At 36.3% G+C, this 72,089-nt stretch overlaps 4 protein-coding genes, 1 long non-coding RNA gene and 1 other non-coding gene across 6 annotated transcripts; 4 read left to right on the top strand and 2 right to left on the bottom strand.

The window, feature by feature from the left end:
* Positions 1 to 792: 792 nt before the first annotated feature.
* On the bottom strand, positions 793 to 2,713 carry LOC125220288. Its single transcript, XM_048122445.1, has 4 exons — positions 2,266 to 2,713; positions 1,707 to 2,181; positions 1,182 to 1,504; positions 793 to 1,139 (listed from the first exon to the last, which is right to left on the bottom strand). Exons 1-4 carry the CDS (start codon positions 2,711 to 2,713, stop codon positions 793 to 795), a joined length of 1,593 nt encoding a protein of 530 aa, XP_047978402.1.
* A 17,846-nt stretch (positions 2,714 to 20,559) lies between these two features.
* LOC125185789 lies at positions 20,560 to 20,666 on the bottom strand. The gene has a single exon (XR_007170287.1). It is a non-coding gene; the product is annotated as a small nucleolar RNA snoR69Y (small nucleolar RNA).
* Positions 20,667 to 23,331: 2,665 nt separating this feature from the next.
* LOC125185581 lies at positions 23,332 to 24,727 on the top strand. Its single transcript, XR_007170189.1, has 2 exons — positions 23,332 to 23,963; positions 24,056 to 24,727. It is a non-coding gene; the product is annotated as an uncharacterized LOC125185581 (long non-coding RNA).
* A 19,861-nt stretch (positions 24,728 to 44,588) lies between these two features.
* LOC125220286 (protein FAR1-RELATED SEQUENCE 5-like) lies at positions 44,589 to 46,269 on the top strand. The gene is made up of 4 exons (XM_048122443.1): positions 44,589 to 44,598; positions 44,960 to 45,432; positions 45,541 to 45,620; positions 45,870 to 46,269. The coding sequence occupies exons 1-4, from the start codon at positions 44,589 to 44,591 to the stop codon at positions 46,267 to 46,269; spliced, it is 963 nt and encodes a 320-aa protein (XP_047978400.1).
* Positions 46,270 to 46,296: 27 nt separating this feature from the next.
* LOC125220285 lies at positions 46,297 to 47,324 on the top strand. Its single transcript, XM_048122442.1, has 2 exons — positions 46,297 to 46,735; positions 46,789 to 47,324. The coding sequence occupies exons 1-2, from the start codon at positions 46,297 to 46,299 to the stop codon at positions 47,322 to 47,324; spliced, it is 975 nt and encodes a 324-aa protein (XP_047978399.1).
* An 18,349-nt stretch (positions 47,325 to 65,673) lies between these two features.
* Positions 65,674 to 67,269, top strand: LOC125223290 (transcription factor MYB106-like). Its single transcript, XM_048126373.1, has 3 exons — positions 65,674 to 65,956; positions 66,030 to 66,159; positions 66,484 to 67,269. The coding sequence occupies exons 1-3, from the start codon at positions 65,824 to 65,826 to the stop codon at positions 67,094 to 67,096; spliced, it is 876 nt and encodes a 291-aa protein (XP_047982330.1). The 5' UTR covers positions 65,674 to 65,823; the 3' UTR covers positions 67,097 to 67,269.
* The last annotated feature ends 4,820 nt before the right edge of the window (positions 67,270 to 72,089 follow it).

Genomic DNA, 72,089 nt, shown 5'->3' with positions numbered 1-72,089 from the left:
CACACAAGAATGAAATATAGGCTCAAATCCTCACAAGGTATAAAACATGATTCAAGGCGAACAAGCAATTCACTAATTATGCACCTTTTCACCAAACCATCAAATCAAAACGTTAAGCCACACTTAAACATAGATGGAATGTAATATCATTGGCAACTCGATCTAAAGTGTGTCCCTAAGCATGCGTGTTTCTAAGTTCTTCATGTTAAGTTCACGACATGGATTCAAGAAAACATTTTTAGAACACAAAATTCACCTACGGGGTTTTGAAAAACAAAAACAAAAAAACTTAAAACAAAAAGAAAAATCCTAAACTCACGGTCCACCACTTCATCCCCCCAAACTTATTTACAACAAAGTGTAGAATAAGTTTGCAGAGTCGGTAGGGACGTGAGTGAACTACTGAAAAAAAACGTACCTTGAAAATTCTTGCGTCGAGGCTTGACCGGGCGAAAGTTGAGAAACTTTGGAAAAATAGCGCTGGAAAAATACGCCCAGGCGGCGGCCCGCCGCTGCATGTCCGGCGGTCGCCGCGTAGAGGTCAGAGCCTGCGAAAAAAATTTCAATGCACAAAATTAAACTAAAACCAAAAATACTTAACTTAAAGCAAAAATTGTCAAAAATAAGGTTGGGTTGCCTCCCAACAAGCGCTTATTTTTCGTCTTTAGCTTGACGTTCTTTGAAGCTCATGAGTTATCCCCCATCGTGAGGATTCCTTTGGGATGCCTTTGTACCAACAATCTTAGTCTCTGCCACCGCAAATGGAACCAACTTGTTGAAAACTTTCTTCCATCAATTGAATTTTCCATTCGAGGTTTTGATCACGTAGATTTCGGGGTCATCTTGAGGTGGAGTCTTCTTCCTCTTCTTTCTCCATGGCTTTTCCTGCAAGGTAGGCTTAGTAGGATTAGGCTCGCCCTTTTTAGGAGCTTGAGGTAAAGTGTTAACAATGAAAATAGTAGGGTTAGAAAGATCTTCCCCTCCAAATGGATCATAAGGCTTAGACAAATCGGTCACCATGACCTCCCTGCAATCATGTTCCATCTTAGCTTGTTTCGCCTCTTCATACTTAAGCATCGCGCTTTCGATGTTGTAGGTCGACTTTCCTCCATGGTCACTTATTGTGATTTCTCCTCTACCTACATCAATAAGAGCTTTGCATGTGGCTAGAAAATTTCAACCTAAAATCAAAGGAACTTGTTTATCAACTTTCATGTCTAAAACAAAGAAATCGATAGGGAATATGAAGTCATCAACCTTTACTAACACATCCTCAATTACCCCTACCGCATTTACCGCAGTGTTATCGGCCATCCTTAAGCAGGTATCTGTGGATTTGAGCGGCCCGATGTTGAGCTTCTCGTAGTACTCCCATGGCATTATGTTGACGCTAGCTCCAAGATCACAAAGAGCCTTGTCTACCTTGCCATTCCCAATGGAACAACGAATGATGAATTGGCCAGGGTCCCTCTGCTTGACAGTCCTTTGCTTTTGGATGATATCACTACAGTGAAGAGGTAGCTTTAGATCAATTTCTGGAGATTTTGCTTTTTCATCACCGCTTCTCTCAAGAGCTTGGCATACCTAGGTATTTCCTGCAATGCATAAACAAGAGGGAGGTTAGTACGACATTTACAAGACATATTTAAGAATTGTCGGAATTGCTCTTCAAGCTTGAATGGCTTCCTCGGCTGGAAGGGGAGTACAATCCCATTGTGCCGCACGAATTCCTTCTTGGCGGGCGCCTCTGCCTCTTCAGTGGCGGGCCGCTGTGGGGTTTTCGGCAGTCCGTAGGCGTCGGGCAGGATCCAAACTGTGCCCCAGTGGCGGCCCGCTGTAACGTATGCGGCGGTCCGCTGGGTGTCGGACAGTCCCTAAAACTCGTTCCGGAGGTGCTGGCTTCATCCTTGTTGGTACCGACAACCTTGGCAACAGCCTTGCCTTTATCTTCCACTGCCTTCTTTTGGAATTGATCCATTTGTAACTTAATGATGGACACAGTGGAGACAACAGTGTTTAACCCAGATTCAAGCTTGGTTAGTCTTTCCTCTACAACTCCCATCTTGGTCTCGTTGTTCTTTCTATCCTCTAACATTAGCTCCAAGATCTTTTGGATGCCAGCCTCATATTTGTCTTCCTTGGTAGGTGGCTCCACTCCTTTCTCTTTGCCTAGATTGAACCCTGCATGAGATTGGACAAAATTATGATTATTAGCATGAGATACATGTGGATGTGGGTGATTTCCATTATAATTATTAAAATTACCACCCCCCTGATTAGGGCGATAATTATTATTATAAAGCCTGTTGGGATCACCCCCATTTTGGACATATTTGACATCTTTGATGGCATTCCCCTCTTTGCCTGGAGCTTCTAATTTTTCAATTCTTGCTCTGATGGATGCCAATTCTTGAGATGTCTCATTCCCGCATGATCTCTTCACTGCATCTAGCCCTTCAGCTTTATGCTTCTCTTTGGACCAACCCCGACTATTGGTAGCTAATTCATCGATTACCTCCATAGCACCAACTCCTCCTTTCCTCAAGAATCCCCCATTCGCCCCTGAATCCAACAAACTAGAGATTTTTTCATTAAACCCATTATAAAGGATTCCTACCTGATGGTCTATTCCAAAACCATGGTTCGGGCATTTGCGGAGAAGAGCTTTGAAACGTGCGAGAGCTTCATATAGAGGCTCATCGGATCCTTGCATGAATTGAAAGATCTCACACTTGCTTTACGATGGTGCCAGGCGGGTAGTACTTGTCGAGAAAGAGTACCACTAGATCATTCCAATTGGTGGTTTTATCTTTAGGCAGACAATCATACCATTCTTTAGCAGCATCAGTTAAGGAAAAGGGAAAAAGTCTTACCCTCACAATATCATCATCAACACCATTGATCTTGATTGTATTTGCTATTTCCACGAACTTGGTGAGATGTCGATATGCGTCCTCGGTGTCTCTTCCTGCGAAGGCATTTTGTTCAACCCTATTGATTAGGGGTATCCCCAACTTGAAGTTGTTGGCCTCTATCTGCGGACCTGCAGGAATATCCACAATGTTACCATGACTAAACATATTCAAGATTGGAACTACCTCCCTTGGTCGTTTTTCTTTTTCAGCTTTTGCCCGAGCTCACTCTTCTCGCATCTCTTCCACCTCCATTCGGAGGGCGATGATAAGATCGTGGTTGGTAGGCTTCGCCATCTTATTATCTCCACAAGACACGCAAATCTGCACAACCTGCAGAAACTAAAAAAAAAAGAAAAAGAAAAAGAAAAAGAAAATAAAAAATGAAAGCAGTAAAATCTAAAGCAGTAAAATTATCCATTTGAAGATATCACTCCAAAGTGAATTGTCTTCCCCGGCAACGGCGCCAAAAACTTGATGCAAATTTTATTAGCACTAAATAAACCTGCAAGTATACAGAGTATATATAGTATAGCTAAAGGTTAGCACCGGATATCGAACACGGGGAAGACGAACACAAAGTGTCTATCCTCTACTAAGACTCAATTACTATCTGGAAAAACATTTGGGTTTTGAAAACTTTTGAAAAACTAAAAGCAATAAAAAGCATAGATCAACTAAAAGCAAATAAATCAGGAGAAAGACAATAAAGATAAGGGAATTCCAGGGATATCACAGTGCAAAATCCGAGCATATCACAGTGACGGGGCAGCGAGAGTGGGGTCGGCGGTGTGCTCAACGGGACGGCGACGACAAAAGCCGAGCTGGGGCAACGGAGACAGAGGAGAGACCGAGAGGAATGGGATTAATTTAATGGATTGCTGGAGCATCTAATTCATTGCTAAGCACCTGGAAATGGAGTGGGTGAGTTCTCTTTTAAACTTTTGAGCTCGTTTGATAAGAACATTTATTTTGTTAGTCTCAAGCAACATGGCATTGAAATGAAGGGAAAGGGAATTAGTCTTAGGCCTAATTTATATTTAAAGTGTTGGGCTGGTGTAGTTTTGTTGGGCTAAGGATTATATATATATTGATGATCTAGTTTAGCTTTGGGGCAGCGAGCTTAGTTCTTGAAGTGAGTTTGACAGGTTATCTAGGACGTCTAATTTTGGCATACAATGTTCTTTTGAAAAGGGTGAATTTTGTGCACGTCTTTTGAGGTTAGAACGTAAAGTTGTTTTGAGGAGATAAGCGAACGAGGTGGGCTTTCTTTTTAAATAAGGACTATGTCCTAAGTATGTTTCTTTTTAAATGGTGCAAAATATGTTTGTCATGTCATATTTTTGTGTTGATGTGAGATTTGAAGTGTCTTTTGCCATGTATGGTTAATCGAATTCAGATCTAATTAGTGAGTGAGTCCCTACTCAGGCTAGTGTACACTCAGTAGATCGTGTGCTATCTCTTTGAGTTGGCCGATCTAGTGACTTGGAATGTGGCCACATTCCTTGTCATGTAGTTCAGATATGGTATGGTGATGTTGATGATATTGAGGTTGATGGTGATGATGATGTTGGTTAAATGTTTTAGTGACTCAGGCCCTTTCAAAGTTAAACCCCCGAGGTCACTCGTTATTGGCATGATAAACAATTTTTATAAAAATGTTTTCGGCATGAGTCCACTGAGTGCATCAAGTAATTAGCTCTGCATTTGTTTTAAAAAAATGTGCAGGTTGATTGGTGACGAGCACGGTGGGTGTTGAGCATAAAAGTGAAGAATGTTTATCAAATGTTCAGATTATGTTGTGTCTTCATACATAGCAGTATTCTACTCTCGAAATGTTTCCACTGAGTTGTTGTATTTCTTTTGAGTTCATTTATTGATGAGATATTGTATCCCTTTGAGATGCCAATTGTTGAGATGATACTCTGATTTTATTCGAGCTAATCCAGCTATTTCTATTATTTTGAGCTTTGGTCGAGTTTTGTTGTTTTCCCCCTTTCTTTCCCGCTTCTTTAACCCTCCCCTAGTCGCGATTCAACCGTGCTTTCTATCCTTAGAAAATGCGGACGTGACACTAGTATTTTGATATTTTGATCATCTTATGCTAGATTCATAGAAAATAAGCTTAATTAGGTGGAAAATTTAATGAGAAAATGGAGCTCAGATTGTTCCTGCCCAACTGGAGGTTTCAGCGACTAGCTAGGTGCACACCCAACGACTCACCAAAAATGCAAGACAAGTTAGAGAGTTTCTGGCGACTTGTTGGGTACACACCCAGCAACTCGTCAGGAAGGCGCAATGTACCCGAATGACTCTCGGTAGGTTGAACCACCTCTTTCTCAGCCATAAGTATAAAAAGCGTTGAACACGTTTTTGAAGCAATTTTTCAACCCCCAATTCACCATATTTTCTTCCAAGCGCAAGGAGAGAGTTATTGTGAAGACCTTAATCATCAAGAAGAAGGATATCTATTGCCCAATTCATCCAATGATATATTTAGTAGTAGCTTTTTACTTGTGTTGAACTTGATTTTAATGAATTACTTTGTTAATTTTGGTTTGAACACGAATAGCTAGACACCTTTTGTTGAGTTTTTGGTGAAGACTATTTTGACTATGTTATGATTTATTGAATTTGAACTTTCTCCTGGCACTTGTGATTATTTTGATTGTATTTGTGCTTTTATTGTTCTTTTGCTTGGCTAGCTTTTGAATTATGATCGTTTAGCTATATTAATCAAGAGATAGGTAGCTTTTCGTGGTTAAAATAACAATCATCACTTAGATTATTCGCAATCGAGAGAGGGGATACTTTAGTGAGGGCTTGGGTCTCAGGAGCTATAAAAGTTAGATTTGAAATATTGAAAGAAAACTTTTTAATCTTAGAATATAATCAATTGGATAGGTGCACTCGAGAGATGGCTTATCCTATTTAACGAGTTTTCTAATAATTTTAGAGATGCATAAAGATAAAGATTTTATGAGATAGATCAATATAAAGTCGTTGTAGTTGGATCTTAAAGTCGCAGGTGAAAAGAGCGCAAGAAGGGTGCAATACTGACCAGGATGCAAGCCAGAGAAAAGGCTCGAGATGGAGAAGAAGGATAGCTGGGATGATAAATAACAAGGGCAGAAAAGTCAATTCGGAAAGGAAGTCTACCCTAAAAGCAAGGGCAAGCCTCCCTATAAAAGAAGCCACTTGAAGAGAGAGAAAGAGTTCCGAGTTCGAAATTCCAACCACTACACTTAGTAGAATTCTCTCTAGAAGATCAGTTCCTTCAGCATTGTCCAATTCTTCTCGTTCCTCGCCACAGCTATGATCACCTAAAGTCCAGTAGTCCACCGGAGAGTCATCACACCACCGTTCCAGCCAGTTTGTCGTCGTAGTATAGCAGTTTCATCATCCGGATAAACAATCTTTAATCGCTATCCTAGTTTAAAGTTTACTTGCTTTCTTCGTTGGATCTGTTGCAAACATTAGTTCTTGTTGCCTTTTGAAGTATTTCGTGAAGATCCGAACGTTTAAGTTATGAAGTTTCTATTTCGCATGTCTCTATGGTTTGAAATTGCTTCGTTCTGCCTAGGAAAGTTAGATCTTGTTATCGGTTTTAATTTCTAAGTGTTCGCATGTGTTTTTATTGAGTAATCTAGACCTGTCGTCGTAGTATAGCAGTTTCATCATCCGGAGTGGCATAAACAATCTTTAATCGCTATCCTAGTTTAAAGTTTACTTGCTTTCTTCGTTGGATCTGTTGCAAACATTAGTTCTTGTTGCCTTTTGAAGTATTTCGTGAAGATCCGAACGTTTAAGTTATGAAGTTTCTATTTCGCATGTCTCTATGGTTTGAAATTGCTTCGTTCTGCCTAGGAAAGTTAGATCTTGTTATCGGTTTTAATTTCTAAGTGTTCGCATGTGTTTTTATTGAGTAATCTAGACCTGGAGTAGTTAATCAAAATTATTAGTCATGTTTCAGTTTAAGTTTTCGTGCATGAGTTCCCTGATCCACGTTATCATCACCACCTTGCATGTTAGCCAGTAGGAGAAATCTGCAGTTTAGCCGTTAATCTTAAGTTTAAGCTTTTTAATCGATGGATCTTGTGTTTAATTTTGTTGATCTGAATTAATCCATGGAGTTTGAGTTCATGTAATTTCTGTTGATACTTGTTGAAGAAGAAAACATCACAATCTACTTTTGCTTTTGCTTTTTGGCTACTTTTTGTTTTTGTCTTTTACTTTTCAGTTGTACCTTCCACACCTGATGTGCCACCTAGCCACCAAATATACCCTGCTTTCTAGTTTCCTCATTTAGTAACTGTCTACTTTCCATATGTCTCTAAGATACCTTGTCCCCTATTTCCACAAGCACAACCACATGTCGGTCACTTTCACACCCACTAGTCAGTAGAGTACCATCTTTAAATTCCGTCTAGGTAGAATCTCAACCCAAGCGTGGTAGTTAACCATAACCACCCAGGAGTATCACCACAGTTGTCCGAACGTGTCCATCCTCGTGGGATTCGACCCTTAACTCCACTATACTGGCCAGTAGAAGTGGGTTGAGGAATTTGTTTGATATGTCAGGTCCCGGTTGTTGTGCCAACGACTCCGCTAGTTTGGGATTTCATCTTGATCAGTTGGACGCACTCCCTTAATTTAACACAACACCCATGGAAAACCTGCACTTTCACGACACCTCATACATTGATGTCTAAGCTCCTTGCCGGTAGGACAAAGGCTCTGGACTAACAACTCTGTACACTTGCAGGATGATTCTATTGCTATAAATAAAAGTGAGTCAGCCGACTTCGATTAGATCGTCGTCGATAATGGGGTCTAAGGGGTCGCCCTTTTTTATGTTTTTATCCTCTTCAGGGTACAAATTTGGAGCTGTAGATTATATCTAATGCTAGTCAAGTGGGAGATTGAAAAGAAATGAGCTAGAACTAGAATAATATGAGTTATGTGATTATAGTTGGCTTATAATTATATTACTTTATGAACCCATTGGCCTAAAGCCCATGTGGCTATTTATCTATCCATTCTTCTATTTATTATATTCTCCATTGTGGAGAAAGTGGAGGATACATAAAAGGAAACAAAAAAGTAAGTTAATAATATGTAAAGTTTCAACAAGCAAATTTTCTTCTGCAGAGCAATTGTATCGGGAATAGTTCCTATAATAAAATGGAATATGTGTTGACCTCGATAATATTGAATTCAACTTGCAGGATTCAACCAATTGAACGAATCAAACAATACAACAGATAAGATTTAATTATGGTGTGCTCTACCGCTCAACCTACAAATTGCATTATGAATATGTGTTCTTGTAGTATGCTAATTCTGCTGCCCAATTATTAGATAAATACATGAATTACTAACACTTTGATTTAATCTTTTATTTTCTATTTTGATTACAACTTTGGTAAAATCAATTCAATTTTATTACTCAGAGGTAAAAATCAATGCCGAGAAAGATCTTCAATGCTTTTCTGTTTCTTATCTGTCCCATAAAAATATGTGCATTTTTCATTTTTGTATGTCCCGTAAAAATATGACCCTTTTATTTATGGAAAGTTATCCCAATTTATTACTCTTATACATTAAGTTATTTATAACTTATATCATCATTAAAACACTAATAATAATGTAGGTCTCAATATTCATTCACTCGAGTCGGAGTCACTCAGCTTGATCAGCATGAGCTTTTACTGGATCCTCTCACCCGCGTGTTTTACAGGTGAAACAGGCAGAAATAGGTTGGCCTGATCAGGTCAACTGCCCAACTTGAGCAGCTTGCGACAACACACACTACTTTAAAGAAGAAGGAGACGAGAGCGGAAAGGGAGAATGTCAGTCGGGACCAGATATCGAACACAGGGAAGACAGACACATATTGTATACCTTCTACTAAGCTTCTTTTACTATTTGGAAAAACCAAAGGTTTTGGATTTTTGAAAGTAAAAACTTATAAAAGACAAAGAAAACTACGATTTAAGATAAATCACGGAGATAAAACAAATGAGATAAGGGAATTCCTGGAATATGCTTGCACAGTTCATACTTCAGTAGGACGATTCGCCTATGTTTTGCCCATGCGGTTGATACGCTCAGATTTTGCACTATTTTAAGGCCATTTTTAGGTCCGTTTTGAGAGTTAAGGTTGCATTACATGTCCTTTATTTGCATATTTTATGCATTTTGGTATTTTGACGTATTTTGTGAGAAATGTGCAAAATAGAGCTGAAAAAAGGACAGAAAAATGTCGAAGTTCGGAAGATGGAGCAGAAGGCAACCGAGCGGGCTACTGAAAACCACTCCAGAACGTTCTGACTCTCTCCAGCGCCGGCTGGGTCTGATCGAGTACGAAAGCCTCTATTCAAACTCGTTTTGCTGGCGATTTTAAAGTCCGATCAAGGCGTGCTACATATCATTCTATTCTTCTTTGAAAGAGCTTCATGTTGGTAGCTTGATCATCTCAATCGGAGTTCTCTGGAGAAAGTTATGGTTGTTCTACCAAAGTCGCGCAAAGCTGTCAAGTGCAGAATTTTAGGTGAAAATTTAAGGAAGGAAAGAAGACATTACCTTGTGAAGCCAAATCTTTTCCTTAACCTATGGAGCACGAAAATTCCATATTTGCTATTGTTTGGAGAAAACTTTTTACCGAGTTTAAATACTTTTCAAGCCTATATATACCCAATAACCTAATTCATAATATTCAACATTCATAGCCACCAAAATTAGGGAGCCACCAAGGCTCCTCCTCCACTCTTCAATCCTAATTACTCCATCCATCATTCCATCCACCATTCTTGGAGATTGGAGAAAATCAAGAAAAGACTAAAGAATGCACAACAATTCATCCTTGGATTTTATTTGCTTTTTCTTTTTATGTTTTGTAATTTAATTTGTTGTTTTTGCTATTTGTCTATGAGTAGCTAAATTATAAGAATTCTCTGGATGTGTTAGTAAATTTTATCGGTGATATAATTCTAGTTTTGGTATCCGTTTGTTCTTTACTTCGTTTCTATTCTAAGTTCTGGATAATTGCTTCATGTTTGAGTGACACATTCTGTGATGATCTATTGACTTGCTACATAATCGTGAGAGGAGGTTGACGAGTTAGAATGACTTAGTTGACACTACAATTAGCTTCCCTTAAAACGACAGTGATAATTGAGAGTGATGACTTTTCAAGGGTCTTAGGAGCTTTAGGGAGTTACAAATCTAGGATTAACACCCTTAGTGAAGTAATCTACGTTTGTACTACATGGGCAAAACTTAAGAAACTCGTCCTACTGAAGTATGAACTGTGCTAGGGTATCATAACTGTGTTTTGTGTGAACCATAATTGTTAAAGCTCTATCCTTGGAATTCCACTCTTTGCCTGATATACGTTGGTTATTTGAATGTTTTATTTTAGTTACTTTATTTATTTTTTCCTAGTTAATTAATCCATCCCAAAACTCTTGTTTCTCTTTATAGTATTTAACGCTTAGTACATGATAGTCACTTGCAAGTAGTTGTAGTGCTAAAAAGTAGTACATCAGCGGTACAAGCGTAGATTACACACACTAGGGGTGTCAATCCTAGAGTTCTAACTCCCTAAAGCTAATTAATAGTGTCGTTTTAAGGGAAGCTAATTATAGTGTCAACTAAGCCGTTCTAACTCACCAACCTCCTCTCACGATTATGTAGCAAGTCAATAAATCATTACAAAATGTCTCACTCAAACGTGAAGCAATCATCCAGAATATAGAATAAAAACGAAGTAAGAACAAAACATATATTAAATAGAAAGGAATTGTATAATCAAAGTCGTTACTAACACATCCCTAGAATCCTATGAGTTTAGTTACACATGATGAAATAAGCTAAACACATAGATTGAAGGGAAGACAATTTGAACATAAAACTAAAGCAAATAAAACCTGTAGGTTGAATCCTTGTCATTCTTGATGTTCTTGAAATCCTTCTCCAACTCCTTGCACAAGTGAAGTACTCTAGCTCTTGATCTCTATGAATTATTTTACAAGTAGAAACTCTCTCTTTTGATGAAGATTGAGGTCTTATTTATAGGGGAAAGCCAATCCTTGTTGTAGAAGGAAAAGATCTTCAAAATATGGTAAATCTTGGAGCTCTATGTGTTTAGCTTATTTCATCATGTGTAACTAAACTCATAGGATTCTAGGGATGTGTTAGTAACGACTTTGGTTATACAATTCATTTTTCTATTTAATATTCGTTTTGTTTTTACGTTGTTTCTTCTCTAAGTAGTTCTGATGCTGCATGATTGAGTGACACAATCTTGTATGATTTAATATCGCTTGCTTCATAACTGCGAGAGAGTTCTAGCGAGTTAGATTCACTTAGTAGACGTTACAGTTAGCTTCCCTTAAAACGGCACTGTTAATTGAGAGTGAGGACTTTTCAAGGGTCTTAGGAGCTATTCGGAGTTACGTGTTAGGATTGACAACCATAATCTTGTAATCAACGTTTGCATCGCATGAGCATAAGTTAGGTGACTCGTCCTATCAAAGTAATAACTGTGCTAGGGTATTGTAGTTTGGAATTTGTATAACCATAACTGTGAACGCACATCCATGGGATTCCCTTATCTCTATCGATTGTCTCTGTGTTTTACTCGCATTTAGTTGTTAATTGCCTTCTATTGTTTTCTGTTTTCAAAGTTTTCAAAAACCTTCCATTCTTCCGGATAGTAATTGATTCTTAGTAGAGGATAGACACTTTGTGTTTGCCTTCCCCGTGTTCGATATCCCGGTATAGACCTTTAGCTATTCTATATATACTTTGTATAATTGCAGGTTTATTTAGTGCTAAAAAATAGTGCATCAAAAGCCATTTTATATTTTGAGACGACTCGCTTAAACCAAGAGCACTATCGGGACATGTACTTTCTTGGTTGTTTTACGGTTTCTATGTCATTTCATTCTATATTAATTTTTGAGTTTCTTTTGGTGCATTCTGTTTGTTATGTATTTTGGAATATGTCATTTAAAAATTACTTTCTCTGTTCCACTGTAAGTGAGATATATTCCTTTTTGTGTTGTCCCACTATAAATTAGTCAATTCCTTCTATGTAAAAAACAACACTCTATCTCTCTTACTTTGTCTCTCCTACTTTTTGTCTCTATTTTATTCTCACTTCTATTTTATTCTCTCTCCTTTCAACTACTAAACACCATTACATTATAAACCTGTACCCAAAAGAAATGTACTCCTTCAGTCCAAGAAAAATAATCATATTTTGCAATTTTGGGTTGTCCACAAAAAATAGTCTTAGTTATAAAAATGGAAAATTTCTCTCTACCCACTTTTTTCTCCTTTCTCCCATACTTTACTTATTTTTTCTCCATATCTCTCTTACTTTATCGTTTTTCTCCTTTCTTATTTTACCAATTTCACAGTAAAATCAGTGTTGTCCTATTTTTTTTGGACGGAAGGAATATCACATATGATGGGACGGAGGAATTAATATTTTATACTCCTGAATTTCTCAAAGATACCACATATAGGCTTTTAACATTGCAACATTCTCAATTTTTTTGAGATGTATAAAGTTCATTCATACACTACACATTCTCACCAATGTCCTTGAGTCGATGGACATCACATAATTACACTCATATTAACCACCAACACAAATAGCCATAGTATATTCTTCAAAATAATTAAAAATGTTTAATTTTAAAATATTGTTACTCACACCCAATATTTTAAAAATCAGACCTATATGCGAACCGACCGATAGCCCCTCCTCTCCACATCGAGAGCCTCAGTGTGATGAGACAACCGCAACGGGATCTCGTATCGTCTTGGCGAGACAAGACCAAGTCATTTCGCCTCACTTGTTGCATGTGCTCTTAGGAGTTGTAATTAGTTTTTAATTAATATAACTTCTCAGTATTTAATCTTTTGTATTTTTTGAATGTTCATAAAAGTTTTAAATTTTTAAATATAAATTTGAAAAGTTAAATTGTGAGCCAAACCAAGATATTCGTACTAGAAAAAACTTTATCGGAAAATAAAGTGTACGCTGATAAAGGCTGTGAATTATATAGGATACTGCACTAATAATTATTTGAATGGTCCACTATAATTAATAGAGGAAGCCCAATTATCATACCATCATAATATCTGAGTCTCTACAGTTTATGCAATTAAATTCACTACTACTTGTTCACTGCATAATTTGCATCATATATTAACGAGTAATGATAAACAACCAAATTTTGTACAACCAAAACAAGATTATATTAGTAATTTTGATGTGTTAATAAATATTAAAATAATAAATATAGTTAGTTAACAAATTAAAAACACTTTATTAGTCTTTGTCCTTATTTTCAATTTTTTACTTTTATATTTGAATTATTTCTCTATTATTTTTCAAATTTGAATTAAAATATGCATTAATTACATTTTATGGTTCAAAAAAAATTAAAAATTATACAAAAATACCATAATATTATGCACATTTCCTATATTATATATATGTCTATAATTTTTAATTAAATGCATACATAAATTACTTTTTTTTTTCTCAAATAAATCAATTTTTGGTTATACAAAATTTGGTTGCATAGATTTATTGTATATTAACCGCACAAAAGTAAAACTTTTTCAACTCTGATGTAAATGACGTCAACTAGCTAAAGATCTCGATATGATGGTTACTACTCCACAATCCATACTCCACAATCCACATCATGAACGGAAAACAATGATACCAAATCTACTGTAAATATTTTCTTTAATATTTTTGTCTTTTTACCTGACGACAAACAGTTACAGACTTTTATACAATAATTAATTAGGTCATCCGCAGCGCTGTCTCTTATCCATTTTTTAACCGTGTCATCTCTTAACTATTCATGGGTCTCACTGTACTTTTCAGCTCATCTCTTAACTAAGAGACAATACCTGCATCCCTCCATCTCTTGACCATCTCTTATTCATCTCTTAACTATTCATTCAATTTCATATTTTATTTTTATTTCCAACAAATTCAATTAATAAAAACACACTTCATTAAATAAAATAAAATCACAATTTAAAGGCCTAAAAAATTAAAAAATACATAATTAAAAATACATAATTAAAAAATAATATAATTAAATAAAATAAAAATTACAATTTAAAGGCCTAAAAAATTAAAAAATACATAATTAAAAATAAAAATTTACAATTTTTTTTTTCGAATTTTCGATTTTTTTTAAAATAAATAAATTTATGACGTCATAATTCCGACGCCCACTCGCGGGCCGGCGAGTGGGCGTCACGCCATCGCTTAGCGCGCGCCACGTGGCCGCGCGCGTCGTCTCGCCAACTCGAGGCCGGCCTCTTCCGGACGCGTCGCGCGACGAGATGTCTCGTCTCGTCGAGACGAGACGAGCGTCGCAACGCTGTCTCGATGCTGTCTCGTCTCGTCGAGACGAGACCGAGATAGCATCGAGCCGCGTTGCGGATGCCCTTAAATTCATAAATATTTAAGATGAAACTCTCAAATTTTTAGTTTTTCCAAAACAAGATGATATATTTTTATATTTGAAAATTTTCTCTCTCCAATTAATAAACTAAATCGTTTTTTCTCGCTCTAATTAATTATTCAATTATCTTTCACTCTTCATTTAATACTTACAATAACTTTTTATCTCTCCAATTAAACACATTAACCAATATCTCCTAAAATCTTATATCAACTAAAAAATGTGTTATCTTTGCCAGGATGGAGGGAATATACAATATCCTTACATACGCTATTAGGAGTTCCACTTTTTCTATTTTGATATGTCCACGGATAAAGTTTTGATTCACTTTTATCATAAACGGTACTCCCTCCGTTTCAAGAGTCATGACTCCTTCCTTGGGCGGTATGAAATTTTATACAATTTTATTTTGTGTTTTAACTGGAGAGAGTAAAGTAACAGAGATAAAATAAAATAAATATAAAAGTGTTTTCATTTTTAGTAATGAGTTATCTCGGTGGGGACAAACTAAAAATGAAAGTGGGTCGGTCACCTACAGTAGGACAGAAGGAGTAATTTGACATTTTTGGTTGTACACGAAAAATAGACCAAGTTTGAAAAAAGGATCACGCATTTGCTGCCTAACACAATTAAATACTACTAATAATATGGACCCCAAATTCCATTAACACTACTTCTCTTTTACATTTTTTTCTTCTCTCTTATTTTTTTCTCTTCTCTTTTACTTTACCAATTCCACATTAAAACCCGTATCATTCACAATGTGATCTATTTTTCGTGAACAGAGGAAATAACATATTCTATTGACTAATTTCGCTCGCATCTTAATTAAAACTAATACTCACATTCCAGTTACTTTTTACACCAAATTTTTCAAACAATTCTTAAAATACGTAAAAAAAAAAAAGTTTGTACTTCTATCAATGGATGTGGACAGAGTAAAATTTAATGTATAGCTAAAGTAAACTATGACTGTAATCTAAAGAAAATTATTTGCTTCATATTATCATATGTGACTTGCCACATGTAGGAGAAAATCGTATAAGGCTGAATTAGGCTTTATAATAGATTATTAGGTATAGAAATTTATAATAGTGTTATTGGGCACCTAATGTCATGATTTTATTTTTATAAAAAATGATTTTTTTACAAACTTTAAACCTGGTAAATAATATCACCACTTTGATTGAGGTGTTGATTTCACACCCATTAGCTGATGTGGCTATATTTTTGAGTAGATGGCTTGTCAGGGCTAGTCACGTAGTTAACACAGACTATGGTGAACTATGGTGAAGAGGGAAGAGAGAGAGAATACACAGAGTGGGGTGGATATGGAGATGAAAGAGAAAATTCCTAATTATTCATTACATGTCATTTATTTTTTAACAAATATGAAGTGACGTTTCACGTCATCAATTAAATTACAACGGATTTTATTTGTCATTTTTAATAAACTGGAACCTATTGATAACATGATCAACGTTAGTGATTTTATTTGCAAAGTTTAAAGTTCATGAAAAAAATTAAATTTTTTGAAAATCGTGTGATATGACTTGACAATAACCCTATATAATAATAATAATTATAATAATAATAATAATAATAATAATAATAATAATAATAATAATAATAATAATGATAATGATGATGATGTGAAACTCATTATTCACATGAATTCATTTATGAGTACGAGTCTATCATAACAATAATTAAAAAACAAAATTCTCCCACTTATTTAACCGTCGAGTTTTTTTGCGAAAACTCTACACATAACTTTTCAAGTTCATAATTCTCAGTTCAAAACTTGCAGGTAAATTAAAAGAATTATTTTTTTAAAACCAAAGATCGTTACATCATTTTATTTTATGTTCATTTTTTTAAAGTTTGTTTGCTTAAAAGGCGTTTGTAAGAAAACTAGAATGTCAATAAATGCGTTTCTCCATACAATAAGTCTATGCAACCAAATTTTGTACAATCAAAAATTGGCTTATTTGAGAGAAAAAGTAATTTATATATACATTTAATTAAAAAGTATAGATATACATATAGTATAGGGAACGTGCATAATATTACGGTATTTGTGTATAATTTTTAAATTTTTTCTTCTCCGTAATAGCACTTCCAGCACAAGAAAAATTGTGTTTTTTTATGCATTAATTATTCTCAAACTACTAAACATTAGTGAGCGACATTTCAGCTGAAATAGCAGCTAAAAGCCTAAACCAGGGGCACATCAACAAAACATTACAACAAATAAACCCTTTCGATTTGTTTCAATAAAAATGACACATTTTCTAATTTTGGTAATTTCCTTTCTCCAATTAATTATCCAATTACTTTTTTTTTTCTGCTTTCAACTATTCAACTATTTTTCTTCCTCTTTTAATACTTACACTCACTTTTTCTCACTCTAATGAACTACATTAACCAACAACTTCTAAAATCTCGTGTCAACTAAGAAATGTCATCTTAGTCGGGACGAAAGGAGTAATGTCGCACACACATAGACCAAACATAATACACTACTAGGTGAAACTGAATACCGACAGAGCTTTTTCTACATCGGCACTAGAAGTTGGTGGTGGTGGCATAGATCATTGTCCTAATGGAGGCCTTCTCGGGGCCTTTTCTACTCCACTTAGTGCCACGTCGAGCTTCGATGCGAAGCTTCTTGCTCTTATTCAGGGCTTCTCACTGGCCATGGAGTATGCCTCACATATTTGGATTGAGATAGACTCAGCGGCTTTTGTTTCTACCTTATCGTCTGGACAATTTGATGATGCGAATTTCAAGCATTCTATGGTTATGCTTCGCAGCATGACCTCACAACGGGAGGTTCGATTCTCAACATCTATAGAGAAGGAAATCGCGTTGATGGTTACCTTGCAGGAAGAGGGTCCCACAATCTATCCTATCCTTCTATTAATCTGATTATGTGCCTCGTTACCTGAATCCACTTATTAGGAGAACTAGTTGGGATTTACTTCTTGCTTCTGTCATAGGGATAATAATTGAGACATATTTTATTAGTTGTTTATGTTGATTTGATTTGCTTAATACTCCCTCCGTCTCACAAGAATATGCACTTTGTGTTCAGCACGAGTATAATGCACAATTGGTAAGGTAAGAGAGATATAGAAAGAAAAAAGTAATTAGAGTATTGTTAGTGGAGAATGAGTATCACCTCGATAGAGAGAAAACAGTTTCCAAATTTAGAAAATGCATATTCCTATGGGACGGACTAAAATGGAAAGAGTTCATATTCTTATGGGACGGAGGAAATAGTTTCTTATGTTGATTATAGTTGTTGGTTAGTTTTTAATTTCATAGTGGAATCCAACTTGTGGGGCTTCTAGGTTTTGTTTCTTAATCTGTTGTTGTATTCAAGTCGATTATGCTTTCCACTGTGATTTGGAACGATAAAAAAAATTATTTACAGGTGTTGGGGGTCGGCTTAACCCTTCGCACATATTGCATTTTCATTAAAAAAAACAATACACCATTTATCGACGATCTCAAGGGAAGAAATTGATTACAACTCAAGAACCACACATAAAACCATATGACCGTATAGATCGCCAAAGCCATCCTCGCTTCAGCACATCGAAGGTTTCTCATTAAACAAACTCTCACAAACACTAAGGAACAACCTCCGATTCAACACATAACGTCAGAATCTTCTTCGAGTTGTGAATCAGAACCGCAAAGTTCTGATTAAACGCTTCACTCATTAGGGTACCCAAGAGGTTACCTCGACCAGAAGATTTCTCCATTCAACACTTTCGAAAGAGGTGAAAAGATTGATTGAAGAATGCTATTGATATCTAAAACGAAGAGATAAATTATAAAAATTTATGCAGAAAATAATTATTTAAAATAACGATATATATAGGGATGTGATCGGGTCCATAAGTGAAATTCTATAAAAAATCAAAGCAAATCTCAGCCATTGGATCCTGTAATGTAACCATTAGATTAATGCCATGTGTCACCTAATAATGTAGATTGTGTAGTCTAATAATGTAGCTCGGCTAATAATGTAACACGTTGTAGTCTAATAATGTAGATTGTGCAGTCTAATAATGTAGCCTAGTTAATAATGTAACGCTTTTAGTGTCACAACCATCTAATCTGAGGATCCAAGGACTGAGATTTGTTTTGATTTTTGACAGAATTTGCCTTATGGACCATAGTATGGTCCAAATGACCCTTTAGTGTTAAGTTCAAATATAATTATAGCCTTAGGATTAACTTGATGGATGGATTAGATTAATAGTATATATCATTCTCCGTGTTACATTATTACAAAGTCCGATTTACATTATAGGGGTATATATGGAACATCAACAATAGCAATCGGTTTTTTAAATGGAAGTTCTGAAATAAGCTCTAATTAATTTCAACCAACCTCCCACATCCTCTCACCCTCGATTTTTCACTCCAATTCAGCCCATTCTACACAAAACCTAATTCCCTAAATTTCTCTACACATTCAACCCTAATCGTTTCTTCATCACTACAACGCCGATATTTTCTATTCAGCACATTCAACCGCAGGCGTTTTTGTATTCAAATTCGGTGGTTTAAACACAACAATTTCGTTTCCACTGAGCATGGCAGTGGTACAATTGAAGCGACCATTGTTCGACTCTTTTGAGGTAATTTATAGACTTGGTTTTTTAATTAAATGGTTGTTCTAGAACAATGTTGAATTTTGAGGTAATTTACAACCGTATTCGTTTTTGTTTTGAAACTGTTCAAGACTAAAGGTTGAATTTTTTGTTTACATTATTGAGATGAATTGTACAACTGTAGTGTAAGTTATGAATTCTGTTGCTGAAGCTTCTATTTACAGTGTGTATCAGCACACGTTTCGTCTTTGAACATTGATTACATTATTCAGTTTAACTTTGGGTATGTTGCTTGTTTGTTTGTTTGTTTGTTTAGGGTTTTTTTGAATTCTACTAAACCCGGTTGTAATGTTGTGGTCATTCAGGACTCTCCGATGGAAAAGGGGAAGAACGTAGTCAAAAGAGGGCGACCCTTCAAGTCGATTGCAAAACCCACAGATGATAACCTGTAACTATAAACATGATACATCATCATATTTGTTTACATTATTGAAGAGTTCCAGTAACATTATCCACATGTATAATGAAATAATGTATTCTAGATTTATCAACAATGTAACTTAATATTTAATTTAGTATGCGCCCTGGAATAAGTTGTTTCTTGCTATTATTTGCATGCCCTTTGTTTCATTATTAACCACTTCCTGTTACATTATCCAACAGGCAAACGATAATAATGTATTGCGTAATTGTTAACATTGTAGCCATGGGTACGAGCTCCGTTTGCCAAGTGTTTGTGCTATACGTTACATTGTTACCCCTAATTAGTAACATACAACAGGCTGAACACAGTAGTGTAAGCTAATAAAAGCAATAATGTAAATGGGATGTGGCTCATGTTGGTGTGTACATACATTATTCAATTGGTGCTGCAACATTATGCGCTTTTAGTAAAATTATATTTTAATACATGTGTGAAATACAATATTCCGTAGTTGATTTGTAATCGTCCTTGTTTTATCTTATGTACAAGGTCTAAGAGGGCAAGAGTAGTTGATGGTGCTGATGATTAAATGTGCTCAACAAACGATAATTATATATAAAAACAAAACAAACAATGAAATTGGACAGTATTGAATTACATGTACTAAACAATATAAATCGAAAAATTGACTAATGTAAATCTAGAGTAATGATAATGTAAATCGTTACTAAGTGGGTCGAATATATGTTACTTAGCTATTACACAATGTCAAATACTGATATTGACAAACGTTGGATTCATAAATACCCTCGGTAAGACAACAAGATATATACCAAAAACACGAAATACATTATAGATATTACCAAGTTACATCACCCAAAAACACGAAATACATTATAGATATATACCAAGTTACATTATGTACATATTCCTATATTTCAGTCCAACTCCAACAAACATGACGCGATTCCACTGCCTTCATGATACTAAAATATTGTCGTGCAAATACAAAAAGACATTAATCACAAAACAATTTGAACAACGTATATTCACTAGAAAAATTGCAACAAATTAACATTAAAAATGGAGTGGCTCAGACGAGACGTGAGAAAAAAGTATTGTCCCTGACCTTCACACAAAACAAAGGTCTCATAGAGCTGGGTTTAGTAATCTAATCATCACTGCCAAACACCATTTTTTCGTCTATAAACAAAATGTAGATACTAATTCACATAATTGGAATATTTGCTTTGATCTCCATGAACAGGTACGGACTAGGGCGAAGGCCGAACAAGAGTGGCTACCTCCTTAGTGGTTAGAAAAATTGCAACAGATTGTAATTTACAAAGTTGCAATAATTTATAGAACGGAATGCACTACAAAAATCATACGCATAAACATTTTTTACATTCCTCCATCGTTGATAACCGCGAAATACTCTTGAGATGGTGAACGACGGCGCAGGACTTCTTACTATGCGTGGTTGTGTTTATGTTTACGGAAAAAAATCTCCAAAGAAAGAGCCTTCTGTGATTTTGATTTTGTTTCAGTTAAGGCAAATCAATCTTGCTAAAAATAAGAAACATGAACCATGGATACTTAAAAACTGCCAAAATATATCAATACCATCCTTACCCGTTTATGCTTATTATAATTATTAAATAAAATACAAATGGCAGTCAAATCCACCGTCAGATTAAGAAATTGAATGGGTGAGATTTAATGTACTGTTCTAAATATTGTACACACTAATAATGTACATTTACATTATATGAATTCTGTACATTATGCTGACAGTACATTATACATGAATAAAATGTACATTATTAGTGTGTATATTGTACATTATTTTACATGGTTTGATGTTTTAATATACATTATGGTTTTCATCCGAATACACCCCTATATATATATATGTATATAGGGGTGCACTAGGGTGCCACTATAGTTAAAATAACATCATACCACCAATGTCCACCCTTAGATCTGGAAATCCAACGCTCAAGATTTAATTTCGTGAACAGAATTGAGATTGCTGTCTAGTGTATACCCAATTGCTGTCGGGGTCATTTTAGTCATTTCAAACAGATTCAAATTAGGGTTACCCACAAAAATACCTTCATTCTCCAAATTCACCTCTCTCTCCCCCCGACTCTTCTCTTTCTCTCTCCCCGACTCTCCGATTCTCTAGAATATCATCCCGCCACCTCCACCTCTAGATCCCGCCGCCTCCAATTCTAAATCTCGTCGCCTCCGCTTATAAATCACGTCGCCTCCGCCTCTGCCTCTAAATCCCACCGCCTCCGCCTTTACACCGAGTAACTTCAATTTCAATCCACGACTACACCGTGAATCGCGAGATTTAGGGCTAATTTCTGGAATTCCGAACGCCTACAACAAATAAACAGTGAAAACAGTTCACAAGGCATGTTAATTGGATTCCGTTTAGGGTTGAACGAAATAGGTTTCCAGAATGTTACTTTGTTGTGAATGCAGATTTATGTATGTGTATTATTCATTCAATTGATTCCTTGTTTAATGTTTAGATCTGAGGTTTTAGTCTGTTTTTGGTGATTTTCAAAATTTTATAGCTATTTGCTCCATGTATGAGGGTTTTTTGACACATTGTGACGGACTATTGTGATTTTTTGTCTATTGGATTAAGTATTGTTGTACTCGAAGTGAATTGCTGATTTGGTGATTTGCTTAGTTGGTGATTTGCTTGTATTAATGTATGATTTTGTCACGCTCGTAATTTCTAAGGATAGAAAACACGGTTGATCGCGACTAGGGGGGTGATTAAAGAAGCGGGGAAGAAAGGGAGAAACACACATCTTTGACCAAAATTATTTAAATAATTGAAATAACTTGGAAAACAATATAGTATCATTTCAACGAAGTACCAATTCTAAGAAAAAAAAAGACTAGATGGTAGACAATTTTGAAAAGAGTTAGGTTCTCCATACTAAAACAATTTTAAAGAAAAGACACCTAGCGGAAGCGTTCAAGACACGGAAAATGTCTGAGTATGAAGACACGACATATCCAAAAATATTAAGCCAAACATAAATAATCCATGAATTCTGCTCAACATCCTCCACGCCCGTCGTCGCTCAATCTGCACATTAAGAAAAACAAATATGCAGGGCTGAGTACTTGATGCACTCAGTGGACACATGCCAAATCAGTTTGTCAAGCCATAACGAGTGATCTTGGGGGTTTTAATTGAAAAGAACCCAAGTCACTAAAATCATCTTTACATAAATTTCGGTTGCAACCATTTTCCATCCACATCACCATCACCATATCTGAACTACATGACAAGGAACGTGGCCACGAACCAAGTCACTAGACCGGCCAACTCCAATGAGATAGCGCACGATCTACTGGGTGTACACCAGTCCGAGCAGGGTTTGCGGCCCTACTGGGACCCGAATTCGTTAACATACATGGCATAGCCACTTCAGATAGGTTTATTCAAACACAAAACATGGCAAGACAAACAATTTTCACCTCCTTTCACATAAAAATAGTATTTAGGACATAGTCCTTATTTAAAACGAAAGCCCACCTCACAAGCTTACTCCTCAATCACTTCCTTTTCCAACCGCAACCAACATGCACAAGTTCATCTTTTTCGAAATAACATGATATGTAAAAATCAGACTTTGCAAAATAAATCAATTTAACAATGCATGCATCCTAAGTGTGTGCTCATTATCCATCGTTTTTTTATAGAGAAACATATATATTAACCTTGTACTTTTCGGCTTTATCATCGCTCAAAAATTTGCCCAGCAATATTTCCTATCTACGGCTCAAGCTTACAATTAAATAATATTGTCCAAAAAAGAAAAAAAATTAGTTTAGTCTAACAATAAAAGCAGCAACTACATAAAGTAAAATTATACTCCCACATCACTACGTCTACACGTATATACTCCTATCCAATACACGCCTATGTGTAAAAGAAAAGAGAAAAAAAAATACAAGTACTTTACTATACTCCCTGCCACCAACACGTATATACTCCTTTCACAACACATGTTTACATATTCAACTCCACACATTTGCAAATATAAAGAGAGAACATATTAACACAGTACACTTCGTCTTCCCCAAATTTCATTCCCACAGAAACACCATTTCTCTCCCTCTCTAATTCTAACACCTTTTTCTCAACACAACAGCTCTCTCACTCTGTCCCATTCTTCCACCAAAACAAATTCTCTCTTTCTCGGAAACTCACATATTTCTTCTACAAAAACAGATTCATCACTGCATCTTTTCTCTTCCTCACACAAAAAAAGAAACAACACAAAACTCTCATCTCCCACGTTCCAACATCGGCGCCGCTTCACTGCCAGCCCCCACGCTCGGCTTCTATCTCCGAGCAGCCGCAGTCACTGGCACTGCCTCTCCGCCGTTGTCCGCCGCTGCTCCAGGCGGTCAGCTCCTTTGTCGACAGCGTCTCGTCTCACAGTCGGTAAGTCACTTTCCTCTTTTCCCAAAATTAAATCTTTTATTAAATTTCTAATCATTTGACTTCGGTTATTAATGGGCCGACGAAATTTGCAGAACTAAGATTAGAAGAGAAAACAAGAGAACAAGCTCTACTGATATTAAAGTTTGCAACTTTATCAAGAACAACCATTCAATAATTTCCAGAATTCAACAAGAGCCTAAGTTCGATTTCGTGAACTACTATGATTATGTGAAAGCATGTCATAGAATTGAATACAGAGACTTTCAGGAATTGTGGATATACCTTTTGGAAAGAAGCAAAATTTGCACAACAGAAAGTAATCACAGCTCTCTCGGTTTCTCCTTCACATTGTGATGTTAAATTATGGAGTCAATAAGTATGCACATTTTCGTATTCAATGGAATGAGGAGAATTACCTTTGTGGAAGAGAAGAAAATTGCACTGGAATTGTGGAATGGAACGGCAGATGCTAACAGATGCAGTTGTGGGGAAGATATATAATGTAGAGATTGATTTGTTTGTTAGAGAGATTTTAGGGAGTGGAGATTGAGGAAGGAAATGAAATCGTGTAGAAAGAAATTAGGAGAAGGAATCAGTGTTGACTAAGGATTTGACTGTTGATTTTAAATTAGGAATCGGGAATAAATAGCTAAAATAAAAGTAGTCCAATTGAATAAGTATAATTGGCTAGAGGGAGAACAAATAAGATGTCAGGCCCAAATATTTAATTTAGAACATTGATTAAATTGTGGTATTTTATTTTAGTATCTTGGTGTTATTCCAAGTACTCGTAAACGGACATCCAAAATTTTCCATCGACGAATCTCACGTTAATCCCGTCGACTATTTTCACCACACGATTAAGCAACAACGATTCAAGCATTCACTATTTCCAATCGCAACCAAACAAAACAAATATGGTATTTTATCTAAGATCTATCACTCGCTGGTTCTCAAAACAAAACTCAACGCCAAAAAGGTACTAATAAAAGCGGGTGTTACAGATTTGGATGTTACTTGAATTGGTGACAATATTTGATTGATATTATTGGTTTAATGCAGTGTAAAGACACATTAAAATGGCAAGAAAAAGAACAAGGTCAGAGGTAGATGAAGAAGAATATAGAAGAGATACAACTGAAGATGAAAATATGAATGAGGAGGAACTAGAAGCTGAAACAAGCACGGGAATAAACACAAATGAAGAACTAAGAGGACCCGGAGGAGAAGGTATTGTGATAAATCTTGCAATATTACTTGTTATATATTGCAGTGGGTAATTTAAAATAATGCAGTCTTGTTTGTTATAGATTGCAGTGCACCATTTAGGATAATGCATCATCTTGCTGTTTTGCATGCTATATTGCTGTATTGAATGTTATATATTGTTGTGTTGCTTGTTATACATTGCAGTGCAACATTTAAAATAATGCAGTCTTGTTTATTATAGATTGCAGTGCACCATTTAGGATAATGCATCATCTTGCTATTTTGCATGCTATATTGCTGTATTGAATGTTATATATTGTTGTATTGCTTGTTATACATTGCAGTGCAGCATTTAGAATAATGCATCATCATCTTGCAGTATTACTTGTTCTATATTGCAGTCCATTATTTATAATAATGTAGTATTGAAATAATGTTTTTTTTTTTTTTTGTAGTTTTGATAAGATTAAACAAGGGTGTGAATGCCCTGCTATTCAGATTAAAGCCAAAAAATATTTGGAAATGCCATGGAGTATCTAAATGGAAAGCAAAAAAGGGATATAATTGACTTGGGGTTCGGGACACTTCTGAATTTCAAGTTTAATCACATACCTCCAAAACTGGGGTTCTGGGTTGCATCATACTTCAATCCCATTGCTTGTGGGTTACCTATAGGAGGGCCGGGGACAGAATGCAGGCACATCGACGAAGTTGATGTGCATCTGACGCTTGGTCTTCCTTAAGGAAGACATCGTATTGAACGGAAACTCAGGAAGCATGATTTGTCGTGGATGGAAGCCGTTGCCAAGTCTCTTAAAAAACCAAGAAAAAATATATATGTTGATGACATTGCCATCCTTATGTTGAAGGATGTAGATGGTGGTGACCAATTCAAGAGATTGTTCTTGGTACTCATGGAATACTGTTTTATAGAGACCCCAGCAGATGGACCTGTTATCCCAAAGATCCTACATATCTTGGATGATTTGTCAATCATCCATGACTACAATTGGTGTGAATACGTCATCACTGTTCTGTTAGATGTGCATAACAGATGGTTGAACTCTTCTAGCAGATACTACACTGGTCCAATAGTTTTCCTTGTGGTAAATGTAACTTTCTTACAATTTTTTGAAAAAGATGCATATACTAAAGTTTTTTTTGCTTCTGTATGTCAGGGATGTTATGTGGACAAGATGATAGTAGGAAGACGAACAGTTGAACGGAGTTTCCCATCAATTAACATGTGGGAGTTGGAGGCGTTAAAAGCAAGAGAAGCCCTAGAGATCAATACGGGTGGATTTGGGCTGGGTCACTATGATGACTGAATGCCACAACAACTTGTTGATGATGACAAAGCATTAATCCGAGCGCAAGAGCAACAAATCTTGGATGAGTTTTGGTCCTTCAACTTCAGCAGAAACAAAGCAGCAACACAACGAGGAAAGAGAAGCAAGGAAATTTACTGCTGATGTCTATCGTGTTGGAAATCTTTTGGCTGATGGAATATTCAATTTTGCTGCTACGTTACATGCACCACCAGAGCACATACGTGAAATGAATAGTTTTAAGGTAGCATCTGCAGCGGGGTTGATAATGCTGACTAATGGAAAGAGAGAGAAGAGACGGATGAAAACAAAAGATCAAGTTGAAACACTTGCACAAAATTTGGATGACGAGGATCTGCAGAATCCTGACTAGCTGAGAGCAATCGAAAAAATGATGACTGCTCTAGATAAAAAAATTGAATTGGAAAATTATATGCCTAATTGGAATCTGTTTGATGATGATGACAGTCAAGTAAGTTTTTCTTATTGATAACAATATGTGGTTTATTTATATTGTATTTGAAATTTCACTACACTTTTGCAATTGGAGATTGTTCGTAATGATGGTTTTATGGATATGCAGAATGTGCAAGCACAAGGTGGCCAGTCGAGGAGTGAGAAATCACCTGCTGCAGATCAAAGTCATGGAAAGGAGAAGATGGGTGATGCAACTGAAGCAAGAAAGGAGCCTTCACAGGCTATGTGCTCATCGAGCCAAGCTGCAGCTACTGGAATGAATGAGGCTTCAAAGGATAAAAATGATAGTACATCAGCTCCTGCAGAGGTATGATATACATTGTATAACACAGTTTGAATTTTTGCAGATTACTATATTATATATTTCACATTATAATGCATTTGTGTTTGTGGCTATTGTAGAATGTCTGTCAAGAACCTTCGAAGCCTCCACAAGGAGTGAAACCTGCAGCTTCAAAGGACACGCAAAAGGCTAGTGCTGCATCGAATATGAATGATCCTTCCAAAGAAAAGGAGGAACATGTATATAATGCATCTTGCCAAATTATACTATGCATTCTTAAGTTTAATAATTGTAATATTGTTTGCTGTAATTTCCAACAGGGACAAAAAACAATCTCCACCCGTGACAAGTCAAAACATAAAGTAAGTGATGCAATCAAATCTCCTTATGTTGTGCGTGCAGTTACGATGTCAAACAAACTGACGGGGGATGAGAGGGAACTGTATTTTTGGATGATGAGTACTGAAATCAATGCCACGTATGTTTCGTATGAAATTATTTTTAATACCAAGTGTTTATTCAATAATTGTACAAAATGATAACATCCTACATTTTGTAACAGGGAGCTGATTGTATTCAACATCAACAACTTCAAAATTACTCATGCTCAACTAATGTCAATGCTGCCATATGCAAGGATCCATGTTGCAGTCATAGATGGGTGGAGTTGTTACTTAAATTTGAATGAGAATTTCAAGTCCCGTACATCACCCAACAGATTGTTTCTGTCTACTTTCCCCTCCGTATGTCTCAAACACTTAATGCATATTAGACTTTTCATATGGTTGTCCTAATTCTTATTTTCTTTGGCTGCAGAGTGGTACAGTTGTGGACCCAAAGACTGATTGGAGCAATGATCAGACAAAGGTCTTTCATGAAAGAATCATTGTTGAGCTCAAGTATATCCAAAACTTCAAATGGGAAAATTATAGTCTGGTAATAAACTATCAATACATTGAACTACAATATGTTTCTTAGTGGAATGCAATTAAATATGCTCATTGTTATGAACTAGGTTTTTTTCCCTATATATACAAACGACCACTACTATGTGGTTTGTTTTGATTTTTTGAAAGCAACAATCTGCGTGATAGATAATGTTAGATCAGAAGAAGCTGATGTTGGGGATAGATATGACGACCAAGTCTATAGGCTGGTAAGCAAACAAAGCTATATATGTTATTCTGCAATATACAGTATATAAATATGCAAATCTCATCAACTTGACAATTCTTATTTTATAAATTGCAGATAGATTTCTTTGTCTACACTCTGGAGACATGTGGTTGTGCTAGCTACGGTCGCATGCTCCAAAAAGCAAATGTGAAGATTCTAGAAATGAAATGGAGTGCTAAAGAAGATACTACAGATTGTGGCCTGTATGCAATGCGTCATATGGAAAATTATATGGGCATGAAGATCACTGACTGGAAGTGTGATCTAACAAACAAACAATCAAAGCCTCTGCAGCTTCTTCGAGCCAAATATTGTACAACAATGTTGTATAACAAGAACAATAGGGCCTTCAGCTTTGTGTCAAAACTTGCCTCACATCTATATACGGAGGCAAAAAAGACAAGACCGATTGATGTGGAGAATATGGTAGCGGAGTACAAGAACAAACCATCTTGGCGTGCCTCACAATGACAATAGGGCCTATGGCTGCTGCAATGATGAATGAATGTTTGAATGTTTGTATGTTTGAATGTTTGAATGACTGCTGCAATGAAGTATTGGATGTTTGAATGAACTTGTGCTGAAACATTTGGTTGTATAGTTTTATTTTGGGGTAGACAATGTAACTGAGTTAATTTGATTTGACTTTTTATCCATAATTGTTTTGATGGCAGTTACTTATATTATGCTTGCATGCTTGATGTCAGTTACTTATAATATGCTATTACTTGAAAGCTAATTATGCTTTGGTTGTAGAGAATACTGACTTTCAGGTTGTGTACCACCTAGCTATAGTTTCGTTCTATTAAACTACATCAGAAAGAAAAATTGTAACAATAATATGTAAACTGCAACATTGTTGTCGTAACACAACAACATTCATTGAATAAGACTGCAATATAGTATTGTAAAAATTTGGAATTAAAAAAGATTGAAGTTGGACTATTTACTGAAATGAAAGGCAACTTGGAAACAATAGTATAAATTTAATATTTAATCCTACTGTCTTGTGAAACTAATGAAATAATAGAAAGAAGCAAATAGTGTGTCTGCACTCATTTCATTAGACTGCAATATATCTACCCTAATACTGCAATATCTTCTGTATAAGACTGCAACCTGATAATGTAAAAATGAACTAACAATTTTATTTTCCCTTTTGTCGACCACAGTTCCTAGAGTCATGGTGACCAAATTCTCCACATTTTTTACATTGACGCAATGGTTTGCTGTTCAACTTTATAGCCTTTTCCTTCGCGGACACCAAATGGCTTTTAGAATCACTTTTTGAACCTTTGGTGGACACAACTGATGGTGGTTGTACTCTAACCACAACTGGCTTTTCAGCAAAATAGAAATCTTTAACTGGATTATCCTTGTCTGCTAAAGATGGTTCATGGATTCTTGTCATAAGACTCTTCCCAAGCTCATCAATTCCAACTGAAAACAAATCAATAATGGCATTATCACCACCAAATTTTTTCATATAATTGAAAAATATGTCAGCAACTCTGTTCTTTGACAGCTGGTTTGGATATGATAGAATTTCAGGATCTCCCAAGCACAAATCCTCTTGTGCTTGCTTCTGGTCCATTTAAATCCCCACCTTCAATCCCTCTCTGTTACAAACAAGGTATTGTCACGTAACAACATCTCTAGTAGATTTGATTCCATATTTACACACATCGAAACCAGTTTCACGCCCATAACCTGTTAGGTTTGGTATACTGAAAAGCATGTTTCGAGCAAGTTTCGCTCGAATAGAATCTTGCTTGTATACGTAAAACTCTACAATTCACTTTTAACCCGATTCAGTATTATTCGAGCAGTTTCGCACGAATAGAATTAGTATATTATTACATTGTGTTTGCTTGTGCATTTATAAGATGTTTTATAAACATTTAAATGTATAAGAAGCAAACAAAGTCTAAGTCTTTTGCTTAGTAGACTGGTTGTGGGCGTCGTCCACTTTAAGGTAACACAGTCGGTTCTATGCAATGCTTTGCAAAAGAAAAGAAGAATTTCACAACCCAGATAGGCTTAGACTACCTATCGTGAAAGGTTGCAATGTCAGTCCGATTATTTCTAAGCCTTACTGAAATAAGATGACGTTGGTGTGGTATAACACTGAATGGATCTAACAGCAAGACGTGTCTTTATGCTATCTACTGAAAGACTAGGTCTTGATAAATAACTATTTCTTAATCTACATACGTTAACATTGAGCATACGGTATTGATTATGCACTACTTTGACTTATCAAATGGTGCGGGTTTTTCGCAACCCAATAATCCTGATATATTGGGTAGTGGTGATTAATATCTAGCGGTGCTAGGATTGCTATTGTGTTGAATCGTGCGCGAGGTGAGTCTTATTTGATAATGTCCTCAGGAGGAGCTTGAACAAGGTTTTATTATTCGGAAACTGGCCAGTTGGAGTTTTATTACTCTATGAATAATAAATAAGTGTTTCTTGCTAAGTCCACTCTTGGAATTAATAAGATGTTAATTAATTAAGTCCATAACAGACATTAATTAATTAATGGACATTTATATCTTAAGCGCGGGAAATAAATAATATAAATAACGGAAACCCGGATTACTTGTAATTTCGGATTTGGATGGGGAGTGCAATATTACTTCTGTAGTGGCTGCTCGTAATATTCCAATTAAAAGCTTATATTAAATTGGGGTTCAATTTAATTAGTAAAAAGCTAATTGGAGAAGCCCATATCCAAAACCTTCCATAGATACCTGACTGGGCCCAATATGAACTTAATATAAATAGGAGAATAAAGGAAAGACAAAAACACAATTATTAGTAGAGGAAATTTTCGCCCCCCTCTCTAATTAGTAGAGGAGTTCGAAAAATTCTTCAGCTCTTCTCCGTGAGGAATTTTCTGTCTTCTTTATTCGAGTCCTAGTATTTTGATAAGATCAGCCCACCCTGATATCGAGATACAGTTCGGGAACCAAGAGAAGATCCGTGGTCTAGTATGGAAGATCATCACGTGGAGAAGGCGCGAGCAATCGTCGATTCTTTGGAGAATCAAATCGGTAATCCTAAACCGTAGAATTCATGTTTTAGGATTTACTCTTTCTAAGCCATGAATTATTTGCGTTCTAGCATGCAATTATCTGTTTAACATGTGAATTGATTAATCGCATAATCGGTCAAATAGATCCGTATCTGATTTATTTGTTTTGTACAAGTCTTCCGCTGTGCAAGGGGCTCCAAACCCCAGCAATAGATTTATTTGTTTTGTACAAGTCTTCCGCTGTGCAAGGGGCTCCAAACCCCATCAATTGGTATCAGAGCCAATTTTTGGCTCTGATTATGTGGATTAATTTCACGTTATGTGAATTGCTTGAATACATGATCATTGTTTATATGTTTTGTACGTGTAAACAAAATTTGAATATGTGACGAAATCCTTGTTTTGACCATTCCCGTTGGCGTGTTTTTGATGGCGTGTGGCTTTGCAATCTTGTTCCAATTTTGCAATGATTTCTTGTCATGATTAAATGATAGTTCATACTTTTCAATTACTAGCTTAATTGGGAATCGTATTGCATGTTTTGTTATAAAACGTGTGTTAGGATACACATATTAAGTGATCAATACGTGATTTGCTTCTCAATTCGTATTGATTGTTCGTGAACTGAATCAAATCGTGATTCATTCACGGCGGCGGACCCGACAAATTTGAATCAATTCGCGATGCGTGAATTTTGAATTTGTCCGCTGCGTTGGCGCGCTGGAGGAAAATCGCGACAGTAGCAGCGATCCGGCAAGGCAGCGTTGCTGTTGGCAAAGCAGCGATAGGTGCAGCGACGCAGAGACAACAGCGTCGGCATCGTGAAGTGCAGCTAACCCTTGGAATTAATTTTGGAAATAATTCAAGATTAATTTAGAATTAAGATTTGAATATATCTTGTGGATTTTATATATTATATAAGATTTGATTTTGTATTAAATCATGGATTAATTATAGATTTTATCCTTATTTTATGGATTTGTAGGGATTTAATTCCTAGATGAATCCTAGTTAAATTTGGATAATGACAATCTAATTTTTATTTATATCCTATGGATTAATGTGGATTTATCCCTAGACAAATCCTAGTTGGATTTAGATAATGATAATATTATTTTATTCTTATCCTATGAGTTTATATGAATTTATTCATAGATAAATTCTAGATGGATTTGGATAGTGATAATATAATATTTTATTCTTATCTTATAGATTTATATGGATTTATTCCTAGATAAATCTTGGATAGATTTGAATAATTATAATATAATATTATCTTATTCTATGGATTTATATGGATTTATTCCAAGATAAATCCTAGATGAATTAGGATAAACATTTATATTAATTTATTTTATCCTATGGATTTGAATAGATTTAATTCTATTAAGACAAATCTTAGATGGATTAAAATAAGTATTAATCCAAGTTATCCTTATCTTTTGGATTTATGTCCTAGATAGATTAGGATGTTAATGATATATAAGAAAATCCTTATTTAATTGGATTTAGATAAATTTATTTATCTAAGAAATCCTAAGTAATGTTTGATATATTCTGGATGTCTATTCTAAATAGAATTAAGATTTGTATAAATCTTGATTGATTGGATTTTATTTTTATCTTATGGATTATGATGGAAGTGTTTCTATCTAGTAATATCCTAGTACGATTTAAATAATGATAATCCTAGATCAACGTTATCTTGAATTGTAGGATTTGATTTTATCGAAATAAAATCTAGAATAATCCTAAGTGGATTTAGATAGTTGACTCTATCTTGATAAATCCTAAATGAATTTGGATAATTATTATCCAAGATAAAACTTAATTATTTAATTGATTCTCCCTTGACTAGATTAAATAATTTTCGATAATTATCATGTGTGTTTAAATGTCATGCATTAAATGGATTTATCTGTTTATTTGGTGTTTATCTATTTTAAGTGGATTATCTGCTTTATCTGCTTATGTGATAATTATGCAAAAACCATATAAAAATATCTAAGTGATGATTACAACAAGTGCGTTGTATACGGTCTCCATCGGTTGGTTTGCAAATTTATGAAGCTAGTTTCTAATATTATCGCCACCCATGCTGTGGGGACAATAATCCTAAGAAATAGCAAGTTCATAAGGGCAGACTTCTCAAATATAAATAGTATGAACTAGAAAGTAGTTTCTAATATTATCGCCACCCATGCTGTGGGGACAATAATCCTAAGAAATTACAAGTTTCAGAAGTTCAAACAGAATTTATGAGATAGCTTGGTTTTGTTATCAGCACATGAGCATTGTTATGGGAGTGTGTTGTAGAAACAAGATTCTGTAATGCTAAATCTGATGGTCGTGCTTAGGCAACATTTGGCGGCCATGCCGTGCTGCGGTCTCTGGACTATTCGTCGGTGTTGTGACCAGTAAAATTGCTAAAATTTTAATGCGTATTGACCTCTGCTTGAGGGTACAAAATTTTAATTTTACAGTTGCAAGATACATAATTGTTTTGTGGTTATTTGCGATTATGTATTGAGCATGAGTATGTGATAATAAGTTTATTTGCCAAATCTTCATTATGTCATTTAATATTTGTCTGCGATCCTTAAAGAAAGTAAACTCGAATGCCTAAATTATGTAGACCGGAAACGAAAATGGATAAGATTCTCATCGCTGAAAGCTTGGAGTTTATACTCAATGATTCATGTCCTCCATTTCCTCGACATAATTCCACGAAGAATGTTCGAGAATGCATTATGCATGTACTTGACAAGTTCTTTGAGGAATAAGGTCAAGCTATTTTCCTTTAAGTAGCTCGACAAGTCTTGGTTAATGACGATGAAAGATGGATATCAATAGAATCTGTCAAGATGATTCGATTGGAATATCCTAGAGTGACAGAATGTTTTGAGGATCTTTTGATCACTCAAATAGTTTCTGACACAAGTCATCGCCTAAAGTAATAAGAAATGACTACAAGAAGGTTTAACTGAAAAGTAGAAAATCTTCAGAATAATAGTCGTTATATTACTGTTAGAGGAAAGTAACATGATAGATGGCGAATTCATAAAGGCTGCATTTTTCTTAAGTCCTAGTTCATTTGAACAAAAGACTAGATATGGAAATGGGAGAGCCTGAATTGTCATCAAAGTTTGTTTAAAGCGAGAAAAGATGCTTTGTGAGTTGGATTGACCTATTTTATAGAAGGACAATGACTTACATGACAATGCAACTTCTAAGTAAGAGATCTTGATCCAGTTAGGTTTTTGTTGCAGTGGGAGCTATTAATGCTCAACTATTGTTTTATGGTTGATGCTTAAGGCATCATAGTATTAAAATAATATAAGTGCGACAAGGTTGAGTATTCAACAACACATCAACTTCTTAATCATTGAATGATAAAGTATTTATGGCTCTTAGTCTTAAGGCCAAGAAAATACTTAGCAATTGTTCGAACTGATCTAGACTATCAAGATTTTAACATTTCGTTAAATAGCTTGAGAGTTGAGAAAGTCTGTTTGATGCACTATGAGTTAGAATCATTTGATTTTTCAAGAGATTCAGAATACTTATAGAAGTGCAACATAGAAAGACTAGCAAGTCTCAATGGTTTACACCATAAGGAGACGAGCAAAGGGTTATGATCAGTAGTGGGAGTCTAATCTCCATTAACGAATCCAAGCATTCATCTAATGAATGGGATAGTTATGTAAGAAGGAATCGAAGTCTTTCTAAGACAAGTTTGATTAAGTGATGAGTTGTACTCATTAAAATCTTATCATTGATGGGATAAACATTAAAGAAACTACCAACATCAGTACCTTCTACAAAACACGAGTTGTGGACTAGAGCGTCTCTAGTCTAGCACATCTCAAGGTGTAATGTTGTTCCAACACGTGTTGGAAAAGTGTCCAAGAAATTGGAGTTGAGTACTGAGGCATGTTTTAAGGTTTGTCCCAAATGATGTAAGGTTATAAGTTCTGTAATCTTCAAAGATATAATTCTTGTATGAAGATCAAGAGATGAACTACAAGCCTAACAACGTGATAACTCTCAAAATAAAGAGAGAGATATCGGATTTTCCACATTACCAAGAAGTCATACCATTAGAAACTTTTGCACTAATAAAATCAACTTCAGTACCTAAGATTGTAAGAACCATGTCGTAGTGGGAGCGTTCCACTGGAACACAACAAGTTCATGGGTCTAAGAGTGTCGTAAGACTCAGTCTTAGATTAACTTGAACATAATCCCTTTAACTACAATGTAGTATTGGTTAATTTGGATAATCATCTTTGAAAAGGTGATAGATTCCATATTACAATCTAAGATAGACAACATGTTTTACAAGACTTGCAATACTACCTACAGGCTGTGTCAGTCAGTGGGAGCAAGTATCTTTGCAAGTGTAAATGTGGATCTCAAATGGCTAGACAATGACAATGGGTTATGCCCAAAGAGAATTATCTTCTCGCTATCGTTGTGCCAGGATTTATTCGATCATATTGTCTATTAGAACTTACATAAATTAGAATGTATGTATTATGATTGTCAAGACAGCCTTCTATAAATAGAAGTCTTGAGGAAATCATCTACTAGAACATTCTAATGGATATGTAATTAAGGGCAAGAAACGCATGATTGGAAGCTTATATAGACCTTCGTGGTCTTAGGCAAGCATCTAAATCAGAGTATATGTGTTTTATCAAAATTGTCAAATATTTGGAATTTGACTTGTGTCCTTAACAGTGCTGTAAGCACAAGGAAGTTGAAAGTGCATTACATATGGTATTATTGGTACTCTACGATGATGAAATCTACAAAAGTTGCAAACAACTAAGATTGGCATCTGGCGTAGGAAACTGGTTGTCTGCCCAGTTTAAGATAAAGGATTTAAGAGAAACTAATTACATTCTTAGCATCTAAGTCCTTTTAAGATTGCTAGAAAGAATGTTGAGATTCTCTTAGGAATCCTATATCTACACATTGCTTGGAACATTTTAGCATTAGAAATTCCATGAAAAGGTTTATACCTTTCAAGATGGAATTGTCTTGTCTCTAGTCAAGTGTCGTTTGACGCTTAGTGAGATCAAGAATTATGAGACTAGTTTCGGAGATAGTTGTCTCATGTATGCTATAATGTGTACTAAGTTTGATATTAGTTGTGCTTATGCATGAAAAGCGTATATCATATTAACCATGGCAAAGGACTTTGATTGAGGTAAAGAGTATACCATAGTGCTTGAGAAAGACTAATTGCTATATTCTAGTTTACCAGTCATTCATGTAATGTCCTTGGGGTTACACTGACTTAGTTTTATGACTAATCAGTGATCGAGTAAGTCATCCTCTGAATATGTGTTTACCTTAGGAGTATCTTCCTAATAGCTTTAATCGTAAGTTTGAGTATGCCTATGAGTATTACATTTGGTTGTGATTACTCTAGTGAAGGCTAACTCAAGGGACACACGAGCTAATAAAGCTAAGCAATCACATAGAGAGATGAAATTAATTAAAGATCAAGTACGCAACAAAGACATTATGGTGGAAAAGATATGATCAGAGAACAACCAAGCAGATTTTTCACATAAAATGCCTTTGTGGCAACATGTTCAAACATGATGTGAAATGAATGGTGGTTCGATATATCTAGTACCAATACCTGCTTTGTGTATAAGTGGGAGAGTTTTTGGCAGTGGGTATACTCGAAAGCATGTTTTGAGTATAAGTGGGAGATTGTTAGGTTTGGTATACTGAAAAGCATGTTTCGAGCAAGTTTCGCTCGAATAGAATCTTGCTTGTATACGTAAAACTCTATAATCCACTTTTAACCCGATTCAGTATTATTCGAGCAGTTTCGCACGAATAGAATCAGTATATTATTACATTGTGTTTGCTTGTGCATTTATAAGATGTTTTATAAACATTTAAATGTATAAGAAGCAAACAAAGTCTAAGTCTTTTGCTTAGTAGACTGGTTGTGGGCGTCGTCCACTTTAAGGTAACACAGTCGGTTCTATGCAATGCTTTGCAAAAGAAAAAGAAGAATTTCACAACCCAGATAGGCTTAGACTACCTATCGTGAAAGGTTGCAATGTCAGTCCGATTATTTCTAAGCCTTACTGAAATAAGATGACGTTGGTGTGGTATAGCACTGAATGGATCTAACAGCAAGACGTGTCTTTATGCTATCTACTGAAAGACTAGGTCTTGATAAATAACTATTTCTTAATCTACATACGTTAGCATTGAGCATACGGTATTGATTATGCACTACTTTGACTTATCAAATGGTGCGGGTTTTTCGCAACCCAATAATCCTGATATATTGGGTAGTGGTGATTAATATCTAGCGGTGCTAGGATTGCTATTATGTTGAATCGTGCGCGAGGTGAGTCTCGTTTGATAATGTCCTCAAGAGGAGCTCGAACAAGGTTTTATTATTCGGAAAACTGGCCAGTTGGAGTTTTATTACTCTATGAATAATAAATAAGTGTTTCTTGCTAAGTCCACTCTTGGAATTAATAAGATGTTAATTAATTAAGTCCATAGCAGACATTAATTAATTAATGGACATTTATATCTTAAGCGCGGGAAATAAATAATATAAATAATGGAAACCCGGATTACTTGTAATTTCGGATTTGGATGGGGAGTGCAATATTACTTCTGTAGTGGCTGCTCGTAATATTCCAATATAAGCTTGTATTAAATTGTGGGTTCAATTTAATTAGTAAAAAGCTAATTGGGGGAGCCCATATCCAAAACCTTCCATAGATCCCTGACTGGGCCCAATATGAACTTAATATAAATAGGAGAATAAAGGAAAGACAAAAACACAATTATTAGTAGAGGAAATTTTCGTCCCCCTCTCTAATTAGTAGAGGAGCTCGAAAATTCTTCAGCTCTCCTCCGTGAGGATTTTTCTGTCTTCTTTATTCGAGTCCTAGTATTTTGATAAGATCAGCCCACCCTGATATCGAGATACAGTTCGGGAACCAGTCAGAAGATCCGTGGTCTAGTATTGAAGATCATCACGTGGAGAAGGCGCGAGCAATCGACGATTCTTTGGAGAATCAAATCGGTAACCCTAAACCGTAGAATTCATGTTTAGGATTTATATTTTCTAAGCATGAATTATTTGCGTTCTAGCATGCAATTATCTGTTTAACATGTGAATTGATTAATCGCATAATCGGTCAAATAGATCCGTATCTGATTTATTTGTTTTGTACAAGTCTTCCGCTGTGCAAGGCGTGTGAGTTTGGGTGATTGAATAGGTCAAATTGAGATGAACTCAAACTGGATTGAAGCCCATTGCGTGAAATCGAGACTCAAAATCGAGTTTGCTGGGTAACTTGCAGAAGATACCTTGAATTGGCGTGAATTGAGAATGGTGGTAAGGAAAGTGGCGTGAAGCGTGAATTGTTTCTGTAGAAGATGAAAAAGAGATTTCCTAATTTGCCCTTTAGCATTATAATTTGATTAAATAAAAATAAAATGAGCTGCCATGTGGCATACCGTCGAGTAAAATAAAAATAAATTAGTTTAATATTACGATTTCCCGTTTAATCCTTTAGAGAAAAAGTAGAAGATGTCTTTGTTAAGTGCGAAGTGCGGTGAAAGGAATGGTGGTAAGAGTTAAGTGCGGTTAAGTTCCATAGAAGACGTTCAATGGGTTGTTTGAGCTAAAACTCAGAGCTAAAGTGCGTTACCCGAAGTTATATATATATATATATATATATATATATATATGGGGTTGTCATATTAGTATATCCCTAATATCATCCGATATATATATATATATATATATATATATATATATAGGGGAGCATTAAGCTCCTTTTACCCCTTTAGATACTATTTCCTTCTTAATATCATCCATTAGATTGATAAAATGGATGGACTAGATTAAAAGGGGAAAACTGATCCCGTGTTGCATTATTAGGTTCATTCTGTGCATTATATGGGTATAATTGTAAAAAAACAATGAATAAAAATGGGAAAAGCGAGAATTAAGCGGCATTTTCCATCTACTCACTCTCTCTCTCACTCCAACCGCCTCACTCCTCAAACCCACGATTGAATTTCGTCTCCCCTAATTCCCCCCATTTCCAAACCCTAGCCGCTACTCCAAGCCACCGGAAATCAAAACTATCGTCGATTTTCACAGTTAAATCAAGCTTCTGCCGCCGTTTCACAGTCGAAACCTCACTCTGCGCGACCTTTCAATTCAAGTCGACAACAAGGTAGGGTTCTGATGATTCAATTTGTCGTAATACCCACTGTTAATCACCTATTTTCACCGCCGACACACCACCTAATTGTCGATTCAATTTTTTCTCCCAAACAATATCACGTTTTTCACATTTGTTTTGGTCGAGATTTTCATAAATCGTAAAATCCTGTTCATTTTTTTATATGGTTCTGTCCAATATTAAAGTTTGTAGTGAATGACTGGTTTCCAATTGTGTATTGGGCGATTTGGTAGATAAAATCGTATCCGAGTTGATTTTTGGTTTGTCTTGCATTTGCCTTTATATTCGTTCGTGCATTATTTGACGCAATGTGTACATTATTGTAGGTAGTGGTGTGCTTTACGTTTTTGTTTGAATCTACATTAGTCGGTTTGATAAAATGCCTGGAAATTGAGTGTGTTCATATTTGCATTATTTGTTGCCATTTGTACATTATTGTAGCGAGTGGTGTAAATTATTGTATGGAGTTGTGTACTTTATGTTTTTTGTTTTACTTTAAATGCACCAGTTTTATAAAAGGTCAATGGTTGATAGAATAAAATATTCATTGGTGCATTATTTGCTTACTTTTGTACATTATACAGTTTGTATTGTGCATTAATACGATAAATTATTGATTTTTGGGCAGCGGCGAAGCAGCCTAGGTTAGATATTGACGAAGCGGTGGACGTTGTTCTTCCAATTGCGAATTCGCAAAAGTTCAGTGAAAGGTTGGTTGAGCAGCAAAGGTCTTTTTGCCTCCCGTCCGATTTCCAAGATGGAAAAGGCTATAAAGAAGGGTACTAGGCCTCTTAGAGAGTGTAAGGCTTGCGATGAGATGGGACATCACGACTCTAGACATTGTCCAATGTTTAAAGAGATGGCGAAGGAGAAAGAGCTTCGTAAGGGCAAGAGGAAATCTTGATGTATCTTGTACCGAAAAACATTATTAGTTTTGGTTTTCGGTTTAGTCGTAGTTATCATTTCGTTGTCTGAGTGTTATTAATCCTACCACTGTCAACAATTTATGCATAATAATTTTACACTTTTAGTCTGTTAATGTAAATTATTAGTAACGAAGTTGTACATTATTGTCTACACGCACTTAACATTCTGTACGTAATTATTGGAGTAGAGTTCATTATTAGAAATATTTTGTACATTACACATAACTTGGTGTATATTATATTTTCGGGGGCAGTTCATTAATAAGCATATTCTGTACATTATTCATCTAATTTCATCCATTATACAATTCATTGCTGCCTTCCCTATTGCATACAACATAATAGTCCATTAATGAGTCAATAATAACCATTACACAGTACTATATGTACATTATGTTTATCGGTTAAAACTACTCCCTAGCGATATCTAAACCCTAGCCCCAAGGATTGCTAAACCCTTGGGGAATAAATGAAACGTGCGTCGAACAATCAATCAGCGAACATATACATTACAGATCAGATACCGTCCAGTACAGAGTTGATAAAAACCATTACACAGTAATATTTGTTCATTATGTTTACAAGCTGTAACCTACGAAAAGAAAACACGAAAATCTGTAAGCAATGACTGATTTCATGAAAAAAAAACGACAATTGATGCAAAATAAAACTAAATACAAGAACAAACTAATCACAAACAAATATATAAAACCATAGATGTCAATTACACAATTAATACAATAACTTTCTACCAAAATTTATCAAGAATGGTAATTAAAAAAAACTGACGTCTTCAATTGAAAAAAGACGATAACAATTTCGAACCCTTCTTAAAGACCGAACTAGAGACCAAATCTGGGCCATAAGATCTAGTTTTTTGATGAGATATGCTGCTGTGTAAATTTTTTTCGCTCTTCATTACAAGCCAATTTTACTTCATTGTATACGTTTATTACTTCATTCCGTACATAATACATTGAAACTACAACATGTTTTTACTTGCTTCAAGTAGGTTTTGAAATGATTCAACATATGCTTCATTCGAATTCATTGACATGAGTTTTTACTTTATTCACATTAAAAAATACAATTTATTCAAGTGAGTTTATTACTTCATTCAGAAACGTTATTACTTCATTGGATAAGGTTTTTACTTCATTCCAGTAGGACTTCAAATGCTTCTACACATACTTCATTCAAATAATTTATTATATTATTCCATGTGTTTATTACACCATATCAGCGTCTTTGCGGTGGTGATAGATATTGTAGAGAGAAAGAACGGCACGCGATGGCGAAATTACATTTACGTACTAAAATGAAGTAATAATCCTATTAGAATGAAGTAAAAACCTACTGAAATGAAGTAATATATTCTGGAATGAAGTTAAATCTTCGTAACGTGTTAGTATGACTTATTTACCTTCGGATGAATTAAAATAGACTGGTGATGAAGGAGAATATAATTTATAAATTTGTGAATCTCATCCATAAAAAACTAGATCTAAAAGCCCTAATTTGGTATGGTTCGGTGGTTCAATCTTTAAGAGTGGGTTTGTGGATAATGGGACTATATATATATATATATATATATAGGGGAGCACTAGGGTTCCCCCTTATTTAGAGTCACAACGTACATCCAATCTGGTGCTGCCATGTGGCACAAAACATGCAATATTTTAAACACAAAAATACAATCTAGTTGTATATGCATTTTCGCAGATTGCATTTTAGTTGTATGTAAATTGCATTTTATAGTGTTGAGTTTTGCATTTTCACATAAATTGCATTTTTTATTGTTAAGTTTTGCATTTTCACATATAAAATTGCAATTCGTCTATATATAATATGCAAATTAAACAGTCAATATTAAAAATGCAAAACTCAATGATAAAAAATGCAATCTGCATATAACAAAAATGCAATCTGCCGAAATTCATTTATAGCTTCTACAAATGTGTATTGCATTTTAGTGTTTACAATATTAATAACTAACTTTAAAATTAGTTGTTATACTAGTACATTATATATATATAATATATATATATATATATAGGGATTGGTGAGTTCTCGGTCTGGGTCTTATGTCCTCGATGGTTTCGCATGTGGAATTGGAGTGTATCCAACTGATCAGGAAGAGATTCCCGACCCAGCTGAGTCGTTGATACGACGACCGAGACCGGACTTCAAACAAATTTCCTCAACCCACTTCTACTGATTAGTATAGCGGAGGTAAGGGTCGAATCCCACGAGGATGGACACGTTTAGATAACTGTGGTGACTTTCCTGGGTGTTTGGTTAGCTACCACGCTTGGGTTGAGATTTACCTAGACAGGAAATAAGGTAGTACTCTACTGACTAGTAGGCGGGAAAATAACAGACATGTGGGAGTGTTCGTGAAAGTAGGGGACAAGGTGTATCAGAGATATGTGGAAAGTAGACAGTTACTAAAAGAAGAAAGTTAGAGAACAAAGTGTATCTGATGGCTGGGGGCTTTCTGACAAGTCTGGATAGTACCTCTGAAAAGTAGGGAACAAAAGTAAAAAGTAACTTAAAAGCAAAAGTAGACCAAATAAAGTTGATTTTGACGTTTTCTTCCTCACCAAGTATTGACGAAAATCATATGAACACAGACACCATAACTAAACTTCAGATTCATGCATTCAAACTCAAGATCCATCGATTAAAATGCTTAAACTTAAATTAAATGGTAACTGCAACTTTACTTCTACTGGCTGACATGCAAGGTGATAATCACGGCGCAGAAAATGAACTCATGCACGAAAATTTGACTAACTTAGCTACAACTTCAAATCAACAACTCCCGAATAGAAAACACTTAGAAATTGAAAGCAACAACTAAATCTAACTTCCCTAGGCAGAATGAAGCAAACTCAAACCAAAGTGACATGCGAAATAGAAACTTCATAACGTAAATGTTGGAAAATAACAAAGTACTTCAAAAGAGCAACAACGATGAGTGTTTGCAGAATAACTAGTTGATGAAAACAAGTAAACTTTAACTAAGAAAGAGATTAAGATTGTTTGTGCCACTCCGGGCGATGATACTACTACACTGCTACGATAACTGGCTGGAACGACGGACTGATGACTTCTCCGGCAAACTCTGGACGTCAAGTGACCATGGCTGTGGCGAGGAAAGAGAGGTAAGATAATGCTGAAGGATGGATCTTCTAGAGAGAATTCTACTAAGTGTGATTGTCAAACTCCGAACCGAACTCCTTCTCTCTCTCCAAATGGCTTCTTTTATAGGGAGGCTTGCCCTTGCTTTTAGGGTAGACTTCTCCCGCATTTTGACCTTTTTGCCCTTGTAAAATAATCATCCCAGCTATCCCCCTTCTCCATCTCGAGACTTTTCTCTGGCATGCATTCTGGTCAGTATCGCACCCTTCTAGTGCCCTTTTCACTTTCGTCACACGAATCGTCACCTACTGACTTGGATCCTTCAACCCTGCACACTTAAGCAACTGTTTTGCAGATAATACATGTATTTCACGACATACTGACCAGTAACCAAGGCTTAGAATACGACTTATCAGGGATGTATTCATATCCTTCTTTGGTTTAATGTTCTATTCTCTTTTTTAATCTTGGCCATTCAATTTAAAGATCTTATGGCCCTAAATAATGCCACATGTTATTAATTAAAATGATTAAAAAAATCGCCTAGGGCTTTTTAGGAATTCACAATGGAGTTAGTTATGGAAACTTGCTTGATTTTCTCTGTCAATATATTTCATCGATTTTTTTCATGAAATTAGCAGAATCTTTATTTTCTGTACAAAAGATCTTTCTCTATCAATATATCACAGAGGAATTATTAACATGTGGATGCATCGTTAATTCTGAGAAATTTGTGAATTACAAGAATACAAAAAGTTGCAGCCTTTGTGATTTTTCTTCTTATTCTCCAACAATGGAAGAAGGTAATTTAAAGACTTCACATTGATTAGAGTTTTGCGTTTATTCTGATGTCCTTTTTGTGAATTATACAATCTCAGGGTTTTGTTGATTAGTTGTCGTGTTTGAATGTATTGGGCGAGTTTAATCTAATCCACTAGGGTGTAGCAGTAATTGGTGGTTAGGGTGTAGTATTTTGTTTAGTTGATGAGTTTCAGTTTTTTGTATAGGGTTTAGTTATTATCTCGGCTACTGTGTGGTATACCTCGACGTATGTAATGTACAAATATTAAAGTGTAATGCATTATTTCTTATTTGTAATGTACGATTTATGTCATATAATGAAACTAAATTATAATACGCTTGTTGTTTTGATTTTTTGTATAGTGCTTGTTATACCTGACTGTTCTCCACAATTGAAGCCCGTGGTTGGTCAGAAGTTCCAATCCCTAGATTTTGCTTTTGCGTTTTATGATGTGTATGCCCGCGCCGTCGGTTTTGATACGCGAAAACAAGGAATGAGGAAGGCGGCGGACGGTGTAACTACTTGGTATTCTGTCGTATGCAACAGGGAGGGCAGCAAGAGGTCGAATGATGTGAATGCACGATCTGGTTTTACTATTAAACGCAGGCGGTTGTCCAAGCGATGTGGTTGCAAAGCAAGTATATCCTTCAAGTTCTTTTCTGGAGCAGTAATTCTGGGATATATTATTCAGGAGTTCAAAGAGGTTCACAACAATTATATGGTGGAGTCAGAGCATCAGCAGTTCATGACACTTAACCGGAAGTTAGAGGACGTACATCACAAATTCATTCTGGACTGTTCCAAGGCTAATATATGCCCCACACTTACCTTTAAGGTATTGAAGGAAATTCTCGGTGGGTTTGAACGTGTCCGTTGCAATGTCGGGGATAATAGGAACACTTCGCGAGACATCAAAGCATAAGCAAACGGTTGTGACGTGCAGATGGTGTTGGACGACATGGCGAAGAAGAAGGAGCTGTCCGATGCGTTCACATATCACTACGAAGTAAATGATGCTAACCAGTTGGTCTCCCTTTTTTGATGCGATGGTTTGATAAAGAGAAACTACCATATGTTTGGTGATATAGTGGCGTTTGACTCCACTTAGAACACAAACAGGTATACATTACAATTATATTTTTTGTTCATTATATGCAATATTTTGTACATTACTAACTGCATTAGACAGCCTTACATTTACATTATTCGTGTATCGTTATGCATTATTCAGAATTAATGATGCTAATGATGCGTACCCTGTGTGCAACGCAGGTATTGCATGATCTTCACACCTTTCACGGGAAAGGACAATCATGGAAAACCTGTAACATTCGCTGCCGGATTGGTGTGCAACGAGAAAACAGGGGCCTTTGGCTGGTTGTTCAAATATTTCGTCGAATGCATGGGTGTAGCACCCAAAATGATTGTAACCGATCAAGACTTGGGCATGAGATCAGGTATTCAAGAGGTTCTTGTAGGCACTCGACACCGATGGTGTATGTGGCATATAATGCACAAGTTGGCTTCCAAGGTTCCAGGCAGGTTGCTTAGGGACGAAGATTTCAAGAAGGAATTCAATGCATACGTTTGGTCGGACTTGCTTGAACCCGACGAATTTGAAGAGGAGTGGAATGGAGTGATTGAGCGTTATGAGCTGGAAGACGTTGATTAGTTGAACACATTGTACGAGTATAGACAGATGTGGATACCGGCCTACTTCAGAGATTTCCCACTCGGTCCGATGATTAGGACTACGTCTATATCAGAATCTGAAAACAACTTCTATAAAAATTTTATGAAGCCCCGAGCGAACCTTGCCGAATTATACTTGTATTTCAACAATGCTCTGGACTTTCAGCAGAACGCTAGAACAAAGCTGGACTACAACGATGCTACTTCCGTGCCCATACTGGCCACTAAGTTAGGTTTCGAGAAACATGCTGCAACGATTTACACAGACAGTATATTCAGGAAGATACAAGAAGAAATTGTTGATGGTAATGACAGATGCCGTGTACTTGGTTTTTCACCAACAGATATGATTGACACCTACAAGCTTGGGGATAGCCGACGGAATTCGTATTCCGTTAGTCACGACAAGACTGACGATTCATACTCGTGCGACTGCAAATTGTTCGGTAGGCAGGGATATTTGTGTTGCCAAATTTTTTTCTGTTCATGAACAATGAAGTGGCAAACATTCCAGAGAAGTACTGCGACAGCCGATGGATGAAGACTCCCTTAGCCAAGGCTGTACATGGACTTCTTGATGTCACCGTAGATACAAGGTCCACTGTTGACGATAGGCAGACTGTATCAGATCAAGGGATATCACTGTTCTACGGTTTTATTCGACGATTCGAGACGGACATTGACGTGCTTCATGCATTCGTAGGTGGTTTGGAAGAACTTGGTAATTCTCTTCACGCTGGAACTCCTCCAATGTCGGCCTTTGAAAAGAGGCGCATGCTTGAAGAGTTTTATGGAATGCCAAAGCCTGAAGTAGTAGAGGTCCATCCTCCGGATGTTGTGCAGACCAAGGGTCATGCTAGCAGCTCCGCGAGCCGACTGATTTCAAAGAGAGAAAAGGCTATAAAGGATGCTACTAGGCCTCTTAGATGTTGTAAGACGTGCGATGAGTTGGGCCATCACGACTCTAGAAACTGTCCAATGCTTAAAGAGATGGCGAAGGAGAAAGAGCTTAGTAAAGGCAAGAGGAAAGCTTGATGTGTTTTGTAACTAATAAAATAGTTTCCGTCTTGAATTCGTTCATATTATTACTTGCGTTGTGATCATTTTTTGCAAAATAAATTTGTATTTTGCGATAGTTAGTGTGCATTATCTATAAATAGCATAGCATTAGTAATGATATTATGTGCATCACTCCATCTATTTCTTCAATTAGTCCAGTTGTTTGTTAATGTGCATTATCGATAGGTATCATAGCATTAGTAATGATATTATGTGCATCACTCCCTCTAGTTATTCCATTAGTCCAGTTTTGCGGTAATGTGCATTCTCGATTTATAGCCTTGCATTAATAATGATATTCTATGCATCACTCCCTATATTTATTCCATTAGTCGAGTACTTTGTTAATGAGCATTATCGATCTATAGCCTTGCATTAATAATGATATTCTATGCATCAAACCCTATATTTATTCCATTAGTCGAGTAATTTGTTAATGTGCATTATCGATCTATAGCCTTGCATTAATAATGATATTCTATGCATCATACCCTATATTTTATTCCATTAGTCGAGTACTTTGTAAATGTGCATTATCGATCTGTAGACTTGCATTAATTATGTTATATTGTGCATCACTATCTTTACTACATCACACACTAGTACTAAAATATGCGTCAGTTATCAAGTGATATATATGGTTCAAAACAAGCCTTCTTTTGACCAAATTAAAATAAGTTATCCAAAAACAACAGTCTTAACCTTAACGTCAATAGCATTCCTAATCCTTACTCTTGCAATCAATCCAGCCCGAACTCTTCGACCCACTTCTTGAAATTGAACCTAGGCGGCCTCTCTTTCCAGAACTTGGCGGCATTAGAGACGTTGGTGTCATGTACGGAATTGTGCGTAGCAGACAGCAGCGCGTTTGCTACCTTCATTCGGTAGATTTCTAGATTTTTTGTCCCAGTGGCGCTGAATCCGCACTGCCAATCTTTGTCCCTTCCGCCGAAATAAGTCTCCATATGCCGCATGATGTACACCCCCCTCTCCACAGAGGGGTCGGTTTTCCTCCAAGGCATAACCACCACATGTGTCTACATTTTCGGACCTCGGCTGCCTTCTGTTTAGCCTTCAACTTCACAAGCGCTTCAGCCAAAAAAAATTTCTACAACAAATACCCAAAAAAAGGATGCGTGAGAAATCTAAATAATGGACAGTTAACTGAATGTAATGCATCTTAACGGAGTACCCTCAAACACGCACCAGAAGGGAGGGTGTTTTCCCATACTTTGCGTTGAAGGATTTGTGTGAGTCAGCCAAGGTGTGGTCGATGATGTTCATGTTGCCATCCGGCAGATCGAAACACACCACGTACTGATGTGTAGAACCCCTAATCGGGAAGAAGAACTGTATAATTGAAAGTACATTACGCTACACATTTATGTGTATGTAAATCAGATAGGTTAAGCTTAATAAAATTTACCATGTCAAACGTATCCCATTTAAAGATTCCCGTTCCAAGTACATCATCGAACAACCGAGTCCAGAATGTCTCCCTCAACTGGTCCTCTGACCATTCAGCAGGGCCCTCAATCACGGTGTGTCTCTACAGTGTAATGTGGTAAAGTAGTTAATAATTTGTAATTGCAATACTAAATAGCAACCAAGGGCAAAAGGTATTTCACTAACGCATGGTTTTGTCGAGAAGAAGACCCTAGAAACTGTTTCCGGAGCCTTGAGCTTCTCCATGTTATTCAAGTAGGCGCTCCAAGTGTCTACAATGGCTGAGCTCACGGTCTTGAACGGCGCTAGCGAGGCGAAGTCAAGCTGCACTGTTTTGATACAGTCGTCTTCGTAGACAACCGTATCCCTGCACAATAATAAACTCTGCATAAGTAACCTTTTTCCCAGCAAAGAGTCTAGCAACACTTCCAAACTTACTTATTTATTTCCGTTGTGCTTAGTACCTAATAGTATAGCGATTTGTCCGGATAGTTTGGCTTCGTTGTTAGTCTAACCGCCCGGTCATTGAATGGAGAACGGGCAGCCAGACTGGCTTTCTTGAAACGGGATGATGCTACCTTCCCATGATCCTGCACGAATAGAAGATACGGTTAAAACAATTCAGCTACAACCACACTAGAGAAATATGACAGACCTCATGTCCAGCCACTTCTTGTTCGCTCTCTTTAGATTTTCCATCCCCTTCAAAATCACCATCTGGAATGTCCAAGCCCGACACAGCAACACCCTTTCTAGCAACACTCTTTCCAGCAACACCTTCAGATTCCTTTGGTGTTTTCACAACACCAATCTCAATACCCTTCCTAGTAGCTGGGCCAATTTTCTACATGGACAAAAGTAACGCTCCAACAGACGAGTGGAATGCATAATGAGTAATGAATAATTCAAAACAAAAGCTAAATAATGCGTATGAACAACAACATTTAATGCATACAACCGACAAGCATGTAATGCTTTATAAGTACTATATAATGCAAGCAATTAAGCAAATACTGAACAAGATAATAAATGTTTTAAACAATAACACCATAAAAATTTTAATGACTAATAACTAGTATACAATGCACGCAACATGACAAATAATGAACAAGATAACAACTGGTTGTAATCTTGTTCAAAGTGATATATAATTCGAGTGATTACGCAAATAAACGTCTTACTTTGTTAACGGCAGCCCGTTTTCCCTTCCCCTCCTTAGGAGCTACCTCCTTTTCAATGCCTTGCTTGACTTATCAGTTGGAATATCACTGCGTTCCACCTTTTTTTTTCCTGCTTTCTCGGCCTTGTCTTTGACTACATGTCCGCTTCCACCTTCACTTTCACCTCTTATCAAAGGCGGCTGTACACAATTGACGCACAGTTAAGTATTAAAAAAAAACCAAGAACATGTTCATATTTAACGTTGTTTTATTCGTACTCCAATCATGATTGCCACACCACCGACGGTTGTCCCAGTTGCTGTTCCAGATCCACCAACCGATTTATGCCTGTCTCCTGATTCAAGTAAATAATGAGGACATAACGATTTATTAATGCAAAAACCTCTGTATTTTTTGCATTGTAAAGTTTACAAAATTTTGCATCACCTTGCTGATCATCTCCTATCCCGTCAAGTCCTGTCTCCTCAACATTAGTGTTGTCCTCTCCCCGACCACTACCCTCTGCTCGTTGTGTGTCCTGCGTAGCAAAAGGGTCAGGACACTCAAAACCATCCAAGACGAAAGATGGCCTATCAAAGCCTCTAGTTATTGTCTTCTTTTTGTCGTAGGCCTGCATCATCTTCTCCATCTCAGCAATCCACTGGGGACTATACTCTTCCTCTTCTTCCCTCGCTTGTGTTAGTGTTGTCACAATTTCCTCATCTTCCACAGTCTTCTCATCTTCCATACCTAACAACTTCTTGCCAATCTGACTCCCCACTCGGATGCACCCATCATCAAGGAGTTCAACAGGTATTTGCTTAAAATCGTCGACCCACCTCGAAATAGTGTGTCCCATCAACACACTTGAAGCGACAAAACGATCTCTTATTCTCTTCGCTCTGTGCGTGCTGGGGGCTCCACCACCTCCCTTATTCACAGCTTCTACCCTCCTCGTTTCCTCGTCGATACAATACTGTTGTTTGTCAATGCGGCCCTCTAACCTTCCAGTTCCGAACTGGTTAATCTCCACCTCCTTCCTTTGCTTAAGGGCCCCCGCTGTCCAACCCTTTATAGTCGGCCATGCACGCACGACTCGTCTGCGTATGTGAACCACGCGGTCCACGTACGCACACTGACAATATCCACGCAATGCCAAATATCAGTAATGCATCACGAAACTATATTAATGCACAATTAACGCCAATGTAATGCACTATAATAATATCAGTAATACACTTAAAGTAATGTAAGTAATACATCATGTAATGCACTACTAATTTTCCTCACCAAAATAAAGTGGATTGGTCCAGTGAAATAGGCACCTTCCGCCCTGTCCCAGCCAGGATACGTGGCTTCCAGCACAGATAAGACGTAACCGCACCAATTCATGTTACCGATCTCATCATCGTCGTCGATGAAATGCAGTATCTTTGGCTTGCAGTTGCCGTCTGAAGGAGTCTCTATCAGCGCATTCTCAAGTAAGAACATGAAAAGACGCTTGAAATCAGGACCCCCATTAGTTTCCTCCTTAATCATGTTTGCAACATCAGCCGCGTTCAACTTGTACCGAGTCTTTTTACCCGCGCTGCAACAATATCGTTGAACTCGAAGTTGTTCTGATATTTTTCTTTGCGTGCTATGGGTGTCGTGCCTCTCGGAAAGCCCAACGTCAGGTGGACATCCTCCTCATCCAGGGTTAAGCGCTCACCCGCAGATAATTGAATCTCGCATCTGGCCAGATTAAACGACTTGAGCACCCGGTAAGCTAGGTACCCTGGTATCTCCCTGATGTTGAAGTCTAGGACAGAGCCGAAACCCAGTTCATTCACGGCTTCCTTCTGCCGTGGAGTCAGGCTTTGTATACATGAAATGAACTCGGTGGGGTTCTGTCGACAGTACAGGTACTCGACTTTCTTTCCCCTCGATTTCTTTTTCTCCACGTCTACATTGGCTGAACTGGTTCCAACTTGTTAACTTCCTAACCTTTCCCGAAGTTTCTGTGCTTATGCTATTGGAATAACATCGTCAACCGCTTCGTCAAACTCAACCCGACGTTGCTTAGATGCTGTCCAGAATATGAAAGACATATGTATTAGAACAACTACTGTATAGGTTACAGTATATAATGCACAACATATATTAAACAATGCACAGATCAAAAGATATACTGTATAAACCCAATTATACTACAACATTAGTACCTATACTGATAGGTATACCAGAGTTCCAAAAATTGCAATTTCTGAATGAACACAGAGTTCGAACCCAATAAAATGGACAATAATGTACTACAATGATCAAATAATGCATCACCTTCACTCGGATCCGGTTGGCTTTTGTACGGCCTACCTCTTTTAGTCATTTTGTATCTGCGCGAAAATATTTACGAAATCAGTGAGGTTTCAACCATAAATCGGTGAGGTTTCAACCATAAAACGACGAAAAGTGTAAATATTGCTCAGAAATCCACTATACACTTCCATAATGGTTACAAAACCAAATCAAATGCTCAAAATTTCATCTGCTTAAAAAAAACGCCATCTTTTGTGCATTATTCCAAATCGAAAGCTAATGGATGAAAACCAAGATATAACTCAAAAATTAACTTAATATACTCAGAATCAACATAAACCGTACTATAATGCTCGCAATGTCATCTGTTTCAAAAAAAAAAACGAACAAAACAATTTTGTGCATTATTTCGAATCGTTACTCAAAAGACACCAAAAATTGTTAATCGACTACTGGTTGTGTTTAAAAACATCGCCAATCGAGGGGAATTAGTGTTTCTACCTAAAAAAAATGCTTCAGAAACACACCTTTGTTGTGTCCAGTAGATGAATCGACTACCAACCGAGCGCGCGAACCTAAACGGAAGCTTTTGTGAGAGAGAATCGTCGATGAACGGCGATTCCACGGCCGGAATCGTTGCTGAATTTCGATACGATTTTTAGAGTGCGGCGGCTAGGGTTTATCGTGTTCTGAATTAGGGGAGAAATAGTGTTGATAGAATGTTGATGGGATGGAGTGAGAGAGAGAGGGGATGGAAAGGTCGATCAAAATGCCGCGTGAATATCGGACATGCCGTTTTGAAACGCCTGGGTAGTATGTTATTTTACTCCTTTACCCTTATAATGCACGAAATTGAACTAATAATGCAACACGGGATCATGTTTGTCCTTTTAATCTAGTCCATCCATTCCATCAATCTAATGGTAGATATTAAGAAGGAAAAAGACTCTAAGGGGGTAATAGGACCCTAATGCTCCCCTATATATATATATATATAGGGTTACGTTAGTGTGCTAACTAATTTACAGTAACAACTAATAACTTTCAGTATTGTGTATTAAAATTATCAATACTAAGACATAATTATATCAATACAACATGTAAATTTAAAATGTCAACACAAAGACATAAGTTTATCAGCACAAGAAGATTGATAAATTTATGTCTTTGTATTGATGTTTTTAACATACAAAATTGATACTCCCTCCGTCCGCCATTAGGAGTCCCGGTCACTTTTGCACACTCATTTTATAAAAATGATAATAAATAGTTAAAGTGGAGAAATGGTAAAGTACAAGAGGGAATAATGATAAGAAGACTACTAATGGCGGACGAAGGGAGTATTAGTTATTAGTTATTACCATAACTTAGTTAGTATTTGATCACACACCTATATATATATATATAGGGTAGTGATAAAATGCAAACTTATATATTGTACAAACTCAAAACTCCTCAACGCAGCTTCAACACAGTTCCAATACAATATCTACACAGTGTAAAATTTCAAGATTTTAATGTCAACACAACATCAACACAATATCAACATAACATCAATCATTGACTACCGTTGAAATTCTATTGACATTTTCATGTTGATGCTTTTTTGTGATCTGTTGACATTTTTCAATGATCCATAGGGTTACGTTAGTGTGCTAACTAATTTACAGTAATAACTAATAACTTTCAATATTGTGTATTAAAATTATCAACACTAAGATATAATTATATCAATACAACATGTAAATTTAAAATGTCAACACAAAGACATAAGTTTATCAGCACAAGAAGATTGATAAATTTATGTCTTTGTGTTGATGTTTTTAACATACAAAATTGATATTAGTTATTAGTTATTACCATAACTTAGTTAGTATTTGATCACACACCTATATATATATATACATGGTAATGCAAACTTATATATTGTACAAACTCAAAACTCCTCAACACAGCTTCAACACAGTTCCAATACAATATCCACACAGTGTAAAATTTCAAGATTTTAATGTCAACACAACATCAATACAATATCAACATAACATCAATCATTGACTACCGTTGAAATTCTATTGACATTTTCATGTTGATGCTTTTTTATGATCTGTTGACATTTTTCAATGATCCAGATTATAATTTTGAGTTTGTACAATATTTAGAGTTTTCATTTGATCACATTTCTATATATATATATATGTGTGTGTGCGCGCGCGCGCGCGTGTGTGTGGGGATAAAAATAGAAGACGAAGGGTTGCATGCATATTAAATTATGCAACCCAAAAACATAAAAAAAAATGGCAGGAGATAATCTTTAATATTGGTTGTTGGCTGTCTAGGTTGTATATACGTAATACATGCGTGGCTGTGAAAATTGCTTGGCGTTAGTAAATTGAAGAGGGGGGCACTCGTAATTAATTGCAGCAGACCATATTATTTATTTCATGGCAGGATGGAAGATAGAAAATAGGATTTTTGCCTTTATAACGCTATCCTGCTTACCTCTCAATTACATCATCCCCACTTTCATTCACACCCTCTAACCCTAATTAACTAACTTTTATAAGTATAACTCTAATTAATCACTACTATTTTCTTAACTATCACTATTTTAATAACTATTTTCTAAACTATCACTATATTTTTGGTACTATTTTAATTAAACTATCACTATATTTTTGGTATCGAAGTCGCCATACCATAACAATTGTGGGAGAGAAATAATTACACGGTGAGTAATCGAAACTCAAGATACATACGATGGTTATCGTTAAAGCATACGTCGAAGAACAACCAATTTCAGTAAAGCGGCAATGTCTCCTCCATATATGCTATTAATAACATCTAGCTTCCTTAAAGACTAAGCATTTTTAACACTAATTAAATCACTTAAAAATATTTTCTTTTTCTAACTCCCCATATATAACTGATATTACTTATTACTATTTGATATTTAATAATATTCTTTTGATAATTTTTTATTCCAAATGTTGTGTAGATTGAGTGGCGTCCGGTATAAAAAAGGTTAAAATAGAGACCAATTGAGCTATTAACTTCATATTAATGTGATTATCATATATTATATCTATATAAAGTACAAATTTCACCACTCTCTGAAATGCCTCTGTTATTGCATGTAGTCCCCAAAATCTCTATTGTAATAATACAGCCACATGGAACATAAAAATTTAATGATGCCAATTAATATAGTTTCTAAGACATTATCGTTATATGAATTGAAATATTTTGTATTCGTTTGCCGTAGTGGAGTGTATTTTACGGAACGATTTTGTGTTTATCAACGCACAAAATAATCATTTTATTTCACCTATATATTAATTCCCTGTATTTCATAAAGTTTATCCGATTACTTGATTTTGTGTTCATCAACGCACAAAATAATCATTTTCTGATTTAGAGAGAAACTAAAAATATAAATAAAAAATGTACGATTTAACTACTGAAACTCAAAAGAATTTTTAATTTATTTCATCAAACATCAAACTATTTATAATAAAAATGACATGACTGAACACTGTATATTAGCTAGACTTTGTATATGAACAGCAGAATGGCATGGCCAAAATATTTGTAGTATGAAATTGCTGTCGGTTAAGTTCTTGGGAAATGAAGTCCTCTGTAACATTTTCAAAAAATTATTGATATACATCGTTACATAACATAGTTCCAATACATTTAATCAGATTGAACTTATTTATTTGAACATGAGTATTAATTTTTTTTTTTTTTCGTCGACTCCATTTTCTGAGTACACTAATACCTTACACACACTAACAGAACCCAACATGATAAAAAGAATAACTAATTATATTGATTTGACACATATTTTAATAAGTTAATTGCTTATTTAAAGAAAATTGGATATAAAAAGTTAATAAAATGAGCTCCTTTTTTATATTAATTTTATAATAAAATATAAATGTAATGATTATTAGAAATGTGAGCAAATTACAAGTCTTGGGACATCCAAAAATAATAGAATGGAGTTTAAATCATGGATGGATGAAGCATATGTTATGCCTAAATTTATAGTTTTCAACAACTGTTCCACAAAAATAAAATTAAATATATAAATATAGCTAAGTTTAATATAGAAATGAAAAATATTGTAAGCCACGTATGTTTTTTGAACTTAATTGAATTTAATGTGATCTTACAAATAATTGCGCATAATGGCGATTTGGCGGACCGGCCGTGTGCAGCCAAATATTAATGCATATTAAATAACGAATTGAATCCAATATACCATTTCAAATTCATATATAAATTCTTGGGAGGCTTAATTTATTACATGGATATATGAACTTCTCCAAATGTAATATAGTACTAGTAGTTTAATATTATGATGAAAAGTCAAATTTTAAATTTAGCCACGTCAAATTCATGCTCGATTACGGTTTTCAAATATATAATTTGTTTAAGAGTAAATGTGACCTAAATTGTAGCCTAGCTACACAAACTCATGTTCGATACGATTTCCAAATAAATGGTTTGACAAAGTAAACGTTATTTTTTAATAAAAATCTAATGCTTGAGATATTTAATTTTCAAGAGCGGTCAATAAAAGAAGTTACTGTAGGCAGAATATATTGAATTTATTATTGAACTCAATCTGAGGATACTGGTAAAACGCACACACACAAACATCGGTAATGTAACACTGAAGCAGTAAGTAAGTAGTATGGTGACGCAATAACAGAATATTGATGGCTCCATAAAGATGGAAAGTCATTTTCTTCGGATCTACTAGTAATTTTACAAGTATTCATACTGGTGTCCAAAAAAGTGTAATAAAAATTCGTATAGAAAAAAGAAGTCCATTTTCTCCTATATATTTTACCCGATTTTACTAGGGTAGCAAATGGCAATAGTGCATGTTCGTATCGTATAAAAAATTTTATATCAACGACATGATAAGTTCGAATACGACTCGAATATGATATAACACTATAAAATTTAATATACATAATTAAAACAAGATCTAATACTATTAAAATTTATCAAAATCTAAATCTAAATATTAAAATTTAAATATAATCCCTCCGTCCTACTTTAGGAGTCCCGGTCACTTTTGCGCACTTGTTTTATAAAAATGATAGAGAAATTGTAAAGTAACAGAGAATAATGTTGAGAAGAGTAGTATTTTTAAAACTAATTGAAATATTAATAGTATTTTTTTAAAAGGTTATTTGAACGCAATTCGAAACCATCGAGTTTTTTTTGGGTCGATCCGATAAGGACCTAAACTTAACAACTTCATGCGTATTCAAATCAAATTTCCATTATATGTCAAAAATTGACATCCCTATATTTTTTTTATGATAAATCTAGTGGACTAATCGTAAATCAAACTTATAGCAAGATTGAAAGAGATAGAATATCATACTTCCTCCATCCCTGAAAATTTTTCATATATTTCACCATTTTCGTTCGTCCCATAAAATTTGTTTCATTTCATTTTTTATAGTTTTTGGTGGTGGACTCTATATTTTACTAACTCAATCAATCTCACTCACACTTTATTACAAAACTAATATTTAAAATAGGACTCAATACAATCTAGTTTCTACTATATTTCTTAAAACTCATATCCGATATAAATGTTAAAAATTTTAAGGGATAAAGGGAGTAATTGGTAAGAAATTAAGAATAGAAAGATACGGTATTAAAATCATGAAACATATACATTAAATAAAAATGGTAGTACGCCGATTTTGCAATAAATGGCTCAACCGCTTGGGGTGAAAGTTGACATTGAGAGAGGGCAGATAGCGTGTTAAAATCATTTATTTGCGGCTCAATATTGCGACATAATTTGGTCTAATAATTAAAATTTAAATACATAATTGTGTGGTCGGTTAAAAACTGAATGCTAGGTTTTCATCATGACATGTGACAGCTGCAGAAAATATTTATTCTCTTCTAATCAAAAAACCTGCCAAGTAGTTGATGCCATTTATAACTTCTTTATTATTATTACTGTATTATTTATTTTTGCACTCTGAAGAGGTCAGCTTCAGTGAATCTTTTTTATTTGATGAAGTATTTTTTTTATCTCTTGTTCAACCATACAATGCCATAATTATGAATGAAACAACAAACGGACTACCCAAAATGGACCCCTTGCACATCGTGACGATCATTTGCGTTTTAATTTTCCTTCGATTCATATATTGTACTTTTACTTTTATCTTATGTGCTCAGTGTGATACATGCATGTAATAAAACCAGAAGAAAGTAATATAAGTATTAGTACATGTTTGACAGATGAAATAAAGATAATTAAAATAATATTTTAAATTGAGGCAAAGAGAGAGATAGAAATTATCATATACTCCCTTCTTATGCTTTTAATTGTTGCAAATTGATCTGAACTGGGTTTAAAAAAATAATATATAAAAGAGTGAGTAGAAAAAAATAGTGAAACGTGAGTCCTATTTTTATATATTAGTATTAATTTTATAACAATGAAATCATTAGTAGAATGTGATTCTATTACTAAAAATAGTTAAAAGTGAGTGACAAATATTGGTGCGCGGATAGACCGAAAAAGGAAACTAGTGTCAAGTAATGGCGGACGAGGCAGTAAGTCTTATTATGGGCTACTTCTCCTAACGTCAATTGTCTTATGATGGAACCCATTCGGAATCCTATCATGGTATAAGAGCGTGTCGCCGACTATAAGCTAAATTTTACTGAATCAACTGTATATTTGAATTGAAACTATAAAATAACTGACTCAATAATACATTTAAAAGTATAGTACTATTTTGGTCCTTTACATATGACCGATTTATGATTTTGGTCAAGAACATTCACTTTTCAAAAAGTAAGTTCGAAACAAATGAAAAACGATATCGTTTGCATCCTTTTTTGATGGCACCGTTAATTTTCGATGGTCAACCGTCAATTAGCGAAAATTTGACCGGATTAGACTTAATCTAGATTATTAGTTGGTTAATTTTATGTTAATTATTTTGCTAATAATTCAATTTTTTAAATATTTTTGAATATGAATAATCAAACACATTTTCTCTCTTTTCTTTCATCTCTCTCATCACTCTCTAAGAAGAACCCTAGTTCTTCATTCCGACCAAGAAGCCCGATTCCGACCGATTTCGACCAATTATTGTTGGTTTCCATGAGTTGGAAGTCGCCGTACCCAAACCACCGTTACACAGAAGGTCTCGGTGACGTGAAAAAATCATATGTGAGGAAGAGGAAGAAGGTTGAAACGAGCGATTCTCGAAAATCTGACACCGAACAAGGACTGTCAGCTGTGTCGGGATTTGTGGGTTCTAACCCTAGCTCCAACGCGGATGTCCATTTTTCTCCGAAAATGAACCCTACTTCTTCAGTTGGTGACCGGCGAGCTTCTCCAGAAAGCGACCCCGACTTTGAGAGGACGAAGAAGAAGGCCCGATATCCCCGTCATTTTCACCAGAAACCGCCGCTCCATCTACTTCGTCGTTCTGAACGGAGAAGACCTTCGCCTCAAATTCCAGAACCTCCTCGTTCGCCTCAAATTCCAGTTCCTCCTCCTCCGCCTGAAAATCCAGTTCCTGAATTTCATTAAGAAGGTAATGTTGTTTGAAATTTGTTTGAAAATCGTTTGATTGCATGTTTGCTTACTAGGATTTGCATTTATTGGTTGTGGTGTATTTAATATGGTGTTGTCTTTATTAAGTGGTCTCATTGAGTATGATTTGAATATATGCCAATGATTTTGAGAATTTTTAGGGTTTGGTGTTATCTGGAAAGAGTTTATTTGTCTGCATATAATTTTGACTTGTGAAAGGGTGTTATGTGGACTGGGTGTTGGGGAACCAGACGAAAGGGGACCATTTTTCTTGTCTGTAAATGTGTAGGACTATAAGCTGATATGTAGAGCATAAATATGGGACCAATATGTTATCTTATCTTGTTTAGCTATGATGACTGATATCATCTTACATGCAGATGGGACCTTCTTACAAGATTGCACTACAATGGTGTCCTTGAGGAAGGGTTTGGGAAGAACTATGTCAATGCTGAACTTCAATATGTCCACAACTGCGATCCAGACAAATGGTCGAAGCTCGAGGTTGATGATGTGTTAGAGAAGCTGGGGATGGATGTGACTGGGTTAGAGTACTTCTATCGGATTCCTGGGAAGAACTTCGAGGATGGAATGTTGCAGCTTTTTGACAACAAGTCTGCAATAGAAATGGCAGAGTTAGGGGTCAGGGCTGGGGTGATTGATGTATATGTCATTCACCCCGGGGGTGTTGGTGAGTTGTTAACGGGCTCACAGCCTGTTAGTCAATTAACACAGGAGAAAATTAAAAGTCCAGTTAGAGTTACATAGCGTATAGATGGTTTAACCGCAAGTGAAGACGATCAGAGCGAAGAGGAAGGTAATGCTAAGGGGTATGGTAATGGTGATGATGGGGGATCTGGTGATGGTGATGATGGGGGGTCTGGTGATGGTGATGATGAGGGAACTGATGATGGTGATGATGAGGGACCTGATGATGGTAAGGATGAGGGAGCTGGTGAGGGTGAGGGAGCTGGAGATGATTGGTTAGTACAAAGTTCAGCCAGTGATTATAAGGTGGATAGTGAGGAAGGATCCGAGGAAGAGAGTCTTGTGGCTGTGAAAGGCAAGGGGAATGGTTCGAGAAAGGGGAAACAAAAGGCTGGAAAGGGGAAGGGAAAGGCTGAGGCTGCGAGAAAGGGGAAACAAAAGGCTGGAAAGGGGAAGGGAAAGGCTGAGGCTGCGAGAAAGGGAAAAGGGAAAGTTAAGGATGTTGTGAAGGGAAAAAGAAAAGGAAATGGGACCTGCAATGAGAAAGGAAACAAAAAAGAGAAGGCTGATTCTGATGACGACAACGCGGGGCAGTCTATGGACAGAGACTATGATCTGAGTGATAAGGAAGAGGACAACATAATGACTTCTCAAGTTAAGGGATGGAAGAATGTTGTTAATTCTATGAGAGTCCTTGGTGATTTAGATGATGGTGGGGAAAGTGACACTCTTCGGAGTGATTCACCTAGCTCGGACACCGATGAGGCTGACTTGGCGGGCGAGGGTGACTGTGATGTCATGCAAAATCTGAGCTGAAGATATAAGCCTACCAAGGACAGAAATGATCCACGGTTGGAAGTGGGGTTGCGGTTCAATACCAAGGCCGATTTTACAGACCTTATACGTCATCAAGGTGTCCAGTTGGCTAAGAAGTTGAGACTCAAGAAGAACGACAATGTTCGTTGTATTGCCTACTGCAAGGGGTTGCTGAGAGTAAGAAGGTTAAAGATGGTTGTCCTTGGATGGTTTCATTGTATTATAGGAGTGAACTTTTAAAGCTGGTTGTCCTTGGACGGTTTCATTGTATTATAGGAGTGAACTTGGATGTTGGCAGATTGGAGCTCTGCGTGATATACACAAGTGTGGGCGTGCTTCTTACAACCACGGTTGTGCTAATGCCAAGTATTTGGGACGACTATTCAAGGAAGATATGAGGTTATTTTCTGGGATGACAGTTGCACAATTTGTGGAGAAGGTGCATATGGAGTTGAAGATAACAATTTCGGTGGGAAAGGCGAAGCGTGCAATGGCACGTGCGAGAAAACTGATCGAGGGCGATACAATCCAGCAGTACAAGAGGTTGCATGATTATAGGGCAGGGATCTTGAGGACAAATCCAGGGAGTACCGTTGTCCAAGCAACTAGGCGCCTATCAGATGGAACTGACAAGTTCAATGGAGTCTACATAGCTTATGAAGCTTGTAAGACTTCCTTCAAGCAGCATTGCTGGCGTATTATAGGATTGGATGGTTGCCATCAGAAAGGACAAAGGAAAGACATACTCCTCACTGCCATTGGATTAGATCTGAATGATCAGATCTTTCCCGTCGCCTGTGGTGTTGTAGCCATTGAGAATACGGATACTTGGAGCTGGTTTTTAAGTTTATTGGTTAAGGATCTGGACATAAAGGATTCGAGCAAGTGGACATTCATCTCGGATAGACAGAAGGTACAAAATTACATTGTAAATTTGTGTGGTTTTTTAAGTTTGATGGTTAACTATTAGCTAATCTTCTTTCTTCGCCATGGGCAGGGCCTTATCAATGTTGTCCGAAGCTGCTGCCATAATGCCGAACACCGCTTCTGTGTGTGGCATATGCACAACAACTTCAAGAAGTTGTTCCCATCTCCAACGCTAAAAGCCAAGATTTGGGGAGCAGCTCATTCAACAAATGCATACGCCTTCGAGAAGGTGATGGAAGAGGTGAAACAACTGAACACTGCTGCACACACATGGCTTACTGTGCACACTGCCAAGGAGAGCTGGAGTCGAGCTTTCTTTGGTTTTGAGGCCCATTGTGACATTCTAGTCAACAACATTTCAGAATGTTGCAACAAAGTCCTATTGTTTGCGCGGGACAAGCCCTTGTATGGCATGCTGGAATGCATCCGAAATTATTTGATGGACAGTTTCACCACCCGACGGAAGATGGCTGTAAAGTTGGAGGATTGTGTCGGACCCAAGATAGGGAAGAAGCTTGAGAAGCTAAAGGAAAAGGTTGGAGATTGTATGGTGAGAGAGGCTGGTGAATGGGTGTATCAGGTAAACACCAAATTCAATGAACAGTTCATGGTGGATATACGGGATCGGAGTTGTAGCTGTAGGCGTTGGATGTTGACCGGGTTACCGTGCCCACATGCGATTGCTGCTATTCAGATGACTGGGGAGGATGTTGACTCCTTTGTAGCTAAATGCTACTCAACGGAGACGTCGCAATTGGTGTATGCGCCCATCATCTACCCGGTACATGGACCAGATATGTGGCCAAGGACTCCTCATCCCGATATCGTTCCACCAGACCTTACCCGATTGAAGAGATAGCTGCAAGAAGCAAGATCAAAGCAAAGACAGCAAGGATAGCCCGTCAAGTTGTCACAGTCCGAGATGGAGAGGATGGACGCCAGAAAATGTCGAGGAAGGGACTGATGCCAGAGTACAAGTGTCGGCTTTGTGGTGAAAAAGGACACAACAGAAGGAGATGTCCCTAAGGCATTCAACTGGGCAAATCGAAAGGTATAACTTTTTTTTTGAACTATTTTCATTCAAATGTAAACCCTAATCAATGACACTTCTTTTCTAAACTATTTGTAGGGTCGACGGTTAGGAGAGGGCGTAATCGCGATCAAGAACAACAGACTTGTACATTGTGCAACCAACCCGGTTGCGGATATGTTTGAAGAACCTGGCTCCTCAAATGTTGCTGCCTCTGTTCCCGCGAAGAAGAAACCACCCAGAAAGGAGAAGGGTGTTTGATGTTGGCGTTTGACTTTAAAAATTGTGTCGTGTTGTGTAACAAATACAATGAATATTTGGTGTTGATGGTTTTGTGGATTTGATGCTTTTTGGGGGTTGATGGTGTTAAGGTTGATGCATTGCCTTATGACAATGTTTTTTTTTGGATATAACAAGTAACTGCAGTTGTTTTTTAGCATGTATCAAGGTGTAAATGGCTTATGACATTACCTTATGACACTACCAGGTTTAAACAGCTTATTTTGTGATCTGTTGTTTGATGCGTATGAAACCAACATCACTCACAAATTTTGTACATGTAACTCTGAATTTGGTGTGCTTAAATGTTCAGGACCAAATGGAAGTAAAAAATTTATAGGAAAGACTACTTTGACTTATACTCTAGGATTCTCCAATTAGGGCTTTCTGGCGATTTAGAACATCACTACATAATTCAAATACGAGCAACACAACAACAAATTCAAATCTACTTCAACATTCAAAGAGGATTCACAAATACTACATCAAATTACTTGAATATACACATAAGTGTTGCAACAACAACAAAACAAAGAACAACAAAGCTCAAAACATTGATTAATTTAAGGAGTTTTTTCATAATTTCGGTCAAATTCAAAGCCAGCTCGTCAAAAACGGCACCACGGACCGAGGATGACGAAGAAGAGGCCCGATTTGGTCCAATTTGGCTCGTAATTTCGACATCACGATTCGGCTCGCACCACTTGAAAAAACCGCATTCCTTCGTCTCACATGTGAAGTAAAACTTCCCCCTCGATGGTTTGCCTTGTCCGATGACAATACGGAGTGCCGCCATCTTTTTATAATAACAGAAAACGTAGCTAAATCGGAAGTCTCCGAAGTCACGGACGCGGTCGTGGTCGACGGAGACGGAGTTTTGGCTACACGTCGAACGGGCCATGTTCGAAGGTGTTTGGTTGTTGCAGAGATGGAGAAAAAGAATTAGGGTTCTTGGGGAGGAAGAAGAAGAATGAGCGGGAGAAAAGGGGGGGGAGAAATTTTAATGAAATGAGTTTTGAATTTTGTGTTTATTATTATAGTATTTTCATTAATTTTAATTTAGGGTTTAAAAATGTAAAAGCCGAAAATAAAAAAAAATATAAAATTAGCTACAGTAATTAAAATAAGCTAATCCGGTCAAATTTTCGCTAATTGACGGTTGACCGTCGAGAATTAACGGTGCCGTCAAAAAAGGACGCAAACGATATCGTTTTTCATTTGTTTCGGACTTACTTTTTGAAAAGTGAACGTTGTGGACCAAAATCATAAATCGGCCATAAAGGACCAAAAGAGAATTATACTCTACATTTAAACTTAAATTTAGGTCAATTTAATAGGAGTTTGATCTAACCTGATAAAAAAAAGTTTAATCCCTCTAAACTTTACCTTGAACTGATAAAAAAGAAGTTCAACGCTCTCTAAGCTTTACCTTTGAAGAGTTTAAGAGAGAGAGAGTATTGATAATTGAAATTCTATTCGTGAGTATGATAAAACTATCTTAAACATGATTTCGACTTTTAATTTAACGTGTTTACTTTCGTCTTTTTACTTACTTCACAGTGACATTTATACTTGTCATCTAACCTCACCTTTCTCACTTTTTTTCCCTTCCACTCATTCTTAAAAGTACACAAAGACACACACACAACACACACTTTGTTTAAAATCTCACGACAAACTCTAAGTGGCCCTCCCATTTTAAATCCAAAAAAAATTGACAACTGCACACAAATTATTTACTAAGCCATAATGTCTAACTCATCATTTATTTCCTCTTACGAGGCTGTTCTCATCCTGACGTCATTACACCATTAATTTCTCCGACACTATAATAGACAGTAATTTAATGTTGTCTAATATTATTTTTTTTTGCGCAGCCACAACACTACAAAAGCATGCAGTATCTAATGCAGAGTGATGAGTGATGACAATTTAGTCACTTATATACAATTTCACTAAAAAATCAACGTAAAAACACGCCTTATTTTCTGAAATCACATGCCCCACATTCTACTTTTAGCATACTAACCCTATTTAATTCTTGGCACTATATATGCTTGCCTTCATATTTCCCAAAACCCCATCACCAAATATTTATCCCACAAAATCACTCTCTCTCTCTCTCTCTCTCCAAATCTTAGGTTGCAAATAGATTTGACTAGGGTTCTAAAGTTATTTGCCACACCACCCTTTTCTTGGAAAATAACTAATCAAGAAATGGTGAGATCCAACGGCCAAGAGAAGACAGAGGTGAAGAAAGGTCCATGGACTCGTGAGGAAGATCAGAAGCTTCTTGCTCATATTGAAGAACATGGCCATGGAAGTTGGCGTGCCCTCCCTGCAAAAGCTGGTGATTTTTTTTTTTTTGGTGTTTAATTATATTTTTATGATGAAATATTGATTATCTTGTGTAAATATTTTAGGGTTACAAAGATGTGGGAAGAGTTGTAGATTGAGATGGACTAACTATCTTAGACCAGACATCAAGAGAGGCAAATTTAGCTCCCAGGAGGAGAAGGCCATTATTAGACTCCATGCCCTTCTTGGCAACAGGTCTCCAATCTTGATTCCAAATTGAAATATAATCATAAAATTGGAATTTCTACTCCTGTCCATCCCAAGGAAGATGATCCCTTCCTTGGGCAGCATGAGATTTTATGCAGCTTTATTTTGTTATGTTAAGTGGTGAGAGTAAAGTAAACGAGACAAAATAAAGTAGATATAATAATGTTTCTAATTTTAGTAATGAGTCATCTTGATTGAGAGAAATTAAAAAAAAAGTGGGTAATCTATAGTGGGATTGAGGGAGTAACTTTTTAGGGTTTCATAAGCTAAAATCGGAATAATTTTATAATTTGGGATGTTACATGATTTTAGGTGGTCGGCAATAGCAACCCATCTGCCAAAGAGAACAGACAACGAGATCAAGAACTATTGGAACACTCGGTTAAAGAAGCGGTTGGCCCGGATGGGGATCGACCCGGCCACCCACAAGCCGAAGGAGAACCTGGGCTGTTCAGCCCAGTCGAGGCAGGCGGCCGTGGTAAGCCACATGGCCCAGTGGGAGACTGCCCGCCTCGAGGCTGAGGCCCGCCTGGTCAGGGAGTCGAAGCTTCTGTCAAAGCTTCAACTCCTCTACAAGATCGCGGCGCCCGTGCCTCCTCAGCAGGCACCGGCGCCGGTGTGCCTAGACGTGCTCAAGGCGTGGGAAGCCTCCAACGGCGGCGGCGGCAGCCTATTCATGCACGACTCCCCGACTTCAACCCTAAACTTGGGGAGAGTAAACGAGTACGTGCAAGAGAGGGGAAATTTGATGCAGGAGAATAGTTGTTTGAATTCTATTAATAATGTAGAAGGATCCATGGATGCTACGTTGTTGAGCTCCGATTGCTACAACAGTTCTTACGCCGGAGAGTTTGAAGACAACAAGAATTATTGGAATGAATTGCTTAATTTAGTGAGTTCGCCTGTGGAATCACCTGCGTTTTAGTGTTTGTCTGTAATTATGTAAGTCTAGTGGGGTTGCATTTAGTGTATGTGATTAGTAGGGTATGACCTGCCTTGGTTGATTATCATCAGAGAACTGCTACTTTTCTTCATCACCATATCGGTTGGTGGTTGTGTTTTTTTTTTGGAAATTGAAATCAACCTTTTCTTATTTAATTTACATTGGAGTTAGTTAAATATTTGAGCTATCTAGCTTGTAATTTCAGGCGATGACTAGTTTTAGATGGCACGCTTAAACTAGATTTTAACCAACAAATAGTATATCATATCATCAAAACTAGGGGTTGGGTAAAGCACAGAAAAATATTGAAGTACCAGTTTTATAGTATCGAAATATACTGAAAAATATCATTTTATATTGTATACTGTGGGACACTGAAATTTCGATATACACCGGAAGTTACGGAGTATACAGTAATTTATGGTATATCGTATAGTATATAACGACATCAATATACCGTAAGCCGTAAAACGGCATATACAGTGAATACCAAATATATTTATATTATTACTGAGCATTATACCTAAAATACTGAAACTACATTACTGTATTAGTATTGAAATTGGTCTTACCGAATTCCTATATACCGAAAATTTCAATAAAGTAATTGTACAATTTTTACTCATACCAAATTTTTGGTACGACATACAGTATGACAGTTTAGGTATGGCATACCGTAACGATCTCCCCTTATTAAAACACTGTTATTTCGATGCTACAACTAATTTAGCATTAAGTTGTTGGATCTAGATGTTACATTGACTTCGTTTTGATAATTACTTAATTTCAATTTGTATTCAACTTGACTCATCTTTTGGTATGGCATAAGAGGTTTGTGGTCGGAAATCGAACATGTAACGTAAATGTAAAATTTTTCCACCTGGGAGTGTTAATAATCTCCTTTAGATCACAACACGATCTTTAAAACAGTAATTTGAGTATCGATGTGTATTCACTTCGTTTTCGATGCAAAAGTGGGGAGATAGACATTTAGGCCATCGATAACCTTGTCTCACATTCATCTCTTAACTACATTATTCATAGCTCGACACCACTTATTACTCTATCTCTTATTCAAGAGACCGCATGCAACACTTCATCTCTTAACAACTCCTCTGTGAACTATTCATGGGTCCCACTATTATATTTCTTTTCATTTCCTAATTTACTTATTATAACATATAATTATTTTTTTTTCAAATTAATTAATATATGAAATTCATTAAAAATAAAATGTTCACATATAAATTAATTTCAATTAAAAATTTATATTAAAAATCAAATGACATTTACATTATAATAAAGTATAAACATGCTATTTAAAAAGACAAACTAATAGTAGGAATCAACATATGGATCATCTCTCGATTCCCCACATGCCAAGAATTCAATATGATGTGTCACTCAACTTGATATAAGTCTTGGATATAAAAAATAAGAATCAAATAAACATGAAGAGTTACTTTCCAATCCAAGAATTCAAAAAATTAGTTACCCATATACTAGGTAAAAGATTCCATAATAAAGTAAGAAAGTAATTTACCTATGTATGATCAAACCCAAAGGTTGAATCTTTGATGGCTCTAGTCTTCTCTTTATTCTCTTGCTCCAATATGACAAAACTTGAGGTGCAACATGATCTTTAATTCTTAGTGATAAATCTAGTGGAGATGAATTCTCATGTGTGTCAGTCTCTAACTTTAATAATGAACTATGGGGAACATTTATAGACTTGTGGGCGTTCTGCTCCATAAGGTAACAATTCTGGCTCAGAAAGGTAAGTCTTGGAGAGATATAAGGCAAACTGCTTGTGCCACCCGAATTCAAGTAGCACTGACTCCATCTCTGCAGACTGTAGAGAGTCTTCTGGACTTTTTATACTCTTCTCGGCGAACCGGTCACTCATGCTCGGCGGTCGCCGGTTGTAACTTTGGTGCAGGCAGAAATTTCAAGACGGACTGTTGGCTTCCCGTCGAACGTTGGTCTGATCGGCGGCCGTTGACTTTGTCTCTGCGGGCCGTTGTTTGGTCCGTTTCCTCCTGTTTTTGTGTCTGGCCTTTTTCTACCATTCTCTATGTTTATTTTGCACATTTCTCATAAAATATGTTAAAATACCAAAATATATAAAATATTGATGCACTTTTTATTAGCACTAAATAAACCTACAAGTATACAGAGTATATATAGTATAGCTAAAGGTCAGTACCGGGATATCGAACACGGGGAAGGCAAACACAAAGTGTCTATCCTTTACTAGAACTCAATTACTATCTGGAAGAACAGAAGGTTTTGGAAAACTTTTTGAAAACAGAAAACAATTAAAAACAATTAACAACTAAATGCGAATAAAACACGGAGACAATCGATAGAGATAAGGGAATCCCAGGGATGTGCGTTCACAGTTATGGTTATACAAATTCCAAACTACAATATCCTAGCACAGTTATTACTTTGATAGGACGAGTCGCTTAGCTTATGCTCATGCGATGCAAATGTTGATTACAAAATTAGGGTTGTCAATCCTAACACGTACCTCCATAAAGCTCCTAAGACCCTTGAAAAGTCCTCACTCTCAATTAACAGTGCCATTTTAAGGAAAGCTAACTATAGCGTCTACTAAGTGGATCTAACTCGCTAGAACTCTCTCACAGTTATGAAGCAAGCTATATTAAATCATACAAGATTGTGTCACTCAATCATGCAACATCAAAACTACTTAGAGAAGAAACAAAGTAAAAATAAAATGGATATTAAATAGGAAATTGGAATTGTATAACCAAAGTCGTTACTAACACATCCCTAGAATCCTATGAGTTTAGTTACACATAATGAAATAAGCAAAACACATAGATTGAAGGGAAAACAATTGGAACATAAAACTAAAGCAAATAAAATCCGTAGGTTGAATCCTTATCGTTCTTGATGTTCTTGAAATCCTTCTCCAACTCCTTGCACAAGTGAAGTACTCTAGCTTTGATCTCTATGAATTATTTTGCAAGTAGAAGCTCTCTCTTTTTGATGAAGCTTGAGGTCTTATTTATAGGGGAAAGCCATTCCTTGTTGTAGAAGGAAAAGATCTTCAAAATATGGTAAATCTAGGAGCAAATCTAGGAGCAAATCGGATCTCGATTCGCCGCCTTTCTCCGGCGGGCAGCCGCACCTTGGCCGGCGGTCGCCGCATTGGAGTCCAGAGAGTCTGTTTCTCCGTCGGCGGACCGCCGCATGACTTCCGGCGGTCGCCGGGCGAGACTTGTCTTCCAAGTGTATTTTTCCGAGGCGGACCGCTGCACTGCACTGCCCGCCGGGCGCCGGCGGTCGCCGCACACCTCTCGTGGCGGTCGTTGGTCGCCGTCTGACTCCAGATTTCCAGACTTTGCGTTTTGACTCCCTTTTTCGCCTCAATTATGCATATTTCTCACAAAACACGTCAAAATACCAAAATAGACATAATATGCAAATAATGGACGTGTAGAGTGACTTTGACATAATAAACGGACCAAATAATGGCCTTAAAATAGTGCAAAATCCGAGCGTATCAACTCCCCCAAACTTACATTTTTGTTTGTCCTCGAACAAAACAATAAAGACACAAGAATAGACGCACGGAATGCACAAGGACTAGACGTCATAATTGCCTCAAAAGATGGAAGAATAATTTAAACATGTATTAACGCAATCAAATCAAGCATGGCTTATTAGTGCACTTTCATTACTAACTCGTGGAACACCTTGAATTCAAGCACTCACATGTGGCAAACTTCCAAAGATGGGAAGTGTTCTCTCACTCTCAAAGTGTATACGGGTAATGTGTATATAAGCACTCAAATCATGCATCATACAAAGTTTACCATAGGCTTGCTCAAAGTCTAATCCCTCCTCCACTAGATGTGATTAAGCATCAAAAGTCCGAAAGGTCTTTATCTTTGGTTGTAATGTAGGCTCTTTGGTAGGTGAGGAATATTTGGCTAAAAAGTGACTAAAAATAAAATATCCCAAGTAGAGTTAAAGTGACTCCACTTTTCTAAAACCCAAGACACTTTTAACACTTTATTTTTCTCCTTCAACTCACTTTCCAATCCTTTTATTTTCTTTTCTTATCACAACCTTTCACACTTTTTCTCTCTTTTTTTTTCTTTCTTTTTATTTTAATAGGCATCTTTTCTAAGATCAAGCACACATATTTCGAATTTTTCTATTTCACAACTTTTACTCTTCTTTATATTAAGCACATTACTTTTTATACTTTCTCCCTTTTCTCTCCAATTCCTTTACAAAATAAGATAACAAAAACTAACTAACCCAAGGAATTGTCCCCATTATTTTGGCTTCCAAAGAAAAGGCTTAAAGGCTCAAAATTAGCTCCAAAGGGAAAATATTTGAAAATTTGAGAGGGTCAAAAATTTGGATAAAAGTAGGCTAGAAAAGATGGCCTATCATCCTCCTAAATCAACTTAAACACTATGTAAACTTAGGCAAGACTAGGAGCAAGTTCTAGAAACATATACATGAATGCAGATAAATCACACAAGAATGAAATTAAGGCTCAAATCCTCACAAGGTATAAAGCATGATTCAAGGCGAACAAGCAATTCACTAATTATGCACCTTTTCACCAAACCATCAAATCAAAACGTTAAGCCACACTTAAACATAGATGGAATGTAATATCATTGGCAACTCGGTCTAAAGTGTGTCCCTAAGCATGCGTGTTTCTAAGTTCTTCATGTTAAGTTCACGACATGGATTCAAGAAAACATTTTTAGAAAACAAAATTCTCCTACGGGGTTTTGAAAAACAAAAACAAAAACTTAAAGCAAAAAGAAAACACTAAAACAAAAACCTAAACTCACGGTCCACCACTTCATCCCCCCAAACTTATTTACAACAAAGTGTAAAATAAGTTTGTAGAGTCGGTAGGGACGTGAGTAAACTACTGAAAAAAACCGTACCTTGAAAAATTTCGCGTCGAGGCTTG

The sequence above is a fragment of the Salvia hispanica genome, chromosome 4 (assembly GCF_023119035.1).
Source record: "Salvia hispanica cultivar TCC Black 2014 chromosome 4, UniMelb_Shisp_WGS_1.0, whole genome shotgun sequence".
Classification (NCBI taxonomy): Eukaryota; Viridiplantae; Streptophyta; class Magnoliopsida; order Lamiales; family Lamiaceae; genus Salvia; species Salvia hispanica.
The sequence above is the reverse complement of the archived record's forward strand: the minus strand, read 5'-3'. Positions and strand labels throughout refer to the sequence as shown.

Excerpts from the sequence above, each read along its gene's own strand:
- LOC125223290 (XM_048126373.1), top strand. The coding sequence starts at position 65,824 with ATGGTGAGATCCAACGGCCAAGAGAAGACAGAGGTGAAGAAAGGTCCA. Across the intron at positions 65,957-66,029 it reads TGCCCTCCCTGCAAAAGCTG|GGTTACAAAGATGTGGGAAG; the intron begins GTGATTTTTTTT and ends TAAATATTTTAG. Across the intron at positions 66,160-66,483 it reads CATGCCCTTCTTGGCAACAG|GTGGTCGGCAATAGCAACCC; the intron begins GTCTCCAATCTT and ends ACATGATTTTAG.
- LOC125220285 (XM_048122442.1), top strand. The coding sequence starts at position 46,297 with ATGTGGATACCGGCCTACTTCAGAGATTTCCCACTCGGTCCGATGATT. Across the intron at positions 46,736-46,788 it reads GTGCGACTGCAAATTGTTCG|TGGCAAACATTCCAGAGAAG; the intron begins GTAGGCAGGGAT and ends TGAACAATGAAG.
- LOC125220288 (XM_048122445.1), bottom strand. The coding sequence starts at position 2,713 with ATGCAAGGATCCGATGAGCCTCTATATGAAGCTCTCGCACGTTTCAAA. Across the intron at positions 1,505-1,706 it reads TCGTGCGGCACAATGGGATT|TGATATCATCCAAAAGCAAA; the intron begins GTACTCCCCTTC and ends TCTTCACTGTAG. Across the intron at positions 1,140-1,181 it reads ACAAGTTCCTTTGATTTTAG|GTAGAGGAGAAATCACAATA; the intron begins GTTGAAATTTTC and ends TTATTGATGTAG.
- LOC125220286 (XM_048122443.1), top strand. Across the intron at positions 45,433-45,540 it reads GCCCCACACTTACCTTTAAG|ATGGTGTTGGACGACATGGC; the intron begins GTATTGAAGGAA and ends TGTGACGTGCAG. Across the intron at positions 45,621-45,869 it reads GAAGTAAATGATGCTAACCA|GTATTGCATGATCTTCACAC; the intron begins GTTGGTCTCCCT and ends TGTGCAACGCAG.